Source organism: Salvia miltiorrhiza, chromosome 7, assembly GCF_028751815.1.
Source record: "Salvia miltiorrhiza cultivar Shanhuang (shh) chromosome 7, IMPLAD_Smil_shh, whole genome shotgun sequence".
In the NCBI taxonomy this organism is placed as follows: domain Eukaryota; kingdom Viridiplantae; phylum Streptophyta; class Magnoliopsida; order Lamiales; family Lamiaceae; genus Salvia; species Salvia miltiorrhiza.
Window position 1 is genome coordinate 25,369,668 of NC_080393.1, and position 71,574 is coordinate 25,441,241.

General features: G+C 35.7%; 4 protein-coding genes and 1 long non-coding RNA gene across 5 annotated transcripts; 1 reads left to right on the forward strand and 4 right to left on the reverse strand.

Annotated features, from left to right (window-relative positions):
- Positions 1 to 3,531: 3,531 nt before the first annotated feature.
- Positions 3,532 to 4,653, reverse strand: LOC130993697 (zinc finger protein 5). Its single transcript, XM_057918723.1, has one exon. The coding sequence runs from the start codon at positions 4,488 to 4,490 to the stop codon at positions 3,702 to 3,704; it is 789 nt and encodes a 262-aa protein (XP_057774706.1). The 5' UTR covers positions 4,491 to 4,653; the 3' UTR covers positions 3,532 to 3,701.
- Positions 4,654 to 15,101: 10,448 nt separating this feature from the next.
- LOC130993698 (uncharacterized) lies at positions 15,102 to 16,223 on the reverse strand. The gene is made up of 2 exons (XR_009091746.1): positions 15,737 to 16,223; positions 15,102 to 15,534 (listed from the first exon to the last, which is right to left on the reverse strand). It is a non-coding gene; the product is annotated as an uncharacterized LOC130993698 (long non-coding RNA).
- A 2,831-nt stretch (positions 16,224 to 19,054) lies between these two features.
- Positions 19,055 to 24,914, reverse strand: LOC130994010 (uncharacterized). Its single transcript, XM_057919046.1, has 6 exons — positions 24,788 to 24,914; positions 23,215 to 24,533; positions 22,710 to 23,131; positions 20,681 to 22,415; positions 20,484 to 20,635; positions 19,055 to 19,241 (listed from the first exon to the last, which is right to left on the reverse strand). The coding sequence occupies exons 1-6, from the start codon at positions 24,912 to 24,914 to the stop codon at positions 19,055 to 19,057; spliced, it is 3,942 nt and encodes a 1,313-aa protein (XP_057775029.1).
- A 5,308-nt stretch (positions 24,915 to 30,222) lies between these two features.
- LOC130993699 (uncharacterized) lies at positions 30,223 to 34,757 on the reverse strand. The gene is made up of 7 exons (XM_057918724.1): positions 34,309 to 34,757; positions 33,858 to 33,988; positions 33,594 to 33,631; positions 32,756 to 33,495; positions 32,018 to 32,098; positions 31,626 to 31,688; positions 30,223 to 30,659 (listed from the first exon to the last, which is right to left on the reverse strand). The coding sequence occupies exons 1-7, from the start codon at positions 34,360 to 34,362 to the stop codon at positions 30,603 to 30,605; spliced, it is 1,164 nt and encodes a 387-aa protein (XP_057774707.1). The 5' UTR covers positions 34,363 to 34,757; the 3' UTR covers positions 30,223 to 30,602.
- Positions 34,758 to 50,209: 15,452 nt separating this feature from the next.
- Positions 50,210 to 57,311, forward strand: LOC130993700 (uncharacterized). The gene is made up of 5 exons (XM_057918725.1): positions 50,210 to 50,367; positions 56,473 to 56,519; positions 56,829 to 56,867; positions 56,934 to 57,050; positions 57,146 to 57,311. Exons 1-5 carry the CDS (start codon positions 50,333 to 50,335, stop codon positions 57,304 to 57,306), a joined length of 399 nt encoding a protein of 132 aa, XP_057774708.1. The 5' UTR covers positions 50,210 to 50,332; the 3' UTR covers positions 57,307 to 57,311.
- The last annotated feature ends 14,263 nt before the right edge of the window (positions 57,312 to 71,574 follow it).

Below are 71,574 nucleotides of genomic sequence, written 5' to 3' on the forward strand. Positions count from 1 at the left end.
GAAGATGTCGCGTGAGATTCCGAATCAAGAACAAGACTTGAGTCAGTGATACAAAATTATTTTCCTTTACATACATAATCAATTCAACCAATTATTTCGCACTTCAATGCGTAGGCGTACTGTCTCTCTAAGTGTACGTAGGCGTGATTGGGCCACTTGATTTATTATGTCAAGGCTGGCCTATTAAACGTCTTAGCTGGACTAGAATATGGATGGCCCAATCAATTATAACAACTAGGCCCAACAAATTATAATTAAATTTTGCTCCAATTAATTTTAAGCTTTTAACAAAAGTTCATTCGGTCTATAAAGTAGCTGTGATGTTTACGTACAAATATATTTACTCCCACGTTCCCAATTCAATAGATCATATTTTCTTATTTGAACGTCCCAACTCAATAAGTTACTTTATAAAATAAAAAATCAATGCATAACAAATATTTCCACATCACTCATTATTTACACAAAATGTCATTGTGCCCACACATAATTATCTATTCTTTGTTTTCTTCTCCTACTTTTTGGACAAATACATCCTAAATAAAAGTTAGTTTATCTTTCCTATTTTATTATAAACTATTCGTTTTTCAACATTCGTGTCCAAGCTGTGACCTATTGAATTGAGACGAAGGAAATAATTTTTATCATTTTGCTACCTTGTACTCCATCCGTCCCATTTGTATTGGCCCATTACTCTCACTGAAGGGGCCAATACAAATGGGACGGAGGGAGTACTAAATATTTGACTGTACTTAGTACATGACAAGTAGTTTTATTTTCAATTCATGATGCTCTAATTAAGTGTGACACATTGATATAATATGACCAACACATGCAATCACAAAATGAAGAGTTTACAATTTTGTGTCTTTTATTTTAGTTGGGGAAGAGGGATCAGTGAGATTTGAACCCCGAGCCTCTTGATTAATACAAAAGGTCTTCATCGTTCGAATGTCTTCAAAGACACTACAATTTTGTATCTAAAGACAGAATGTTACGGAAAATAATTATTTTTCATAACAAGGAGGAATGTTAATTTAGTGGCTATATGTGTGTTCTTTAGGTAAATCCTACTTTTGTGCAAAATATGGTTCGATCATAAAGAGACATTTCAAATTGACATGTTGGAAGAGCTGGTTCGACCTAACCAGAAGATATACAAAATATGGAATTCAGAACTATGACACATTAATCTATATAATATATAAAAGAGGAGTTTTTCCCTCCATCTTTTCCCTCTCTTTTTCTCTCTCTTCTTCCATCATTTTTTTCTTTTAGTTTTTCATAATTTAATTCTTTTGTAAATATTGTCAAATTTAATTCATGATTTTTTTTCAATATGCACCTTAAATTTAATACTATTGTATAAAAACATCAAAAATAAATTTAAAATGAATATGTTATGAAAATTTTAAAATATTTTATTTTCTCTCTTTTCATTAAAATTTTATAACTTTTTATTTATGTTTGTATATGAAAATATTTATTATGACGCGTAACTCTATAATAATAATGTGTAAATGCTAATTTTTGTTATTGAATAATTTTTATTATACTTTATGCAAAGTTGTTAATATAATTTTTAAATTCAAGATTTTATTGAATAATTGACGTGAATTATTTTATTTTATTTTATTTTATTTTTAAAATATATTTTATATTTATTTATATTTATTTAAATATATCGTTAATTTCGATGTTCGTCATGCATCGCACGAGTGGACGTTCTAGTTATAATTAATCACAAGTTCATCATTCTACCCACTACAAATTCATACGAAACTCACGAAGTATATTTGAGTTTTCTCAATCAGAGCTTGGCAGTATTGATCGAATTATTGGTATCTCAATCATTCAATCAAGAGATTTGAAAATATTTGTATTGTATTTATGTGGCATGTGTCATAGCTAGTCTAGCCTTTTCTTTCACTGAACAAAATCCGGTCAAATTGAATTTTAACTTGTACGGATTCATAAATTATGCCGCCTCTATCTATCAAAAATAGTCCTCAAAGAAAATAATATATGTTTTAATAAAAATTATTGAATGTATTGTGAGTGGAGAAATAATTCCACTTAAAATATAGTATTAATATTGATAATTAATTATATTGTGAATCTAAAAAGGAATCCACCATATTGTAGAAAGGGTAAATAAATAGATGTATAGCAAATGAGATCATTTGTCCCATAATGTGTCTCAACACACACACACACACATATATGTATATATATTTAATTTCAATTTTTAGTGATAAATATTAATTAGAGTTCATAATGTAAATATTTTTTTATTTTTATAACAAACAATATTAAATAGAGAGATTAAGAGTGGTACACGATGAGACATACTAAATTATGGGACAGAGGATCCCATCCGGACGTATAGTGGATACTAAATTGTAGGGTATTGTCCAAAAAATAGAAAAGAATTAATTTCTGTGGACGTCTTAAAATAGTAAAAAATGATTATTTTTTGTTGACAGAGAATATATATATATATATATATATATAGGGTGTGGTTCTAGAGAGAACTATATTATTTGTGAGAACGTGAGAACCATCAAATCTAATGCATTCACTGTTAAAATTAATGCACTAAAAAAAAAAATTACTCCCTTCAGGATTCGAACCCAGTTCATCCAACAAGATGATACATCCATCGTAGATCTTGATGATCGAATGATTGAAAATGGTTCTCCGTTCTTCTTTTATTTAGTGATTCTTTCTTGAATAACCTCTCCCTATGTATATATATATGCTTTATATATGTAGCATCAACTTAATTATATGATGGTGTAGTTTAACTACCAGCAAACTTTCTCTCTAAGCATATATTATTATAATTTATAACTATAACTATTATTAGTATTATATATTGTTGTTGTTATTATTATATGGCTTCCATGATAAGATCAAGATTATAATACATGCTATGTTTCCTAAAAAAAAATCATACATGTTCATATATATATATAGGGAGAGGTTCAAATAAGAACAACTAATAAAATAAGAATAGAGAACCATTTTAAGCCATTCGATCATCAAGATCTACGGTGGATGCATCATCTTGGTGGATGGATGCAGATGCTGGGTTCGAATCTTGAAGGAAGCAAAAAAATTATTTTTTTCGGATGCATTAAATTTAATAGCGGATGCATTAATTTGTATAGCAGATGCAGTAATTTTATTGGTTCTTATGTTCTCACGATAATTGTGGTTCTCACTATAACCGCACCCTATATATATATGTACATATAATATGAACATAAAATATTAATTTACATTAGTCAATTTATTGAAATGTCTTTCATATATATAAAAAACATAAAATGAATTCACATCTCTCGTGTCTTTTCCATCCATAATTAAAAAATTCCCGTTATAAAAGCAAGAAAAGAATGCCGCAGGCGCTGATTAGTTTTGCCTCTCCAGTTGTTCGTGCATATATCCTAATATAATTACAATCGCGCGCCTCATAATTTTTTTTTTTAAAAACAAAATCGTATGTAATCCTTAAAAAGCAGAAAATGAAATTCAAAATTTCACCTGTATTCAATGAAGCCAAACGTGATCATCAGCAACAGTGCAAACCCTAACTGGAAAGAGAAAATTAGGGCTTTGATGCCCCTACTTTTGAAGAAAAATGAGGCCCTATATATCCTATATATATTTATAGATCTGGCAATAAACGTATAAACTCAAATCGTAGAATGCAAACTCAAGCCTAATTGAAGATCCAAATTTTTCCTAGTGTTGGAATTAGGCATGGAGGAAGGCTTGTTGATGAGGAGGGGCCTCGACTTGTGCGTGAGACTAAACGCGCGCGTGTCTTGATGAAATGGAACATGGTCGACCCCGACCCTTGACGACGGACCAGCACCAAAACTGATCTGCGGCTGCGGCTGCGGCTGCTGCTCCTCGTAAACCGAAAATTCGGGATCATAGAACCATGCAGGATTAGACCCATAATAATTCAGAGAATGCCTATCACTATTTTGATTGTTGTTGTAATAAAAAGGTTGAATGTAGCAATTGATGCTGGCCTTTCTTGCTTGAAGCTGCAGCCTCTTTTTCCTCAACCTTTCCTTCTTGTGTGCATTTTGGTGGCCTCCTAAAGCCTGCGAGTTTGCAAAAACCTTGAAGCAGTATTGGCACTCGAACTTCTTGTCCTCCGCCTCTGGTTTGTCGGTCACCGTGGAGGAGCCCGACGAGTTCACGCTGTCGTCGCCCTCCAACCACCCGCCCTTGCTATTATCATCATCATCAAATTGCTCCACCTCCACTCCGAATAATTTCAGCTTTTTATTACTATTGGAATTTTCTTGAGACCAAGCTGAGACACTATTTTTGCCCATAATCTTGAATTGATATATGAATTGAAGAAGGGGAGAGTTTTTTCTTGGTTTGTATAAGGTGTGTTCAAATGATAATGTTGCGCCTCTTCTTATATAGCAACTAAATATGCTATTGGTTATTTGACTATGCATTGTATCTCCCAAATAGGAATAGTTTTAAGAATTGTAAAGAGCAAAGAAAGGTCAACAAAAAATATAAAGGATAAAAAGGAATAGTCAGATAAGGGAAGTTAATTAATTTGTCTGATGCAAAGATATTGTTTATTATACGGTAGTTGATTTTTTATTTTTAATTTTTTGTTCCCACCAAAGAGGATTCAGTGTGTCTAATTTAAGAAAGAAATCCATGTTCCGCATAACCACTTTAATATAAATTATTTAAGTGTATAGTTATAGTACCACTTGATCAAATTCAAAAAAATAAATTAAACAAAATTATTCCATGCTTAGAGAGCTGGAAAAATGGGCTAACTTTTTAAAAATTATATATGATTATTTAATGGGGAAAAATAGTCAAAAGAAAGATGGGGATGCAATCACCTGGAAGGATGGCGATCTAGCTTTGCAACAAATCTACCACACTCTACTTAAAAATTCCTTAAACAAATATTACTTTGATTGACCAACTAATTAGTGGATTCATGGATCATTCATTTATTCTCTAACCAATGCTAATAATAAACTAGAAAAAATCTTGATTAACTAAATATGTTCAGGTGTCTAGTCCCATCCCCTACAGTTCCACACATTATAATATTGATTGATTGATTATCACTGTAGCCTTTTGATTATTAAGCACTTAACCGAACGTTCGTCGTGTTAATCGATCCACACTCTAATTCTTTAATTAATGATCATTAGCTAGAGAAAATTATTGGAAAATATAATACATGTTTAATCTTGACAATGTTTCTTGGATGCATTAATTAAAAATAAGGTGGGTTAGAGACAGAGTAGTTCGCTAAACAAAGGAATATAAAGAAGTGGGCAATGATGTAAGAAAAAAAAATATAGTAATTTAATGATTAAGGTCTTCAACCAAATCTGGGCAAATCTTCTTAGAGCAAGCAAAACCCTATATTTTATGCCCCAAAAGCATATGTTTAAGGTGAATCCAGTCATCATCTTGTATTAATCAAATGAATTTGGGTTGGACAGTTGTTGAGATTTGGACCCACAAAGGTTTGGCTTTGGGGGCATGTAAGAAGAACCTATATATAAATTTAGATTGTGTTGTCATTCCATTGTCTCTTAATATATCTTCATTTGGTGGACTATATCTCCCACCAATAAATCTTCTCATTCTCATCAATTATAATTCAAATTCCCACTCTTTTTCCTTGTTTTTCTTTTCTTTTCTTTATTAAGTATTTATTCACCCTTTTTTCTAGTTTGTTCCCAATTGCTTTTTCGATCCGGCTTTAGAGAAGAAATTCTAAATACGCATGCTATTCTCAATCATTTTAATACACGTACAGTATTTAATTAATAATTAATAATTTAATATATAGTAGTAACATATATACAAACAGGTGCACGCTCTCTTTTGCGGCCGGCTACACCATGCATACGCCCCCCCTCTTTTATTTTGATTAAATTAATGTAATTAAACTAATTACTAAATTTTATTTGGAAATTAATCAACCCTAACTAAAATCTCAAGTAAAAATTTTAATTAATTCTTAATTGTCAATTAATATTCCATAATTGGGGATTGCAAACTCAAGGATCTTCAATATGGAGTATTACTTTATTAAACTCCTTTTTGATATATATGATACCCACTCCGTCTTTTGATATTTATTCATTTGAGAATAACACAAGTTAATTTTAATAAAATGATTGAGTGTGTTGTGAGTTGAATAAGTTCTGTTTCTTATTGTAACGTTAAAGTGATTAATTTTGTAAATAATAGATAACATTAAGTGTTAAAATTATGATCTTTCAAAAAAAAAAAGTGTTAAAATTATGAGGTTGTGTGGATAATCGTAATATTACTAAAAATTGAAACAATAAAACTTTTCTGGGACGGATCAAATGACGTAATGGATAATCTGTTGGGTAATGGATGGAGTATCATGCATGCATATCTATATAAACAAACAATTATATTGATTATATATATATAGAAATACAAATATTCTTGACTAGCTAGGGAAGTCTAAGGAGAGGTAGCTAGGGTTAGGGTGGGTGGGTAATTTTTTCTTGATTGATTTGTTCTCGTTTTCTTCCATCTAATCTTTGATATATAAGAGAGGGTAAAAAGGTGGGCCATTGTGGTTCTCCTCCCCAGAAGCTAATTTCTCATATTCAGTGTATTGTAAGCGTTTTGGGCAAAATCAAGTAAACGTGAATTAATAAATAAATAGAACTATTAAGAAGAGTCGATTTCATATATCTTGATTTGACATGATATAAACTCGATATGTACGAGTGATGTTAATTGAAGAAAGCCGTCGAAACTTCAAACTAATCATATGTCTTAGTCAGGGCGGAGCCAGACTTTTGATTCAGGGGATTCAAGGGGGTTCAAAATTTTTTTAACGTAACTTTGAACGTGTGGCAAATGTAAATCACTCATCTTTTATAATTATTGCAATTTCATCCCCCAATTTTTTCGATTGTCGAATTGTTAACTTAAAGTTTGTGTGAATTATTTCTCCATGTAATATTCATGTTACGATGTATTTTTCAATAAAATTACTACATATTGAAAATTATGGTGCAAATACAAGATACAGTCTCTTTCTAATTTGGAAAAAAAATTAATTGAAATTGTACGAAACGACGTCGTTTAGGCCTCACAAAAATGACGTCGTCTTTACTAATCCACGTAAGTTAAGTTGCAATTCAACACTCTGACGATCTAAAAAAAATAGGGGACGTAATTGAAAAAATTGAAAAAATAGTGATTTAATTCGCCACAGTCAAAAGTCATGTTAAAATTACAAATTTGAAATAGTTTGTGATTTTATTTGCAAAAATCTCATAAAACTTTGTAAGATAAAGTAACTTTCAATATCAAATTAAAAAAATAAATCTCTAAAATTCAATCCAATCATGATATGTATAAATTAATTATGTGTTCACTTCTTCAAAACGTCTTAACTCTAAATATTGCATACCAATTACAGTTTAAAATAGCTCAACATAATAATAATGTAGATAAAATTATATATTTTTTATTTTTTAATATAAAATTATGAAAATACCCTTACTATTTTTGAAAATTCCAGGGAGCCCAGTGACCCCATGCCCCACCCCTAGCTCCGCCCCTGGTCTTAGTTGATCATTACTAGCATTTATGATGTAGTTAATTATACATGCAACCTTATCGCTTGGACAAGAAGATAGAATAATCGTTTTGGAAATCTTGCACTATGCTCTCTCGGTTTCTCCTCCAACTTTCACAAACTCAATTTCGGTTTCACGTAATTAGTGAATAGGTTTTGTCAAGATAAAATTGTATTGTATCATTGCCTTGCGCCGACCTGTCGTATTATGATGATTCAATCTATGAAATTGGCCAATTTAATATAGTAAAATTAAAATTATTCAAACATATTAAAAATTTAAAATTTAGTCAATTTTTGTATAAAAATACAAATTTACTTTTAATATTAAAAAATTTAAAATTAACCAATTTTCACCATCTCTCTATCTCTCTCTCTCGCACGCGCGCGCACTCGAATGTATAAAGAGTTTGAAGAAATACATTTTGTAAAAATTGTTAGTTGGTTAAGTTGTTAGTTTCCGTTAGCCAGCTCGTTAGGTAGTTAGTTCCCTTCGGTTACAACAGAAGCTAAGCTTCTCTTATATATTGTAAATCTTGTATCTTCTTCTCCAAGTTTCAGTACACAGAAAATTCTCTCATTCTGCTCTTCAATGTACATTTCAAATCTACTTCTTCTTAGTTCAATATGGTATCAATCGCCATTTGTTGAAGATCTACCTCAACTTTGCATAGATTTTCATCTCGATCAATACTAAATTGATCTCTCTCTTCGATCCTCCTAAATCTACAGTTTCTCTTTTTTCTATGGAATCACGCACATCTACTCCTACTTTACCTCATTTTCCCACGATCATCAAGCTTGATCGTCACAATTACACATTCTGGCATGCACAGGCGCTCTCCACCATCTTCGCTCATGGTTATGATCGATTCATCTCTGTTTCCGTTGATGCTTCTCAACCTTTTCTTCCTTCGTCAACCAGCACCACCATTGTTAATCCAGATTTCGAAATACGACGTAGACAGTATCAATTTCTCTTGAGCTGGTTTCTCTCTTCTCTAGGAGAATCTATGTCTGGCCGTCCGATGCACTACTGCTGGTGATCTCTGGAATGTATTGGAGCGATTGGTCATGTCACAATCAAAGGCAAGGGTTATGCAACTCAGATTGCTTCTTCAGTCAACAAAGAAAGGCATGCAATCCGTTGAAGAGTATTTTCTGAAAATGAGAATCTATGTGGATCAACTCTCTGCGGTTGGCCAAATAATCAATGATGATGGGTTGATTATGTACATTTTGGTTGGATTTGGTCAGGAATATGAGGTTCTAGTTGTGACTATCATGCAACATTCTACTACTCAAAATCTATAGGAAGTTCAATATGCCTTCCAAGCATATGAACTTCGGCTGCAGCAACAACAATCTGCGGTGTCTACACTCTTTGAACCTACTGCAGATATTGCCTATCGAGGAGGCAGAAGCTTCAATCCAAGCAGCGGTGGGTATCAGAATCGTGGTGGTAGATCTTCCAGCAGCAAGACCATGATTACATGCCAATTGTGTGGACGAAATGGCCATGTGACTATCAAATGTTTCAAAAGATTTGATATCAACTTCACTGAGAATTCAACAAACTTTCCTCAAGCTTTCTATTCTGACACTAATTCTCATTCTGATGCACTTTCTTCTCAGGAGAACACTCAAGTTGATAACAACTGGTATGTTGACAGTGGAGCAACTGCTCACATCACAAATGACATGAACAATCTAGCAATCTGCAATGACTACACAGGCCCCCCTCTGGTGCCTGGACTTTTCTGGCACCTTGTTTCCTTTGGCGCCTGGTCTCCCCTGGCGCCTGCGGTCCCGCCCTTTGTTCTTTACGTTTCGGTTTTTGTTTTTTTTCTTGTTTTGTTTTTCCAGACTCTCCTTGTTTGCGCCTGTGCTCGCAAGGGTTTTTGTTTTTCTTCAATAAAATTTCTATTTCAGCAATGACTACACAGGCTCAGAAAATCTTGTGGTTGACAAATGGTACATCTCTACCGATCTCATCTATTGGCTCTAACTCTATATGCTCACCCACATCTTCTCATCATTCCTTGCTCTTAAATAACATACTATATGTTCCTCAGATAACCAAGAATCTTCTTAGCATCTCTCAGTTTACAAAAGATAACCATGTTACCATTGAATTTAATCACAATTCCTGTTTTGTCAAGGACAACCACACCAACAAGATCCTAATGAAGGGCAAGCTTTCTAAAGGCCTGTACCAGCTTGATCTATCCTCCAAGTATACCACCGACAGCTGTCAAACTTCATCTAACTGTAATCATCTATTATTTATGCTATTTCTAGATCTAAAAGTACTTTCAATAACATTCAAAACATTGTATCTTGTAATAATACTCAGTCTTTTGGTGGTATTTGTACTCAATCTTTGGATGTATTGCATCAAAGCTTAGGTCATCCAAGACCTGCTGTTTTAGCTATAAAGTGTGTAAGACTCTTAATAACTTCTTCAAAAATCTCACATTACACAGACTGTCAAATCCAATGCTCCTTTTGACCTTGTTTTTTCTAATCTTTGGGGACCCTCACACATATCTTCCACACATGGTTACAAATATTATATTGCCTTTGTGGATGATTTCACTAGATATACATGGCTTTTTCCATTAACCTTAAAATCTCAGGCCGCTCAAATAGTGAAGCAATTCTTAGCCTATATACACTGCCAGTTTCACGAATCTATAAAGACCCTACAAACTGACTGGGGAGGGGAATTTAGACCATTAGTTACTCATTTACAAAGCCTATGCATTCATTTCCAGCACCCATGTCCCCACATTCATCAACAAAATGAGAGAATTGAAAGAAAACATCAACATATAGTAGACACACTGACCTAACTCTCCTAGGTCACTCCTCTATGCCTTTTGAGTATTGGTGGGGTGCTTTTCAATCATCTGCCTTTCTCATAAATCGTCTACCTACTCCTACTCTAAATAATCAGTCCCCATTTCAAGCATTATTCAACAAAAATCCTGACTACACTATCGTAAAGGTATTTGGCAGTGCCTGTTATCCTTACTTAAGACCCTATAGAACTCATAAGAAGCAATACAGGTCTTCCAGATGTATCTTTGTTGGATATAGTGAAGCACACAAAGGTTACAAGTGCCTCAATTCAGATAAAAGAGTCTACATTACAGATACAGTAAGTTTTAATGAAGTTGAATTTCCTTTTAAATCTATGTTTGCTTCATCAAATTCCTCTCCACTCACCACCTCTCATTCTTTTGTTGTTTTACCTATTTTTCCTATATCTCAAATCCTTTCTCCTGCTCTCTCTCTCTCACCATCATCTTCCCTTAGCACTAGCTATCCTAGCTCCAGCTCATCTACCTCTCTTAACCACAATACCCCTCCACTTGTGACTTCAGTAGCAAATCAAGCTGCTCAGTCCCCAGCTCCAAACTTAAATTCTGAAACTCCGCCACTAACAACTTCAGCACATACCATACACCAATCCCAACCTCTAACATCAACATCTACTCAACCTATTTCACCTCCACATCAATCTAATTAGGGGTGAGCAAAAAATCCGAAACCGAATAACCGAACCGATCCAAACCGAAATTTTAAAATATGGTTCGGTTTTTTCGGTTTTTCGGTTCGGTTCGGGTTTTTTTTTTCATAAAATTTCGGTTTTTCGGTTCGGTTCGGTTCGGATTTTTTAAAACCAAACAAAACCGAAAAACCGAATTATATTTATAATATATATAAATATAAATATATATATATGTATATATATAATATTTTAATTATAATTTTATAAAATCTAGCTTCTAATATTTTTTTAATTTTATAGTTTTTTTTGGAATTTTCGGTTTTTTTTCGAAAATTTCGGTTTTTTCGGTTTTTTTTCAAAAATTTCGGTTTTCTTCGGATTAATTCGGTTTTTCGGTTTGGTTCGGTTTTAATTATAAAAATTTCGATTAATTCAGTTCGGTTTGTTCGGTTAATTCGGTTCGGTTCGGTTCGGTTTTTTTTAAACCGAACTAAAATATGATTTGGTTTGGTTTTAGCAAAAATCGAACCATATAACCGAATGCTCACCCCTAAATCCAATCCTATGTCATCACCAGCTGTTCAGTTTCACTCACCTTCTTCCCCTCTCTCTTCACTTCCCAAATACTAAACAAACATACCATGATTACTCGTGCCAAGTATGGAATTTTTAAGCCAAAGTGTCATTATGCTCAGGTTTTCTATATCTCTGTGAATAGTGAGCATAAATCCATTGACTTAGTTGTTCAAGAGGTTCATGATGTCCACGATGTTGCTGCAAAAACTAGTATACATGAAATGACTACTCTTCATACGTTGCCTTCATGCACTGAAGAAGCCTTAACTCGGCCTGGTTGGTTGGCTGCTATGAACAAAGAAATAACTGCATTGGGCATCAAAGGCACCTGGATTCTCTTACCTCCGGGTCCCAGTTACAAAGTAATAAGCAACAAATGGGTTTTTCGCATCAAAACCCTAGCTGATGGTACTTTGGATCAGCTCAAAGCTCGATTGGTTGCTCGCGCATTTGAGCAAGTTGCTGGAGTAAATTACCTTCAAACTTTCAATCAAGTTGTTAAAGCTTCCACCATCAGGTTCTTATTTTTTCTTACTGCCACAAAAGGTTGGAAAATACAGCAAATAGAATCAACAATGCCTTTTTAAATGGTGATTTAGAAGACACCATCTATATGCAGCAACCTCAGGGTTTTGAAGACCCCCTGCATCCAGATTATGTATGCAAACTTCAGAAATCATTATATGGGCTTAAGCAGGCCCCCGAGCCTTGGTATGATAAGCTCAAATGCTATTTCTATCAGATTGGCTTCAGCCGCTCCAACTCTGACTTTTCCTTGTTCCATCAAAACGGCAATGGCAAGCTTCTTCTAGTTCTAATCTATGTGGATGATATTCTAGTTACAGGTGATGATCCAGCTGTTGTATTACAACTCATATCTCAGCTACATATGACACTTTTGATCTCAAACATCTTGGTGAGGTCAGCTATTTCTTGGGAATTGAGGTCACCAAACCAACAGCCTCATCATACTCCTTGTGTCAACGCAAATACCTTAATGAGCTTCTAAAAAAGGCCAACATGCTAGCATGCAAACCTTGCCCTACACCAATGGTCACCTCTCCCAAACTCACCAAATCAGATGAAAGCACCTTCTCTGATCCCACGATCTACTGAAGTACAATTGGTGCACTTCAATACCTCACTCTCACGCGGCCTGGCATTGTCTTCTCAGTAAATAAATTGAGTCAGTTTCTCTCGCAGCCCACTGATCTTCATTGGTCGGCATGCAAACGTGTGCTGAGATATCTCAAATGCTCATCTCACCTGGCCTTGTAGTTTCAACCCTCCTTGCATCTTCAACTTGTTGGGTTCTCGGATGCTTATTACGCCAGTTATCCTAACGATCGTCGCTCCACCGGTGGCCACTGTGTCTTTTTTGACGACAACCTTTTGCTGCGGAGTTCTAAAAAGTAACCGGTGGTGTCCCGTAGTATTGTCAAGTCTAAGTACCGCTCCCTTGCAAATACCTCCACTGAACTCCTATGGCTTCAATCCTTATGTAATGAACTTGGGCTCACTATTCCCAGTCCTCATAAAATCTGGTGCGACAATACAAGTGCTGTAGCACTCTCTGAAAATCCGGTGTTTCATTTGCGCACAAAACACATTGAAGTGGATGTTCACTTCGTACGCGAGAAAGTTTTGGCCAAGATTGTTGAAGTTGGTCACATTCCTATTGAGAACCAAATCGCCGATATATTTACAAAACATTTGTCGGAACATCGTTTTTGCTATCTTCGAGATCAGCTGAAGCTCACCTCCCATGGGAAGTAGTTTGGAAAAGTTCAAGTTTTTGGGAGTATGTTGAATGTATAAAGAGTTTGAAGAAATACATTTTGTAAAAGTTGTTAGTTGCCAGTACAGCTTTCGTTAGCCAACTCATCAGTTAGGTAGTTGGTTCCCTTCGGTTACAACAGAAGCTAAGCTTTTTTTATATGTTGTAAATCTTGTATCTTCTTCTCCAAGTTTCAATACACAGAAAATTCTCTCATTCTGCTCTTCAATTTACTTTTCAAATATGCTTATTCTTACTTCAATACTTTCTGATGCATAATTCCAGAAACCTCACCATCATCTTCAGCCCTCCTTGTCGCGGCGCCTGTCACCACCCCATTTTTGGCGAATTACCGCCTACATCTCGCCCCTCGCCACATCATCTCTATCTATCTTCTCCATTTCTCTCTCTTATACGGCTCATCAGTCGCACAATAGGTCGTTGGCGTAGAACACTCGCCAGTGGCTTCACCCTTGACTGCCACGGTTACCGACTATAGATTTAGTCAACAGATCCGCCTTCTCTAAATCTAAAATCTCTACTTTTTTTCTCCTCAATTTTGCCATCGAACGCTGACGCGAATCGATGAGACACCAAAGAAGTCAACCCCTTAGAGATTCACATTGCAGATACAACTAATGCGGCCTCACTTTGATTGAATCTCATTTTTTTTTTTTTATCAGTTCTCAAATTGAAGCTATTGATTCCAAGCAAATTCCCCAAATTGAAGCTATTGATTTTTTTTTCATTTTCTTAAGGATGAGGTTGATGTATTTATATTCATCGATTGTCACATAATATAACTTTTATCCCTCGAACATAATTTAGTTTCTGTAAAAGTTTTGCTTTTGTAAATTTGTAGATTTTGCTGTCATTTTTGATGATTTTTGTAGATTTGTCTATTTTTGTTTTTCTCTTTTATTAATTTTTGGCATGGAGATATCAAATCTTAAAGCTACGAATATGAAGGTGAGTTTCAGTTGTTAATGTTATTGAATTCACAACCAATTCGATGAATTCACAACTAAATCGCTAGTTTTAGTTGTGAATTCAAGTTTTAAAGCTTGAATTCACAATCAACACTATTTCTAGTTGTGAAATCAATCTTTCAAAATTGACACAACTGAATAGTTAGTGTTGAATGCGAATTCAAGTTGTAAAGCTTGAATTCACAACTAGAAACGATGTTAGTCGTGAATTCGAATTTTAAACCTTGAATTCACAACTAGCAATAGTATTGGTTGTGAATTTGAATTTTAAAGCTTGAAATCACAACCAATTCTATTAATTTCTAGTTGTGAAATCAAACTTGAATTCACAACTAGAAATGGTGTTAGTCGTGAATTCAAATTTTAAACCCTGAATTCACAACTAGCAATAGTATTGGTTGTGAATTTGAATTTTAAAGCTTGAAATCACAACCAATACTATTAATTTCTAGTTGTGAAATCAAGCTTTAAAACTCGAATTCACAATTGAATAGCTAGAGGTGGTGGTTGTGAATTCAAGTTTTAAAACTTGAATTCTCAACTAGAAACAACGTTAGTTTTAAAACTTGAATTTAAGGTTTAAAATTCGAATTCACGGATAACACTATTTCTAGATGTGAATTCAATTTTAAACTCGAATCCACAACTATAAATATTATTGGTTATGAATTGTAGCTCAAAAACTCGAATTTACAGCAAAAAAAAAAACAAGTGGATAATTTTTAAGTTTTTTTTATGTCTCGAATTGAGCCATGAACTAATCTCTCTGTCTCTGGGCCTCCTACAATTGTTGATCCATCTCCAAGAGTCAATGTAGATCAATAGAAGGCTCGTGGAAGTGAGATGTTCCACTCGACTCTTCACCCATGAAGCTGGCTACAAGTCTACCAATACCAAATATCCTCTTCTTTTTGTCAAGCCCACCTACAGCCTCTACGTAGACTTTGCTCATATCGACCTCTGGTGGATCAAATTCACCATCCAGAGGCTAGCTTTGCCGAGCAAACATATCATGCACCTTCTCCTACGATGAGGCACATACCATATATAATTAATACTTAATTATTAAAGAAAAAAAGTAAATACCTAAATAAAAAAAACTTGACTACATATCCCAATAACTCTAGACTTTCTCGCGGTATAAGTATTATCCTTGGTCACATATATAAATATTATAATATGCATATTAACAAAAATAAAACAATAATGGATAAAATTTGAAGTACCAAAGTCCCAGTAGGCAAGTCAAGCAGGCCACTCATCATTGCGAATAGAAGGGGGCCTCGCTTTTTCTGGATCGTCCATTCCTTACTTGATGTCATATACATAATCTTTGTACCTCCGCACAACAACCTATAACCACGCCATGTAGATATCCTCCTTGATCGCCTCATCCCATGTGAAATGCGTCTATTTAAACTATAAAATAAAATACATTTAGAAACAACAATGTCCATGTGAAACTTAACCCCCACAGCTAAGCCTTAAGGCTTTCCTTATGAGATGGTTCAACTTAATTAAAAACACATTTCTACTTTGAATTCTTGAAAGTAGGCCTGCTTCACTGTCTCTGGTGTGAGTTTCCAATATTGAAGCCCCTTGAATTTCTATCTTTCTTATATATCTTAGTAGTCGCACTTGCAACCATTCCAAGGAGATATAGCAATTGACATGCAACAACATTAGTATATATATATATATATATATATATATATATATATATATATAGGCCAAGGTTCAATGAAGAAGGCCTAAATGTAAGAAAGAAGAGAGAAGTAATCTCATCCGTTGATCTTATCTAATCTAACGGACATGATTTGTTCACGCCATGTTCAACGGATTTTTTCGTTGAACATATGGGGGGTCGAAACCCAAAACCCCCAAAAATATTGTATATGTTCACGAATGTTCAACGAAAAAATCCGTTGAACATGGCGTGAATAAATCATGTCCGTTAGATTAGATAAGATCAACGGATGAGATTACTTCTCTCTTCTTTGTTACATTTAGGCATTTTTCATTGAACCTAACCCTATATATATATATATATGGGTTAAGGTGCAGATAGGCCCCTCAAGTGGAGGCCCTTAGAGCGTTTCAGTCCCTTTACTAACTGTGTGTGCAAATTGGCCCTCGAACTCAAAAAAATGGTGCAGATCGCCCCCTCTGACTTAACACCGTTATGGGCCGTTAGTCAGAGGGGGCGATCTGCACCATTTTTTTGGAGTTCAGGGGCTAATTTGCACCTTTCCCTTTTTGGAGTTCGGGGGCTAATCTGCACACCGTTCATTAAAAAAAATCACATCTCATCTTCTCCGACCAACGTTTCCGGCGTCAATTGCCGTCAGATGAGGAAAATCACGAAATCAAGTTCCCAAGCCCCAAATCGGGAATTCCAAATCGGCGTCATTGCTCCTGAAAATCACATAATCGAAATGAAAACTCGAATTCTCCCTCGAACGTCACCGCCCCCTAATTGCAGAATCACCCCCAACGAATCGAACTTCGCGTCGCCGTAGGCGGTGATCGTGACCCCAATCGAGATCGAGATCATGTTGGCCATGGTCTCTGATTTGGAAGCGTCCTTCTTCAACAGCACGCCGATAGTGTAGATGGCGACGGGCATCGTCGGCCTTTATCACCGGATTTCACCGGATTTGAGAGAAAGAGGCGACTCCTGATCGAGAAAAGCTAGGCGACTCCTCATCGAGAAAATCCAGGCGGCCACCGGATATTGCGGCGGCGATTTCCGACGGAATGGAAGAATTAGGGCTCGTCCTTGACGCTAAGCGTGTGCAGTCGAGCGAGCTCCGAGGTTTAGGGCCCAAGAGAGAAAGAAATGGGCAGCGCCCTCCGCCGGCCTCGCCGGAGCTTGAATCAGCGACAACGACGATCAAATTTTGAGCGAGAGAGATGAATTAATTAAAAAGTTAAAAGGTGCAGATTAGCCCCTGAACTCCGAAAAAACGGTGCAGATCGCCCCCTTGACTAACGGCCCATAACGGTGTTAAGTTAGAGGGGCTGATCTGCACCGTTTTTTTGAGTTCGGGGGCCAATTTGCACACACAGTTAGTAAGGGGACTGAAACGCTCTAAGGGCCTCCACTTGAGGGGTCTATCTGCACCTTAACCCTATATATATATATATATAATTATAGATTCATACCTATATCGAATCATGAGGGCAGTCCGTGCAGGAGTCAGAGCCTGTGAAGCCACAATAGGAATAGATGTTGAGGATGAAGGTGATGAAGTTAGGGGTGAGCATCGGTTCGGTTCGGTGCAAAACCGCACCAAAAAATGAAAATCGAAAACCAAACCGATGGTTAAAATTGAAACCGCACCACACCAATTGGGGGTGCCAAACCGAACTAAAACCGAACCGATAAAACCGTCGATTTCGGTTCGGTTTACCGCACTGATGCATTTTTTTTTGCAGAGAAAATGAGGGGTGTTTTGCAGAAAGTCCTTCGGTTGATTCGAGGATCCAACTAGTTAAACCATCTCAATCTGCAACTTTTCCCTACGCCCAAATATATAAACTCAAAATTTTCTTGTTTCAGAACTGGTTATGGAGTTTTGCTAGTTGTTAACTAGTGTTTTTGTTACCTGATCTACCCTCGAGTTTCTCAACGATGAGATTCCAATTTTGGGGGCCGAATTGGGCGACCAACTCTTTCAGCCTAGCGTCCTCGTGTGGCCTCTCCCACAAAGCTTCGATTTTCTCACGGTTTCTTCAAATTTGTGACCTTCGCTTTTCAACTTCTTCGCTTCGTCGATTTGCTATGGACGGGAGAGTCGGGAATTGGCACTCAGGACTCGCCGCTGGAAATTGGAAGCCGGAAGGGGGGAGTCTGTTTCTATCAAGATTCAAGGATGCCACCTGGGTTGTCGTGGACAGCACGGCGAGTCGGTGACGAACGATGGGGAGGCTGAGAACGGACGGAATTCATGGAAGGAAGAGAGTGAGAGTAGGTGTGCAGCGCAGTTTAGGGAATTAGGGGAGAATGAACGAGAATTGGAGTTCAGATAGGATTATGTTTAATTTTTAAAATTACAAAATTAATATATATAATAAAATATAAATATATAATAAAATATTAATATGTATTGGTTCGGTTCGGTTTAAAACCGAACCAAAAAATAAAAATCGACACCAAATCGAAATTTTTTACTCCCTCCGTCCCAAAATAAGTGGCCACATTCTTTTCGGCACGGAGATTAAGAAATTGAGTGTTATATGTTTTAATAGAGTGTGGCCTACAATTGTTGACCAAATTAGTGAGTAATTGTTGACTTAATTAAAGTAATTTTGGCATTTTTAGAAAGTGGCCTACAATTGTTGACCAAATTAATGAGTAATTGTTGACTTAATTAAAGTAAATTTTTGCCATTTTTAGAAAGCAGCCACTTATAGTGGGACAGACGAAAAAGGAAATGTGGCCACTTATTATGGGACGGAGGGAGTAGTTTTTACTTTTCAAAACCGAATCGAAAATCGAACCAATAGAGTTGGAACCAAACCGCACCAATACGGTTTGATTTTTAGTGTCGGTTCGATTTCTGCTCACCCCTAGATGAAGTCAATTGCATGACCGCAACATACGCATTGATGCCTCCATATGATCCTATAGATGATGGAGGCTGATGGAGTGCCCCGACCAATAGAACATCCTCTACCATATCCTGAACCACGTCCTGCATTAGACCGAGTAGGCTGTGTTCTAGCCATCTGCAATGAATAAGTTTAAAAGTTCATAATTGTATACAAAAAATATTTAATACACAAATAAACCTAACTTAATCATCATGATCGTTATCTCAATAACCATCATTGTTCTCTTCTTCCTCACTGATTGGTTTATCTTCCTTTTCATCATTATCTTCATTCATAACTATCAACCCGCCATGAGGATGCACCACTGTGGAGTCACCATCTAGAATTTTCTTGGTCAAGGTCATAAATTCATATTTTTGAAACGATTGGTCGATTGGAATTTAAAAAATTGAAAGTCTTATTATCGATGGAACAATGTCTATCGATGATGTATTCTTCAGAAGGTTGTTAGTGATTTAATAAAAAATAAAGTGGGAAAAATTTGTGCTGATCTCCGTCGATGTATACGTCAGAAATACAGTCGGGTGTTAAAATACTTACATAACGACAGATATCAGTCGGTGATTACCGACATACATTTTGTTGTCGTCGTCGATGTCTGACTGTGTTTTCTATGCTGGATATACATCATTTTGACTGTCCAGGAGTCATGCCACATGTTAAAAGTTTGGTGTTAGATTAGATTTGATTTGGCTGAAATTTAAATTTGGGAGAAATTTCAAAAATTATAAAGTTTATTACTTTGACACCAAATTTATAGCGTGTGAAACAAAATCAGAATTTGGCTATAGTCTTTGTTATCATTGATAAATGTTATACTGCGCTTAATTAATAGAGTATGTAAAAATCAACATTTGACTCTATAATGATTGTTACTATTTACAAATTTTATACCGCAATCCTCTATGCGCCTCGTCAAACCCGCTACAACAATATTTATATTTATACACACACACATATAGGGGCGTGCTCCAGTGAGACCCCCTATTTTTCGTGTAACATGAGTACAATGAATAAGACATATAATACTAATGAACAAAACGTATATCTAATGAACAAGATGTATATACTGATGATTTTTTTTATAAAAAAAATCGTAATGAATAAGACATATATACTGATGAACAGGGCCGTATATACTGATGAACAATGCAATATATACTGATGAATAACAAAATGTAAAATATTCTGCTCCCTCCAGGATTCGAACCCTGCGAAAAAAATCACCCTCCAAATACAATATCAGCCATAGGCTGAATTAAAAATTTTATTAAAGAGGAAAACGAAACCTAAAAAACCCAAAGAGAAGACCAGGGCCGGGCCTCATTAAAACCTCAAAACGAGGAAAAAGAGTACCCGTCTAGATACAACGAAAACAAGAACGAAAACAAGAACGAAACATGGTGCGGCGGAAACTGAGGTGAGGAGACTTCGGAAGTTCCGGCCGTACCATCACCCCCAAGTCCCCCCGGTTCCCACCAAGCACCGAACAAACAACCCAGGACAAACTATCGCACCATGCGAACAAAAGAGGAATGTATATCATCGAAAACCAGCTGTGCAATCTCAGGAATAGAATGTAGCCAAAACCCTTCCTGCGAAAGAGAGGAAGCAAGGTAATCGGCAACGCGATTACCTTCCCGGTAGTTATGAGAGCAACTGATATTGAACTGCTCAACACCTTTGAGCGCAGCATGCCATCTGCTCCGGAAACGCCACGGGACCGGAACCTCCCGATTATTAAAGACATTAACTACATATGTCGAATCAGACTCAATCCAAAGGTTATACCATTGATGAACAGCAGCCCTCTCCAGAATGATGATAAAAGTAAAAAGTTCCGCCTCGAAGGCGAAACCCGCCCCTGCTGAAAAGTGAAAGCACGCCACCACCGAATTAAAGGCATTTCTGACCACACCACCCGCATGCATCACCGTAGGGTTACCCCGAATGGATCCATCGATATTAGCTTTGAGCCAAGAAGGAGAAGGGAGAGACCAACCAACATCAATGTTCACCGGAGCAGGCCGCGGATTGCCTGCAACACCAAGACGACGAAGGATCCCTAGCTCCAACACTGAGTTCGCCATGCTTCCTAATTTAAAATTGGTCGCCGCCTCCAAAAAGGAAATCTTAAGAAGCTTTATGATAGCATGGGGTGAAGCAGCAACGTTTTGAAAAATCAAATGATTGCGAGAGTTCCAGAAACCCCAAAGGATCGTAATAACGCCCACACGCCAGAGGCTTGTCACCTGCGCAGTTGCACTATAATTCATAGCAAAGATAATGAAACTGCCAATATCATGAAAAATCGGAACCTCCATCTCAAACCAAGAGAAAAGAAAATCCCATAAATGCTTAGCAAAATTGCAACCCCAAAAAAGATGATCAATGTTTTCCTCTGCATTGAGACAAAGGCTGCAAATATTAGGCCCAATGAAGCCACAACGTTGAAGCGCATCCATAGTGGGAAGACGACCCAAAATAATCCGACAGCAAGTGATAGAACGACGCACCGGGATGAAAGGTGCCCAAATCCACTTCCCCCAATCCACCGAAGGAAAAGATGGAGCGAAATGATCAAAAGCCAAAGCAGCCGAAATATTGCCAAACCGAGAGTGCACCCAAGCACGATCATCACCTATATCCCCAGTCGGAAGCGAAATAATGTCGAAAGCAACCTCAGGAAAAGCTTCCAGAAACGAATCAGTGAGATGCCAAACATCATCAAAATAAAAATCTGACACTTTGTGCGTGAGAAAATGAGCCATGTAGCTCGGAATACGAAGACGCGAGGAGAGCTTATACCCGAGCCAATTGTCATGCCAAAAAGAGATGGAATCTCTCCGGCCAATAATACAGAACGTGTCCTGCACGATCTGCTGAAGCGGCTTACGAACACTAAGCCAGATAGAGGAGGAAAACCATCTGGAGGAAGGACGCAACAGCGGAGAGAGATAACGCCGACGAAAGAGATTAAAACCGAGAGTTCGTTCCTTAAGAATTTGCCAGCCCAATCGGAACATAAAGCTGTTGTTGATATCAGAAAAGCTCTTCACACCCAAACCACCCCTCACCTTAGGAGCGCAAACCCTATTCCACGCAACCGAGGAACGAGCCTTTGACGTGATACATCCAGTCCAAATAAACGAACGGCAAGCCTTATCAAGATCATGAAGCAGCTTAGCCGGCCATTGATAAATAAGCATGCTATGCACCGCCGTGCTCTGAATCACCGAAGCAACTAAACAAACCCGTCCGGCCATAGAAAGTTGTAAACCTTTCCACCTGGAGAACTTTGACAGAATAAAATCTTTAATCTTTATCAGATGAGACGCCGAGACACGGCCAGGGAAAACAGGAACCCCCAGATATGTGAACGGAAGGGAGGCAACAGAAAAATGAAGAATACGCTGAAGACGCCTCTACACCTGCGTAGGAACACCCTTACCAAAATAAATAGTAGACTTAGCAGCGTTGCAATGTTGCCCCCAGACTTGAGCATAAATTTGCAAAATAGAATTAATCATGATACACGAGCGTTTGGAAGCTCGACAAAACAGCAGCACATCATCAACATACAACAAATGCGATGGGAAACTCAACTGGCGAGACATTTGCATCTGGGAAATAAAACCATTATCAACCGCGTGGAGCAGCAATCTACTCAAAAGATCTTCAGCTAAACCGAAAAGAATGGGAGAGAGAGGATCACCTTGCCTCACTCCTCTACTACAAGCAAAATAACCATGAACCACACCATTAAACATGACAGAAATACGAACTGAAGCGAAGATAGTCTGAATCCAATTTCTGAAGACCGTAGGAAAACCAAACGCCATAAGAACCACATCCACGAACTCCCAATTCAGAGTATCAAAAGCCTTTTTAATATCCACCTTCAAGTCCATATTATTCCCTTTACGAGACCGATTCATGCAATTAACACCTTCTGACGCGAGCAAAATACCTTCATGTATCGAGCGCCCCGCCACAAACCCGAACTGATTAGGCGAGATAATGTCAGAAGCAAAATTATTCAAACGCGTAGCAAGGATTTTCGTGATGTTTTAAACAAAAAATTAACCAAGACAATAGGCCTATAATCAGAAATAGACATGGCGTCATCCTTCTTAGGGAGCAGAGTTAAGAAATTGGAATTCAAACCCTTAGGCAAGTAATGTCTCATGAAAAAACGTTGCACCGCGGAGATCACATCCGAACATATAATATCCCAAGTAACCTGAAAAAATTTACCACTGAAACTATCCGGCCCCGGAGCACCATTGCAATTCATAGAAAAAACCGTTGCCCGTATCTCATCCTCCGAAGGGCAACAAATGAGCGACTCCCCTTGATTCTGAGTAACCAAAGTAGGAACGTGCCTACCAATCCAAGATCGATCCATATCCGGAATAGAATCAGTAAAAAGATCGACGTAAAACTGAACCACGTGATCTGCCATAATCGTGTGATCATCAATCAAAGAATCTCCAATGCGAAGCTGCTTAATGTTCAGACGAGATCTCCGCATCCTCACCATATTTTGAAAGAATTTAGTGTTACGGTCCCCATCTGAGAGCCATTTGATACGACTCTGCTGCTGTATAAGAGAAGCTTGACGCGAGAGCATAGTGTTAATTGAAGCTTCAAGCTGTATCTCCTGATCAAACAAATCCTCCGTGTAGCCAGAAACCCCAATGACAGTCTGAAGGGAGGTGAGTTGCTCATATAAACCAGACAAGGCAACGTTGAAATTTCCAAAAGTCTCTTTATTCCAAGTCTTCAAGTCCTTGCGCAGCCGCTTGAGTTTACGCATTACTCGCACCATAGGGCAACGAACATCAATCTCCAGAGACCAGGAATGTTTCACCAAATCCAAAAAGCCCGAGTGAGAACACCACATATTCAGAAAACGAAAATGCTTCTGAGCATGAATCTGAGAAAACGAACAACTGAGAATAATAGGAGAATGGTCAGAACCCACCCGCGGAAGAACACGATAATTGATATTCTCCCAGTAATCAGAAAACGAAGCAGAAATAAGAACACGATCTAAAACTGACTCCGTGGTGTAAGGAAAACGCCGCCTATCAGTCCAAGTGAAAATAGGCCCAGAAGAGACCGGCTGAAAAAGCATATTGTCATCAATAAAATCCCAAAACTCTCGACAAGAAATAGCGCTAGGGTTGCGCCGACCCCTTCGCTCATGCGCCCCCAGGAGAGCATTAAAGTCACCAATGATGACTAGGCTACCAGCAGCGTAACCCGCCAAATCCTCCCAAAGTAAACGACGCGAGATATAATTACAACTCGCATGCACAAAAGCCGCAAAGAAAGAGAACCCCGGAATTTCAACCTCAAGCACCACTGCTTGATCAGAGGAAAAGACAACCTTAGTATTAACTGTCGGAGAAGCAAAAATCCAAATATTAGATGCATGCACGCCTCTATCGTTTTGATGCACAGGACGGACATTGATAGAATGCCAAAAAGAAGACTGGGTACGATTAAAACAAGTCTTGGGCTCAAAGATTCCAACCAGTGAAGGGGAATGAGTAACACAATGATTGTGTAAAAGATTACGGGCAGTAGAAAAGCCCCTAATATTCCATGCAAATATATTCATTGGATAATCAACATATCATCATCCTCATTACGAGGATTATCCTCACGAAGCGCAGCCGCTTCCGCGTCCATAATATCACTCCAACGTTCGCCAACCACCGCATCCAAAATCATCGAAGATGGACGTTGGGAAGAAATAGTATAAGCATGCAACGGCATGCCATTAGCATTGGCTTCACGTACCAAATTTAAAAAAGCCTTGGGCCGGGCATTGGGTGTTTCGGCTCCCTATTCTTGTTCAGCACGAGCAGCACGTTTCGCTTCAATATGACGCCGCAAATCCAATTGATTCTCAGAAGGGAGAAACCCACGATCAAAACTCGTTGCGCTGCCCATATTACCCTCAAAGGCATTGTCAATAGAAGGATCATCCGATCGAGAACCGGAAGCATGAGATTTGGCCATAGCCAAAGCGGACGAAAGCCGACTCTGAGTGTCCCTAACAGAGGCCAAATCAGGCCCCAACTGATCAAGGGGAGCCAAAGGAAAACCCACTCCAGGTGTTTGAACTAAATCCTGAGAGGGAGAATTACGCACGACATCTGTTTGATGAAATTCCCCAGCAGTAGAGGACAACTCTACCTGCCCTTTAGCCAAATCCGAGCTTCCATCCTTGTCCGGAGGTGGAATGGTGATAGCTAAGCTGCCGACCTTTTGATCCTGAGGTAAGTTGTTTTCCCTGGCCGAGGAAGAGAACTCCACCCCAGTCGTTTGCCCCACTTGGTTAGTCCCAGCAGAAGAGTGTAACTCGGGCTGCTTCCTTGTTTTGTTCGGAGAAATAGGAGCCTTCTGCCCAGCGGAGGCCTGAAGCGGCTGCTCAGTTTCCTCATAAACCATCTCCGTATCCGATTCCTCCCCAAGAACCTTAAAACCATTCTGATTGGTGGTGACAGGAGCATTAGGTTTATGATTCCATCGTTGATTTTGTCGCCAATATTTTTTACCTCGCACCGGACGAAAACCATCTTCAAAAACCGCAGCAGGAGGAACCGACGCATGAATATCAGTAGGAACCGCTGTAGGGACCTTATTGGGAACTGCAGTCTCGTTGGGGATGGGGTCCTTAGGCTTTCGACTACATCTATCCGAAGAATGGCCGACCGTTTTACAAATACCACAATAATATGGCATAGACTCATAACCAAATTCCACCTCCAACGACACGTTACCACGTGCCACCGAAAGGTGAGTGGGGGTAACCTTAGAAACATCAAGCTCAACCAGGACACGCGCGAAGTGTCCTACAGCAGCAGAATAAGTAAGACCATCAAGCTTAATTGGCGTGCCAACAGAACGTGCATAAGATTGATAAAATAAATGTACCAAATCGTGCCCTAGATCTCACTAAAATTAGCGGGTGTCATTGGAGCGCCCCCCCCCCCCCACACACACACACATATATATATATATATATATATATATATATATATATATATATATATATATAGAGAGAGAGAGAGAGAGAGAGAGAGAGAGAAGTTACGCTGTGTAACTTATATGCGTGTCTATGAGAGCCTCTTTTCCAGATCAACAAATTTTATTATGTTTTCTCCTCTTTTCCTTTTTTTTTTTATGTCCAGTGCCTTCTTGCGTAATTAATATGTAACTAGTATTTTTTCCTCTATAATTAACATTAGAAGTGCTTATCTCTCTTTCTCTCTCGTCTCTCTCTGGCTCGGTGTCTTCCGCTTTTCTTGAATCCCAAAATAATATAATTATGGGTATCAAATAACAGCAATAGAGGGATTAACCTTCACATCTTTATGATCTTTGAGGCTCTTCATGTTTCGATAGGTTTATCATTCAATTTAATGTTATGTGGTTCCAGATTTAGAGCAATTTCACACTTATGTCGAATTATTTATTTGTAGTCTGTTTTGTTTGTAAAATAGTCATTTTCGTATTTAGGGTGTATCTATAGATTTTAGTCGGAAATTCTATTATTTTGTTGGGATAAATAATTGAGGATTGTTGTAGTTATTTGAAAATTCTATTACATGGGCTAAGTCGACGTTATGTATAGGGGTAATTAATTCGTGAAGTCTAATTGGGAATAATAGTTGTGCACGTGTGTTCTCGAAGCATTAGGTCTTAAACAAACAATTTAATCAAACTTGGAATATTATTAGGCCGATAATGTTCTGGGCAGGATTAAATTACAAACAGTAAGCAGGGTGTGTGGAGATCTCTCACTTTGTATAGTGTGACTGATGCGGGACGGTGGTAGTATGCCTGTGACCATTTGAGTCCGCTAATCGTTAATACGTTTTGGGCAATATCTGCGCAACTCGAGTTTTGACGCAGGGAGTCTAGTAAGTTAATACTACATTTATTGAAATCGTTAGCAATGTAATCTTGATAATAAATATCCTAAATAAAAATACTAAATTTATTGTTATATAAATATTTAAGTTGTATTTGTAAGCTCCAAGTTGCATCATAGAATATTAGAATCGGCCGAAGTACTTCAAAATTAAATATCATGCATCTATTTTCGATAGGACCTCTACAAATTTATATCTCTAAATTTATAGGACCTCTCAAATACTTCCCCCGTCAAGATACCGCAAGTCATAGATCACCTCATCAGGCAGATAGGACCTAATCTACAAATTTATATTTACTAAATTGCTAATAATTTATGACTCTAATTTGATATTCCTTCCCATATATATATATATTTCATCTAAATTTCTCCATTCATGACAGTAACTTGATACCGAAATTACTAAAAATGTATTCACACATCCCATAAGCGAGAACAAATATATTCAAATATATTAAAGTGTATTGTCACATTAGTTACAGTCATCCACTGGTTAATCAAGCAAATTATTGGCTAATTTTTGTAGTTGGTATTCAAGTCAATACAAGTACAGAATTTTAAAGATTTCTACTATCAATATTATTTAATTACGTTTAAAATTAGTGCAAATGCGACAAGGATAAAATTTAGAAATTGAGAAAGCCAAGATTGACCCTTAACTACGCTAAATAAAACTAGCAATTAAAGTTGATATAGGGGAGAATCTTTTGTGATAAATTTAGAAAAGAAAAGAAAAGAAGGGCATTTAAGATGAGGACGTCTTCAATTTAAAGGAATAATTAATCTAGTTGTTAATGTTGATCAACTCTCAATGTTTTGTCATGTATGGAGATATTCAAAATCGCAAAACACATTTTGAAATTCCTTCTCCATTTGTCTGCCAAAACTCGAGGCTTTTCTGGCAAGCTGTGCATCTCTCTCATACACATAATACAATATTTAATTCTATATTTGAGTCGTGTTATTTTTAATGTCATATTTTAATACTAGAAACATCAAATCAACGAACATTAGGCTTATAGGTTTAATCTAACTTCATCAAAGCTTACGGATTGTGCATAAATGAATTTTACGATTAATCACATTTTATTTTAATCTTTTGGGACCATTGGTGACTACAGTAATACACCATAATGCCTTGGATTCTTGTTCCAATTTTATCTCTGAATGAGGGGTCTAATAAGAACCGACATTATTTAAAAGGAATTATACTTCTTTCCTTTATGGTTATGTAAAAGGAAACATTTACAGTAAAAACTATATAGGTTCTTAACATTATATTTGGTGTAAGAGCATCCGTAATAGGCTTACTTGATAGCCTATTTGATAGTGGGGGACCACATTGAGTAAGTAGTGCTGCATTGGGGTTACTTGATAGCCTACTTGATTTTTTTAATTTTTAAAGAGGAGAGATATTTTTAAAGAGGAGAAGAGAATTTTAAAAAAATAAATTTAAATTGCTCGTGTATACCCGAAGGCTCAAGTAGGCCTCGAGTAAAACCCCCCGCAACGCCCTACTCGAGTGCAACGCTCTACTCGAGTAAGCGCTCGAGTAGGAGCGGTGCAGATGCTCTAACTAGATACTTAATGTTCATAAATTGAGACAAATAAGGCTCTAGAGTTTATAAATTGGAATAAATAAGTCCTTTTGTCTAATGACCGTTAACTTTCCGTTAAACGGCGTGACTTATCTGTCGCAATTATGAACGTTAGGAACCTATTCACTTTTAGCCATAAACATTAGATATGTTTATCATGTGAATTTATGTCAATCAATACAAATACTGAAATTATACAATTTTTCTAACAAATAAATTGTTAACGGAGGAACTTATTTTCCATAATTTGTGAATGTTATGGATCTAATTGCACAAAACATAATGTTAAGAATTTATTTGCCCGAATTTGTGAACATTAGGAATCTAACTACATGAAATATAACGTTAGAAACGTATTACTTTTCACTATAAACATTAGATTGTAGTATTTGTTACTTAACCATTTTCTTTATTCTGAAAATAATAGGAAAAGTTGTCCAATATATTCCTTTTGATGAACCAAACATAAACTCTTACCTGTGTCCTAGAATATTCGCTAATTTAATCAATCTTGTTAAGGGGATACTAATCAGTAATGTGATATAAAATCCATCCAATCTTGTCTCTCTATCTCTCTTACATATGTGTGTGTCCCGTGGTGATTGGATTATGCGAATGTGCATACAACAGTATCTAATATAGAGCATGACAAGTGCAAATCTATCAACTCTCCACTTGAAATAGTCAATATGTTCCCATGTGCAACATATGCAGCCATCACTCCACAAATCATACTAATACTTATCATAAAAAAGATTATATAAAAAAAAAAACTCATTACTTGGTGCAATCCTAAGCTAGTCCAAGACGCAAATAAATCCATTATATAGGATCTAATGAGGCTGAAGATTATTTCAAGTAAGATGAATCAAACACGAGTTAATGCGTAAATACTTTATACTAAAAATTTTGTACACGAAAATCACACCGTTTTCGTTTTCCTCAAGTTCCATGATATTTTCCCAAATAACCACCAAACATGACAAAGGATTGCATTGAAATATACATGCATGAATCTCCAAATGCAAAATAACTGACAAAGTCTAACTTGGCAAACTTCCAAAAACATGAGAAATGGTAAATTATATGATTCGCATCATAGTTGTGATTGACTAGACCCACAACTTTTTCAATTTCTAAATAAACGAAAACTCTTTTCTCATCTGACTTTGAAGCAACAGTTGAATCACAATGTGAAAATCGTCATCATGTTACAAAATGAGCGGATAGAGTTGGAAAAGACAAGTTGAGATGAAGAAACAGTGACGATTCCTAGTCTTTCTTATCTTGATATGAGATATAAAAAAAGATGTCAACTCCATACTCACTCTTTACACAGAATATTTTACAACAGTAAGATCACATTTAATTTAACAGCTAAAAGTGGCATAAAAAGCAGCTTCTTTCACTTCTCCAATACTCCTTTTCCCAACATTCAATCGCACTTTCACACGCTCTTTCTCAACCCTAATTAAAGCCATGTGTATAAAGGCAATTATACAGCTGTGATTCTGCAAAAACAAACATGCATAAACACAGCCAATTTTCTTGAGTAGGGGGGAAAAATGCTGTGGAATTACTGTTGCTATAATTTGGTCAAAATACAGTGACAATGCACAACTCGGTTCTCCTGCTGAGGCAATAACTAAATGGGGCGGCACCCCATCAATACCTCAGTTTCACATGATGTTAGGGATACGCATCTGAGTGGAGTCCAGACCAAGTATCATATTACAAAATTAACCAAGTAAATCTGTTACATGAAAAAGGTTTAAAAACGTATCTTGGTGTATGAACATCGCTCACCAAAATGAGCATCTTGGAAGCCGGGTACAATATGTATGGGATTCGCTAGCTAAATTCTCCAACTAATGATCGTGGCAATGATGCTCCAAGTAACCCCATACTCTTCAAATGATCGCATCATACTGGTTGCTTCAAACGAGGTTGCAATGCGAGTAATATTTTCTTCCTTGGCCCCTGCAATTAATAAGAGACTCGTATAGGTGAAACTGAAAAACATAAACTGAGAAAATGCATTGATGGTTAACAGTTAAGACTTATTACAGATATCTTATCTAGAGGATGAGAGGAACATGTATGAGATGTTAATAGTTTTAGAGCCCAAAAATTAAGCATCAAGATGTCATTCTGAAACACTGGATGCTACCAATGTCCAAATTTGCCTTAATGGTAACAGCCCCACATAGACATATATGGTTGATCAAGATAATAGACAATAATGAAGTATTCCCTCTGTCCTATAAGAGTGTGCATCAATTTTGGTGGCATGAGTTTTAATAAATATTAGGTGAATGTGTTATGAGTGGAGAAGGAACCCACTTTTATTGTAGTGATATGATACTGTAATAAAAGATAAGGGGTTTGTGGTGGCCATGTGTGGTAAAGTTGTGAATAAGTTGATAAAGGAGAGTAAAAAATAAGGATTTGTGGTGAGGTAGTGTCCAAAAATAGAAAATGCACTCTTGCGAGACGTACCAAAATGACAAAAAATGCACTCTTGTGGGGACGTAAGGAGTATTATTTAGACTGTAGAAAAATGAACAGATCAAGCAGACCCCAAACACCGAACTACATACAGCAAGTTCTTTTGAAAAGGTTCGTAACAGACAAGTTTGGAAATTCTAAGATGTTAGATTTACCATTAAAGCATGCACTTTGTTTGTCTTGGATGTGATATCCAATATGTGATAAGAAATTATCATATAGTTAAAAGTGGATCTTTTAGTTAAATGGTAACGAAATGGATAAGCTGGCTAACATCTTATCTTAGATAAAACATCACTAGAAAAACCTTTCAAACAATCTGAATCTCGTATACATATAAATAAGATATACCAATGAGTAAGCACACAACTCACTTCTAAGTTACACTATTAATAAGTTGTTCTACATAAACAGCACTTTTTTGGTTAGGGAGGTTACCATAGGTATTCCCATCTCCTTAAGGTCTCTCTCAGTCATACGCTTCAAAGAATACATGTCCACCTGCAGAAAAGTATCAAAGATTAATTAATTAACAGGATCATCATACTTCCTGATTTGGTAGACAAAATGATCCTTCAAAGTTATAGCTGCCCACAGACATACACCCTTTTTTAATAATTACCAACTATATTAATTTCACAAGCTCCTTTTTCCATACTACACCCCAAGGGGAGGGGAGTGGATTTTCTTTCTTCATATCTCTTATTTTAGTTTCTTAATGGTAGACTTCACATCCGTGCTGTGAAATGTGGATTAGGTAACAAAGATAGCTAGGCATGGGGAATTGAAAGTGCATGGCAGTAAAAAAAAAATCACCAAAGATCACATACTTCCTCGGCCTTAAAGGTAACAGTAAATTTTTCAAGACCCAATGTGCGCAAGAAGCTGTCAACTGTAACTTCATCATCCACCTGCAAGCAAAAAATCCAATGAGATGAGAAATATGAAGGACCTTGCACGAGAACCATAAAAAACTTCAAGAACAAATCTTCAGTATTTATGAGAAATTGTTAGTTTCACCCATTAACAAAGGAACCAGAGAGTGCTAAACCTCTGATTGCATAGGGCAAGAAATTTTATAGCAATTGAAGACAGAAAAGTGGAACAAATTGAATAAGATGAATCTAAAGAGTTATGTCCGCAGCACATTGTGGGGCCACAATACAGCGCAACCTCAGAGGTCGTGCTGTATAGAAGTATAGAAGGTGTTCCTCAATATCTTCCAAGAGGAAGACTCACATACGTTATATGTTTATGTTACCGAAAGGGCGGATTATTCAGACAGGTAGATTACCAGGTACATCATGAGGAATTATATTCTCAATTAAACAGTTACATCAATACTTGATAATAGCACCAGTTCTAGGTTTAGAAACTATCCCAGGCTTCATTATCAATTGTCCCATCTACTTTCTTGATGCCTTAAAGTCTGATTCCATTACAGGCTTACAAGAGTTCCAACATTATAATGTCTGAACAGCAGACTGTTCACATAAATAAACTACATGGTAAATGTGCAGAAATGGCAGGAAGATTAAGGGAAAAAACACAATATCAAGTAGACTGACCACATACGAACTTTTTTGCATGAAATTCCCAGGTCGAGGAAGTGAGGAGGCCACTGGTGCCATGGACTTCATCTGCCCAACAGGTGGAGCCATTTTAGTCAAGAGAGACGAACTCATGGGCCTTGAAATATCAAAAGCATCTTTACTCATATATGTGCTTGTCCTAGCATCATCATATGGGCTAGCTGCAAATCTTCTCTGCAGTATTTCATCTTTCTTTGGTGCAGTGAGACCTCTAGAAGTTGCTAAAGATTCATCAGGTGATCTTCGCCTTAAACGGTCCAACGTCCAGGGAGAATAAGAAGTAATCCCAGAGTCCATTCTGGTCACAGTATTTGAAGGTCTATGTTCTGGCATAGGACGTCTGGCATTCTGTGCCTCGAAAAAGCTTCTTCCACCTTCCCCCACTTCCAGAATGTGTTGTTTCCTTGGATCAGGAGCATGCCCAACCCTGTATTCAGGAATGTGCAGGCTAGCATTTCTCGTTACAGGTGTTAAACTTCTACCATCCATGGTCTCTGTAAAGTGCTGCCTGCCATCTCTTGGTTCCGGATAACGCATTCTAGCATCTTTTGGCTCAGGCATCCTGTCCCTTGTGGCTACACTATTTGTAGAAGATTGAGCAGGTCTTGATAGAATGTTGCGGAGATCCCCACCATTCTGCTGGCCGTTTTGAGTTTGCTTCAATATATTTTTTTGCATGATTTTGTACCGAAGATCACCCTTACTAAGTTGCATGTCTTTTATTCAATTGAAATCACCAGAATTTAAAAATTATTCACCAACCAAAACCAAATGAGCATTAAAGAATTTTAAAACACAAAGACAAGCTATTTACCATCAAAATCATTGGCAGGCCTACCATCTCTCCGCAGCCTGCAAAACATGCAAAAATTACAGGTGCTTGTTAACTAACATAATTTACTAGTACATTAGCTTTCAGTATCATTTAATTTAAGACCTCGTCTTCTATGCTGACAATTTATGAAGTCCCTGTTAGTATCCAATCATTATTACAATATCACAAAGGCTGCCATACTATGCAGACCCACGACACAGGGTGCCCGCAAGCAAGCTGAAGTTGTTAACACAAGAAACAGACCTCTTATGATTGACTTCGGCAGATGAATCAACATTACTTCCAAGCCTCTCTCGAACCGGCCTTTTGCTTCCTACAGTTGGATGCTCATCAGTGAAAGAACTAGCCAACGAACTTCCAGGTTTTTTGACAACCTACAACAAAGCAAGAAACATCATAATGACACATAATGCAATGGCTTCGAAGATGCATCCCAGAAGCACATGCGTATAAACGTTTTTTGTCTTTCTTCTCTCCCAATTGCAAACTACATTACAGTTTCCCACTTTATGCACAATCAAATTGTTGAAGCTCATCAACATCCATACACCGACTCACAAGATTAATGCCATCTCGTCAATCACAAACATCACGATTCACGAAAGTTAACAATTTGCCCAATCGAAAAATTCCACAACTCCAAAGCAAATTAGTGACAGCATGAAACTAGAAAACCTTTAAACAACAAAATTACCTGCCCGCTGCGTCCCAGGGTGATGGTTACACGAGACCTAGAAGCCTCCGACATTTAAACCCTCCAAAATCTACGTAATTAAACGAAGATTGAATCGGCAACTGAACAAAATATGCAGCTTGAATAGAATCCAGAACCCCCAATCAAACAGATACTGATTATTCAATATTTAGGGTTCTGCGGTGTGCGTGAGGGAGATATTTCCTACGCAGGAAATCGGAAAGTGGGAAAGTAAGGGTCTGAGTAGCGCGTGATGAATGCGGCGCGTGCGATAAGATTTTGGAATTTCCAAAATCGCGTTATGTAACAGCAACTTAGACAGGCGATATGATAATGAACTTCTCGTTTGGGCCTACGATGTTTTCGAACACTTGCTGCGTTATTGTTGGGCTTCGTCTTTTTTTTTTTTTGAGGATTTAATTTAGGGTTGATTTCTAAGGATTAAATTTAGCGTAATTCTATTCACAGTCTCATTTTAGCAGCATCTATAGCAGGGCTCGTCCATGCCCACTCGGCGAGCCTTGAATTGAGGGATTTTTTATTTTGAAAGAGTCGTTTGGCTGAAATGATTTTCATTTTTTTCCTTTATTTCTTAATCTTTTTTTTAATTTATTTTTTACTTTTTAATCTGTTTTTAATAATTTGTCAATTATTATAAACTTTTTAAAAATTAATGTAATGTTAGATTTTAATTTTAAAGAAATTTATGTTGTTAAATGTAATATTTAATTTAATTTAGAAATACATTTAAAATAAAATTAGAGAGTCTTGATGTGAAGAAGTGACTCTTAAGTGGTCGGGACCACCTAAAAACCCCTTTAAGGGGCTCACTACCGTGGATGTTCTTACTCTCTGTAGCCCCTCATGTAAATAATAATAAAAGATAATTATAAATTTACTATGTTAGCCTATAATTCATAGTCCCTAAATTAAATTTAATCTTTTTATAAGTTAAATTAGATCTCAATTTTGTATAGTCGTTGGATATGGAACTTTAAACTACAATACTGGAAGAGATGGTTGATGGCACCACGTACTTTGCAGGTGCCTTCTTAATTTGAAAGGCATCCCAATTAATAATAGATAACAAAGTAACAACTATTTTCTCACTTGATTGCCAAAGCCAAGGAGGTTTGTGTGCACATGTGTTGATGATTGCATCGGCGAAGAAATTGATGGATCCACAGATAATTAATGCTAACCCTCCGGCCTTTGTTTCTAGTGACATGGGAGAGTGAGGATCTGAACAATGGCAGGATCTGGTTGTGTTAGTCTGTTTCTTGGAGATGTTGAATATATAATCTAAGAGAAATTCAATGAAAGTCTGTTTCTTTTGTTGGACACCATCATCTTCATCTATAATCTGAAGCATCCTAAGTTCCATATCTAATACAAGATTATATATAAACCTTTCTGTTCTATGTTTCACCATCTTGTGAATCCTTATCATCTTCACTGGATTCTCTAAGTTTAAACACAGCCTCTCCAGATACAGATGGAATTGATGGCAATAAAAAAAAGGGCTTCGTCGAAGTTGGAATCCCCAATGGAGACAAAACTTTATTTTATTTTGCACCAAAGACATTTGCTTGAGTTGCGTTTGAGCATTATAATAAGATTTGGAATTTAATTTGGTTATGAAAACGATCAAGATGAGTTTCTATCGTGAGTTACGTTTGTGTGTGGTTGGAGCCTACATAAAAAAATGACTATAAAAAGAATCATATATGAATTATGGGATAAAATAATAAATTTAATTTATTTAGTTTTTAATAAATTACAAAAGTAAATAAAGAAATTTATAATGACCGCGTGCATGACGGAGGACTCGAACCTAGATTTTAGACATTAACCTCTTACCACTAAGTCAATACATGCACACAAAATGGGGCACTGCTAATAGAATTACTCTTTAATTTATGGCTAAGTTATAATTTGTAAAGGAACAGTAGAAAAATGTTGACATCGGTGAGATGGGACAAGATTTGAATTTAAATATAAATAAATATTATTAAATTAATTTTATATACATATATATTACTATTAGTGAGAATTCCCACAAGTAACCAAAATGAGATAGTTTGTGACTTATATAGCCACCACACATAAAAGATGACTTTAGGGGTCAAAAGGCATTGAAAAGACAAACATACCCTTACTAATTAAAGAATAAAAATAAAAGAAAAATGAAATTGCTCTCTCTTTTCTAAATGAGTTTCTCTCTCTTCCAAATCAGCCAACCACCCAACAACTCTTTCTCTCTCTTCTCTAATTGACTATCTCTCTCTCTCTTGCTCATTTTCGAATTGCAGCTTCTTCTCATAAATGAAGCTATCTTCCTCAACAATGAGAATTTCACATGTTAAGGATTCACCGTACAAATCAATTAATGTGATAGTAAATGCAAATACAAGGTAGGTTGGTGCTGAAAACCCACGAAAATTCTGAAAAAATTCATTCTTCATCTCTTTGTTTTTCTCTCGACGAAAACCCACGAAAATTCTGAAAAAATTAACAATTTTTTATACAAAAAAGCTTGGGTCGGACGAAATTCTTTGGGCATTCTGATTTTATTTAGGTATGTATGTTAAATTCATAGCAAATGTATCAATTGTATGTTTTATTTTCTGATTTTGGTGAGAAAATTTCAGTACACAGTAGCTTCTACGTAAATGACACAGTTAAGACTATATTGGAATCAAAATCGAGATTTGTTGTTGCGTAATGATAAAATTTAGGTTTTACACGTCTAAGATCACGTTGAGTGTGAAAAATATAAAATAAATGCTTGATTTTGAAGACACAGTTGGGAGATATGAAGGTGTTCTTAGCTACACAGTTGAGCTAAATTGCACAGTGTCTTTATGTTGACTGTGTTGTATATATAAATGACACAGTTAAGAATATATTGATATCAAAATGAGATTTATTGTCTTGTATGATAAAATTTTGTTTTTTTCACGTTTAAGACCACATTGAGTGTGAAAAATATAAAATAAACATAAACACAGTTGCATCCACAACGACACAGTTGTAAAACATCAACTATGTACAAAGTCAATCAACAGTGTAAATAATATGCACAGTTGAATAATATACACAGTTGACTATAATACTTAAACAGTTGTATAATAATTAAATTCACTAATCAATACTATTTAATTTATTTAATTTAGCTAGTTAATTAAATTAATACGTGCACAATAAATGATTCTATTTTTACACGTTTGATCAAAATCAACCGTATAAATGTTGTGCACATTTGACTATATACACAGTTGACATATTATTAATGAATTATCTTAATTATTTCTTATTAAAATTTAATTAATATTTAACTTTGTTAATTTATCTAGTTAATTAAATTACTAATTAACCATATTATTTAATTTTTTATTAATTAAGTTACATATTTATTTATTATTATTATAATATTTATTTTGAGCACACTTGACTATAATGCGTACACAGTTGATTAAATTTGTACACATTTGATATAAATCAACCATGTAAATGTGTGCATAGTTGAACAACATATACAGTTGAGATATTATTTATGAATTAGCTTAAATATTTCTTATTAGAAATTAATCAATATTTAAATTTGTTAATTTATCTAGTTAATTAAATTAGTAATTAATCATATTATTTAATTTTTAATTAATTAAGTTACATATTTATTTATTATTATTATTATAATATTTATTTTGAGCACACTTGACTATAATGCGTACACAGTTGATTAAATTTGTACACATTTGATATAAATCAACCGTGTAAATGTGTGCATAGTTGAACAACATACACAGTTGAGATATTATTTATGAATTAGCTTAAATATTTCTTATTAGAAATTAATCAATATTAAAATTTGTTAATTTATCTAGTTAATTAAATTAGTAATTAATCACATTATTTAATTTTTAATTAATTAAGTTACATATTTATTTATTATTATTATAATATTCATTTTGAGCACACTTGACTATAATGCATACACAGTTGATTCAATTTGTACACGTTTGATCAAAATCAACCGTATAAATGTGTGCATAGTTGAACAATATACACAGTTGACATATTATTTATAAATTAGCTTAATTATTTCTTATTAAAATTAATTAATATTTAATTTTGTTAATTTATATACTTAATTAAAATACTAATTGAGCTTATTATTTATTTTTTTATTAATTAATTTATATATTTATTTATTATTGTTATAATATTTATTTTGCGCACACTTGACTAAAATGCGTACACAGTTGATTTTAATTGTTGTGCACAGTTGAAAACATATTTACTAATTTATATGCACTTCTTTTGCAGATATGTCGTCAAGACGTGTAGCAATTCGCCATGGTGGTCATTGGGAGAGATCCAATTACATAGGTGGGGACGAGGTTGTTTTATACATGCCTGTGGGTTTGTTATCCTATGATAATCTAGTACGAGGGATTAACGAGCAACTGAATTGTGATGAAAGCGCCTCTGATTATTTGTTTCATTATCTGACGAGCATGAGCGATGGTAGGAGAACAAAAGTTGCCTTGAAAAGTGATACAGATTTTTTTCGACTGCTTTTGGAACAGAATGACTATCCATTAGTCTATGTTGTCAAGAAAGGCAACCGTGTTGACTATAATATGTACACAGTTGATTCTATTTGTATACATTTGATCAAAATCAACCGTGTAATGTGTGTACAGTTGAACAATATACACAGTTGACATATTATTTATGAATTAGCTTAATTATTTCTTATTAAAAATTAATTAATATTTAATTTTGTTAATTTAGCTAGTTAATTAAATTACTAATTAATCATATTATCATATTATTTAATTTTTATTAATTAAGTTACATATTTATTTATTATTATTATTATTATTATTATATTTATTTTACGCACAGTTGACTATAATGCGTACACAGTTGATTCAATTTGTACACGTTTGATCAAAATCAACCGGATAACTATGTATGCATTAAACTGTGCACTGTCATTGTGCACCGTAGAACTATTCATTTTGGCTGATTTGAGGGTGTTTGGGCAATGAAAATTAAGAAATTGAACTCCTAAGTTCATTTCAATGGTTAATAAATCAAATTGGATGCTTGTTTTTAATGAAACACGTGTAAATTAATAAGATATTATTATATGTACACTAATATATACACTTACTATACTTAAGTTACAAGTGATATATGTTCAATATGTTTGAGCGAGTGATGGATATGAACACGATTAACTTATTTTATTGAATATAATGTTTACTAACACATTTGAATACTTAATTTTACTTAATTGCTTCTCAATTACTAAAATTTGCCCCGTTTAAATGGTAGTTAGCCCACAACTGTGTATGTGTTCAACTGTGTACTGTCATTGTGCATTGTCATTGTGCACCGTAGAACAAATCCTTTTGGCCAATTTGAGGGTGTTTGGGCAATGGAAATTAAGAAATTGAACCTGCTAAGTTCATTTTAATGCTTAATAAATCAAATTTGAAACTTGTTTTTAATTAAACATGTGTAAATTACTAAGATGCTATTATATATACACTAATATATACACTTACTACACTTAAGTTACATGTGATATATGTTCAATATGTTTGAGCGAGTGATGGATATGAACACGATTAACTTATTTTATTGAATATAATGTTTACTAACACATTTGAATACTTAATTTCACTTAATTGCATCTTAATTACTAAAATATGTCCCGCTTAAAGGGTAGTTAGCCCACAACTGTGTATGCATTCAACTGTGTATTGACATTGTGCACCGTAGAATAATTTTTTTTGGCCGATTTGAGGGTGTTTGGGCAATGGAAATTAAGAAATTGAACCTCATAAGTTCATTTCAATGGTTAAAAAATCATATTGGATGCTTGTTTTTAATGAAACACGTGTAAATTACTAATATGTTATTATATGTATACTAACATATACACTTGCCACTCTTAGTTACATGTGATATATGTTCAATATGTTTGAGCGAGTGATGAATATGAACACAATTAACTCATTATATTGAATATAATGTTAACTAATACATTTTCAATTTTAACTTCATCTAATTGCATCTCAATTTCTAAAATATGCCCCGTTTAAAGGATAGTTAGCCCACAACTGTGTATGCATTCAACTGTGTTCTAACATTATGCACTGTCATTGTGCACCGTAGAACAATTCATTTTGGCCGATTTGAGGGTGTTTGAGCAATGGAAATTAAGAAATTGAACCTCCTATGTTCATTTCGATGGTTAACAAATCAAATTGGATATTTGTTTTTAATGAAACACGTGTAAATTACTAAGATGTTATTATGTGTACACTAACATATACACTTACTACACTTAAGTTACATGTGATATATGTTCACTATGTTTGAGTGAGTGGTGAATATGAACACAATTAACTCGTTATATTGAATATAATGTTTATTAATACATTTCAATACTTAATTTTAATTATTGCTTTGTAATTTGTTGGTTAACTTGCTTATTTTTCAACATATTTGTTATTTACACAATTGAATACTCATACACACTTGATAATTTTGTACACAGTTGATATAATACGTGCACAATTGATAAAATTCAAATAAGTGCACAATTGATATAACAAGTGCATAGTTAATAAAATTCAAAATAAGTGCACGAATGAAGAATTTGTACACAGTTGAATAATTCGTGCACAATTCATCCATTTTGGTACACAATACATTTGATAATGGCGAGCGAACCACACTTATAAATTTAAATAAAACTAATTTAAATAAGATGTTAATCAAAAGCTTTCAAATATATCCCTCTAAATAAATAAGATGTTGATCTTACTAATTTTAGTTATGAAAACTACTCAAAAGTAGATACTCATAATCTATTCAAATGATTGATTATTTTTTATCTTAAAAACTAAACATCCTAGGATGCCTCGCATTCTTGATTTGGGTCTGCTATTGAACAGATTATCTCTAATCCAAACCTCAACTATTAGCTAGTTAATTAAATTTCTAATTAAGTATATTAGTTAATTTTTTATTAATTAAGTTACATATTTATTTATTATTTTTAAAATATTTATTTTGTGCACAATTGAGTATAATACGTGCACAGTTGAACAAAATCAACCGTTATTATTAAAAATTAACAAATATTTAAATTTTATAAATTAGCTAGTTAATTAAATTATTAATTAAGTACATAGTTCATCCACATGTACACAATTAATTTAATTTTTTAAATTAATTATACACAGTTCATAAACTCGTACACGGTAAATTTAATTTACTAAATAAATTAATACACAATTGATATAATAATCTATACACAGTTAACACACAAGTAAAAATTCGTATAATTGGTAAATTCGTACTCAATTGATAAATTTATACACAATTAATTTAATTTATTAAATTAATTGTTGCACAATTCATAAATTCGTACACAGTTCAAGAACCTTAGGATCGAGGGTAAGCCCATAGCGTTTGGCTACACTAATTTCCCGAAATTCTAACAGAGGCATCAACGCTGCAATCTCAAAGCAAGTATTTTAGATTTTTGATCATGTCCTCCTTCTTCTTCAACTTCGCTAGCCTGAAATCCAACACCTTCGGGCAGAAGTCGTCTCCCAGCAATATTTTCTTTACTAACATGCTCAAAAGACTTCTCATTTCTTGCCGCTTCATCTTGTCATTACAAACCACCTATAATTCGGCGAAAAAACCCGACAATTCAGAATCTTTTCCATTTTCACTGTTATAAGTTGTTTCTTGTCCACCCATTAACTTTTCTAGAAATGGGTGTTACCTTCTTCCATGGCAACCAAGGCATCAACAACAAACCCAATCCACAATCAAAATCATGTAAGTATGTTCAATAATTAGAAAGATTGATTCGAATTAGTGTGGATTTGAAATTCGATCACTCAAAATGGAGAAGGAAAGACCCGTTTCTAAAAAGTTACAAGCAACAAGGACGCCCATAAATTCAAAAAAAAAAAAAAACAAACTAAGTTCAAATCTTCAAATCAATTGGCGTCCGATTACAGTGAAACTAACCTTGAGGCGGTGTCCGGAGCTTGGAGAATGGAAGAGGTCCAGTGGGTAATTGGCGCGGCGCGTCGACGGTGGCCCGTGAGGTTCGGCTGGTGCTACCCGTGAGCGAGCAGATGCGGTGTGAAAGGAAGGTCGTCGCCGCTGCTGCACTGGAGAGGAACAAAGGTCTCCGGGTGGTGCCACCGCTGGAGGTTTTTGGAAGAAGAAGAGCGGCGCTTGAGAGAGAGAGAGATAAATAGAGAAACCCCAGGTGAAGGTGGCGCAGTGGAAGCGGAGCAGCTCGTTGCCGTCGGCGGCGCAACAGGAGTTGCGCTTGGCGCGTATCTTGACGGCGGCGCTTATCTTGACGGCGTCACGGTAGTCCTCGAATCGCTGATGGTGCGCTGCGTGTTGTGGACTTTGAGGATGCGGTCGATCTTGCAGATGGGGTTGTCTTTCGAAGAACGGGAGAGAGAGCCACCGGAGGAATGCCGTTCAAAGAAAAGGCTTGAAAATGTGAAGAAATTTGATCGGTGGGTTTGAATTAGTTTAATTAGGTTTTTTTTTTTTTTAATTGTTAAGGTCAAAATCAATTTTCTATTTTGTTTTACTTTATATTTTGTAAGCCAAAATTTATTTTAGTTTAGTTTTATTTTTATTCAGTAATTAGTAAGGGTAATAATGTATTTTCAATAGCTTTTGACCCCTAAAGTCATGTTTTATTAGTGGTGGCTATATAAGTCCTAAACTATCTCATTTTGGTTACTTATGTCTTTCTCCCTTACTATTATGTATGAATCTAAATTCGGATCTTGACCTGTTTTATAATTTTTCACATGTATGAGTGTCTCACACTTATGAAATTTTATATATACGTCATCAAATTAATATAAATAGAATTAATGAAATTTGTGTCTAGGTCCAAATCTTTGTTCGTCTAAGGGATTGTAACATGTAAGATTGTCGGTGAAATATTATGAATAAGTATTTAAATATTAGTTTGGATTAGGATTTGTGGCTGCATCTGAATCTTGACCCATTTAATTACAAATTTTGGTTGATAATACGAATTTATATAAGTTATTGTGATAATTATCCTGTATGAATTTGAATTCAAATGTGACATACGGGGTATTAGCAACCAATCATATAATATCGACAAATGTGAAACTTCAACAATACTCAAGTTTTTTGTTTTTGATAAATTACTCAAATAAATAATGAAAATTTGAAAACCACGCTACGATAGACTCGAACTCATGAGGTCAGTCACTTCGCCAACAAATACACACAGTTTTTGCAATCAATTGTTATTATTTATTTGAATACATATCATGAAATAGAATTCTTTGAAAGATATATGGACTAGATTAGGATATATTTGATATATTCTAATAAGCTTTAATTAATTAGTAAATAGTTTGACTATTTGATTAATTAATTGGAGACAAAAGAAAAGCCCGGCCTGTTTAACCTAGGGTTTACAGGCGTGTCTTATTTCTATAAGAATAGGAATATATTTCTTTTGTCTTAGAGATGAACACACGTGAGATACGTGAAAACACAAGAGAGAAAACACTTAGAGCACTATAGAATTCAATCGGAGATTTCCTAGCTTTCGAAGATTGAATTGTGCATCGGAAATTGTTCCTGCATCGAATCTACAATATATTTGGATACCATAGTAGTGGATTCAACTGCAGGAATTGCTAGAAGGATTGTTAGAAGATTGTTTGCTACACAACAAGTAAGTTATTCTAATTGTTGTGAGTTTGTAATCTCTACACATGAATCAATTGTAAATCTAGATCTTTTCCTTGACTGTGTTATTTCCACTGCGTATCATTAGATGATGTCAAGGATTACCAACATTCTTAATATTTTTAATGTCGAATTACAGGGTATTGATTGTGCTAGAACAAATAATCTATACTATTTTCTTTATTCGAATCACCCACATACAAAAATATGATAAGTGAGTGAATTTATAGCTCGGATAACATGCACCAATTTACACACATTTTCTCTCATATTTTGTGGACATCGCAAATTGTCGTTGTGTGATTTTTCTTCTGCATGTTTTCTCATTGCAAATTGTCGTTGTGCGACTTGTGACCAGGCATTATTTGCATCTAGTATATCTTTTATACTCCATGTTCTTTTTCTTTTTTTGATACATTTATACTCCATGTGTTTACTATATACCTTTTTGTATATTATAATTTACTTTATAATTTTAGTGAGATTTAGGGCACGATCTAGTGCATTTATTTTATCTTATGGCTGATATTATATCTGGAGGGTGATTCTTTTTGCAGGGTTCGAATCCTGGAGGGAGCAGAATATTTTAAATTTTATTATTCATCAGTATATACTACATTGTTCATCAGTATATACGACTCTGTTCATCAGTATATATGTCTTATTCATTACGAATTTTTTAAATTTTATTTTTCATCAGTACGTATATACATCTTGTTCATTAGATATATGTTTTGTTCATTAGTATTATATGTCTTATTCATTGTACTCATGTTACACAAAAAATAGGGAGTCTCACTGGACCGCGCCCCTATATATATATATATATATATATATATATATATATATATATATATATATAGGGGAGCGCTCCAATTTTATACTCCACTATTTTTAGTGAGATATAAGATACGATCTCGTGCGTTTATTTTATCAATCATATGGCTGATATTGTACCTAGAGGGTGAAATTTTCTCTCAGGGTTCGAATCCTAGAGTGAGCAAAATATTTTAAATTTTGTTATTCATCAGTATATACTGCATTGTTCATCAGTATATATGTCTTATTCATTACGAATTTTTTAATTTTCGTTATTTATCAGTATATACTGCCTATACTACCTTGTTCATCAGTATATATGTCTTATTCATTACGAATTTTTTAATTTTCGTTATTTATCAGTATATACTGCCTATACTACCTTGTTCATCAGTATATATGTCTTATTCATTGTACTCAGTGTCTCATGATATATAGAGGGTCTCACTGGAGTGCGCCACCCCTATATATATATTGGGTTATGCTGAAGTGAAACCTCATTCTTTAAATCATAAATTAATAAAAATATTACTTGTAATATATAAAAAGTATTATTGTAGTATAAATAATAAATTGATATAGACAATATGTATGTGTGTGTGTACATGTGTGTGTGTGTGTGTGGATGGCCAAATTAATTGGTTAAGAGTTTGGTCTAATTAATCAGTAATATGAGTGGATTTAACACGTCCTGATATATAATCATGAGTGTGAGTACCAGCTTAATTACAATAAATTACTTACAAATGAGAAGGCACAATCATTTCTTGCCAGAAATCTCCACCATTTTTGGCATTACTAATTAATGACCCCAAAAACAGTATCTCCAAAAGCTACGACATATTATTATTATTATTATTATTATTATTATTATTATTATTATTATTATTATTATTATTATTATTATTATTATTATTATTATGTACTAATCGTCGATGATGATATTTACGTCTGGAAGACCTCAAATAAATGAGATAAATCTGCCAAAATTTATTGAAGCATATGCTTGCACTATATTAATTAATATTCATACTTCTTATTTTCATTCTTTTCTTTTGCGAGTTGAAAATTGAAATATTAATATTCATGCCTGATTTTCTGCATCAGATGAGAAAATATATATAGCCACACAATTACAAACTAGTTTCTGGATAATTTTGTATAGGAAAAACGAAAAAATAAAAATAAGAAAATAGAGAGTTGGTTAAAAGCAGCAATTGATCTACGAAGAACTCCACCAAAAACTTTTATGAAATTAAGAAATGAGTAATTATATATGTTTATCATGACACTCTCATTGTGAAGTAGATAAGCAAGAAAAAATAATTATATATGATATGTCATTCATTCAATCGGCCGGCGCGCGGAATATATGAAAAGCATGTCTGAATATATATCTCAAACAACATGATGAAAATTAATACTCCTATTTAATCAAACCCTAACTAGAATATTCCGACAATTCAATAGATACACACATCAGTTGATCCATATATAGATAAAAGTTTTCAGAAGACTTTGTCTGCTAACTCCACAATATCAGCTGAATTTCACCGTTTCGATTTTTGAAACAGAAACTATTTCTGGTTTCAAATATATGGAACAAATTAAGATAGAGGAAGAAAGGTATCTAGAGAGAGAGAACAACCAATAATATATAAGACTATAAATGAATTAAACACACACACACACACACAGAAATTACGGTTTCGAACTCAATAAATAGATAGATTTACTTTGCTGGAAATAAATAATCGGACCGTCATGCTTCAATTCCCCCGAGAGAAAGTTGAAGAAAGAAAACCTTAATCTCAGATCATCACAAGTAGAAACTAGGGTTTCTTCTCCTTCTTCTCAATTGAAAGAAATCCATCAGAAGCTATGCAAGTTTAATTTAATGGAATTCTTCATTTTCCAATATGTAGTCTTGCTCCATTTAAGGGGCTTGATGTTTGAGGTTGAAGAAGAAGAGGAGATGGGCGGTTCAATGGAAATTATAAGGCAAAAAAGGGTCATGTTGAGATGACGGAAGTGAGGTAATAATGATGAAATGCTGAGATTGGAGGACATCATTATTTTCGTATCTATAATATATGTGTTTTCTATGTATATGTGTGTGTAGACTTTGGAGTAATATTATATTATTACAATAAATCTATGCCCACCCACACATTAATATAATAAGGATAATCTTGATTTATTTAATTTATTTTTTTAAATAAAAATAGAATTTAGTTATTTTATTATATTCTCTACATTGTACTTATTTTTTTAATTTTTTTTGCATTTCTTATTTTTTATTTATTTTTTATTAAAAATAAAAAAGTTACCAAAAAATTAAAAAAAATAACTATAATATAGAGAATATGATAAAATAACTAAATCTTATTTTTATTTTAAAAAATAAATTAAATAAATTAAATTATTTTCTACTTAAGTAAATTGTGGGTAACCACAGTTTGGCTGTTCAGCATTACTCTATTATTTATAATAATATGATTGAGTAGTGATATAATCAACACGAAATTATTGTGCTGGCGGTTAGCTTCCCCAGATGGAACATGTTCCGATCCTCTCACTCTTAACCTGCAAATATTACTTTTCTTCAACCTTTTTCTGTAGCTGTATAAAAAAAAAAACCAAGACAAATCTATATATATGCAATAGAGAGAGCGAAGCAGAACCATTCATAAATATAATAACTTAAATTTTACTATTAAAATTATCTTTTTATTTTTATAACTATATCATAAATTTAATCCGCTACAAAAAAAAAATTCTACTAGTTACATGAGGCTCGGTAGCTATTATGTGTGTCATAAAAATTAGTGGTATTTGATGATGTAGCTAATCACTAATAGTTACATTTTCAAATTAACGCCACTAATTTTTGTGACACGAATATTAGCTACCAAGCCTCATGTCACTACTAGAAACTTTTTTTTGTAGTGATCATCATATAATAAATTATGTATTAATAATAATCTCATCATATTATCATCATATAATAAATTATGTATTAATAATAATCTCATCATATTTATTGTAAATGATATATAGCACTATAATGTATTATAATAATTTTTTTTTCTAATACTAAAAGGGAAATTAAATCAACACTTATAGTAAAAGTTTTGATGTACGTAACAAATAAAAACTTCTGGCAATTGGGCCTCTTATTTATCTATAAGTTAATTTACTGAGCTAATGTACTCAATTCTAATAATTATTAATATGATTTTGTTCAATTGAGACTTAAAATAAATTATCGTGTGTTGTGATTTTATCAAGCAATTAATGATTGTAGTTCATATAGCATGAATTATTATGATATACAATATAAATCATACTTCCTGCGTTCCCAAAATAACTTCATATCCCTTTTGGGACATTACCCCACCACTAATAATACTTTATTTATTTTTATTTTTCAACCTTTCAGCATTCTCAATACTAATTATAACACATTTTCTCCATTAGTAATACTCTTAATAACTTTTTCTTAAAATTCGTGTCGCCCCTATTAGGAAGTTATTTGAGGGGGAGTATGTTTAAAATACCCCATATTGCAAAAAAAAAAGTCAAAATGATAAATAAATTATAGCCATATATTTAAAATACCCCATGTTGCAAAAAATAATCAAAATAATAAATAAATTATCAAGAATATAGATAATTTCTAACATTCACCAAAATCATAAACGTTTGAGATTAATCAGATTACTATAAATTGGGGGTTAATAATAATCTCATCATATTTAGTACTCTAATTAACATAATTATAACACTATAATTTATTGTAGTAATCAGAAAAAATATTATTTATATTATAATTCATCATTAAATATAAACTAGAGTTAGGACATGCAGACGAACAAAAATGATAAATTATAGTAACATATTTTCGTGGACGTGAGGAGTATAAATTTTTTGATACCTATGTATGTATGTGTATATATATATATATATTTATATATATATAGGGGGCGCTCCAATGAGACCCTCTAATTTTAGTGAGATCTATGGCACGATCTGGTGCGTTTATTTTATCAATCCTATGGCTGATATTGTATTTGGAAGGTGATTTTTTTTCGCAGGGTTCGAATCCTGGAGGGAGCAGAATATTTTAAATTTTGTTATTCATCAGTACATACTGTATTGTTCATCAGTATATACGGCCATGTTCATCAGTATATATGTCTTATTCATTACGAATTTTTTAAATTTTATTTTTCATCAGTATATACATCTTGTTCATTAGATATACGTTTTGTTCATTAGTATTATATGTCTTATTCATTGTACTCATGTTACACGAAAAATAGGGGGTCTCATAGGAGCGCGCCCCTATATATATATATATATATATATATATATATATATATATAGGGGAGGGCTACAGTGAAAACACTTTTTAAAATATAAATATAAACGTTTTTTAATGTATGAATTTTATCCAACAGGGTTACGAATTCATACAACAGAGTTACGAATCGCGAAAAATAAATTTTTGTTACCTTTGGGATTCGAATTCAGGACCACAAATTCATCCAACAGGGTTACGAATCAACCGTAGATCTTGATGATCTAAAGGCTGAAAATCATTTATATTTTATACACTTAAGAGTGTTTTTATTCTAGTCCTCCCCTATATATATATATATATAGGGTGTGGTTCTAGAGAGAACTACATTATTTGTGAGAACGTGAGAACCATCAAATCAAATGCATCTACTGTAAAAATTAATGTATTCGTTGTTAAAATTAATGCACTCAAAAAAATAAAAAAAAATTGATCCCTTCAGGATTCGAACCCAGGATCTGCATTCATCCAACAAGATGATACATCCACTGTAGATCTTGATGATCGAATGGCTGAAAATGGTTCTCCGTTCTTCTTTTATTTAATGGTTCTTTCTTGAACCTCTCCCTATATATATATATATATATATATATATATATATATATATATATATATATATATATATAGGGTTGCATTCTATTGCAACCACTTTCTTATATGAAGAATAGAGACAACATCTAGACCATTCATCTAATCTCAATCAAGGGTCCATATAATTTCTTGATATGAATTTTCATGTAATTAAATAATGTTTACTTTCATTTTTTAATCGCAGAAGGACAAATTTGTAATCTCTAATTCATCTGATTTGGTATGTTTAACAAATCCCATGAATTACTCGATTCCTATTCTTGTGTGATCAAATCCGCTAGCATGGAGCAATATTCTAGGTTCCATCAAAATATCTTCATAGCCCTATTCAATTTGTGAAATTTTGCTCTCATATTTTAATTGTTGTTTTGCAAAAAAAGTGTCTGCGAAGGGATTTTCCCTTTTGTTCAATATCTCCAGTTTCGACCTTCACTCAATTCGATGAATCGGCTGGAGACGAACAGTGCTGTTATATGGTAAATTTACTTTCATTGAATATAGATGAAGATCCTCACTTTCAACGAATTTGATTACATCTCTATTGTTCTCTGCTGGATAAGCACAATCTTCTGCTAAGATAAATCTATTTTCGTTCAATAAATGAAATTTCTTCGCCTGTTTTTTTTTAATATAATTTTGTTGTGAATGACAGTGCCAAGGTTTATTTTTTATGATTCTATGAATTGAATTAAACAATTTAGACTGAATTTATGAACGTTGCTGCGAACAGTCTTCTGCTAAGGGAAATCTATTTTCGGTCAATACATGAATTTTCTCCGTCTAGTTTTTTAGTATAATTTTGTTGTGAATGCCGCTGGCAAGGGTTTTTTTCTTTTATGATTCTATGAACTGAATTAAACCAATTTAGATTAAAATTTTCAGAAGTTGTGTATCTAGGTTTGTATTGTTTAGAATTTATGAACTAACTGCATTATTTAATTTTATATGACAGTAACATGATGCATGCCACAGATTTGTAACTGCATCTTTGTTGAAAGGCTTGATTCGAAGCAAGCTTCAATCTCACATTATTTTCTAACTTGTTCGCTATTATTTTCACCACGCCGCAAGTATACGGTGTAGTTGCAATATAGGGAAGCAAGGTCGTATTCCACAAGGATTGGTGAATTTAAACTTCTAAATATTATTAATGAGTTGTTTTCAATCTATTTAGACAACCAAAGATGAAGAGGTGTTGAGAACTAAAACAAAACTAAATAAAGCAAGAAAAGTAAATAACAATAACATAAACTTAGTGAATAAATTGGGGAATGACTTGAATGAAAGTTATCCTAGGGACTAGATTTCGATAGATCGTAATGAACTTCAATCTAAATCAATTTAAATCTTGATATGGCCTACTTATCTAGGGCGATCTCCCCACTAGTTTTAGCCCCCTCCCGGACGACTAAAACAGTAGATTACGGGTCATAATTGCCGTCCCCGGTCAATTTCTAACCTATAACTCCCAAGAGCACAAAGGATCAACAAGCCCTCACCCAACTCTCAACCTCCCGGTTTATTGAGATGATATGTATCAAACTCCTAATCTATTGTAATTATCCTCTCCCGATTCAAATCACAAATTAGAAATGCACAAAAGGTGGCCAACCAATCATACAAGAGATAAATCTAGGACTTGAAAAGACAACAATAAGCACAATCAAGATATATATTGAACAAAGAAATCAATCCATTACAAATCCATCTAATCTAATCCCTAAGATAAGAGATTTTAGCCAAGCATATTCATAATAAAAGCAAATCTCAAGTCATAAGAAAACATAAATAAAGATATAGAGAGATAGAGATTCATAGACAAATCCTATAATCTTGATCTTCAATCATGTAGTCTTGATGAGCTCCTTTCCAAGTCTTCCCCTTCTTTATTTGATTTTGGTGTTGTTTTTGTGTGTGAAAGAGAGAAAAATGGTAGAGATGAAGGCTAGGGTTTGGAATTGGAGTGTTGGGGAAGATGAAGTGGGTGTGTGTGGTGAATGATATGAGAAAAGAGGGGAAAAATGGAGTTTTGGGCTAAAAATCACGTCTGGGCCCACCAAAAGGCGGATCCCCGCCTCTTCCCCGCGGTCACGGCATGAACCGCGGTTGAAAACGTGGCTGGAAGCAGGGGAGGCCGCGGTCATGGGCCGCGGCCGCGGCTCGGACCGCGGGTGACTGTAAAAAACGTTCTGGACTGCTCTGGAGCAGAGGCCCGCGGTCGGGCCCGTGGCCGCGGCCCGGACCGCGGGTTACTGGGCAATTTTGGAGCAGAGGCCCGCGGTCGGGCCCGTGGCCGCGGCCCGGACCGCGGGTGCTTGGGCTTTATGCGCAGTCAGCTTGTTCGGCTCCGTTCTCCCTCGTCCGGACTCGGATTTGGTCACCGTTTGCGCTCACGAATTCCTATCGAGACGTACTTCGATCTCATGTCTTCAAAATCCTCCAATTAATCCTTGATTTTCCCAGAAATCACTCCAAAACTACACCAAGGAATCAAAACTCAAAATTGGGATACAAACACATATTAGCAATCAATTCATGGGGGAAAATGACAACAATTCATGCGATATTGAGGTACAAAAACCATGTTTGTCAACCCCCCAAACTTAAAGCGTTGTTTGTCCCCAAACAACAAAGAGAAGAGAAATAAAAGATAACAAACATGTGAGAATGAATTGGTGTCATTTCAAGGGCTTCAAATTTTTCAAAAAATCTTTAAAAAGTGTATCACAAGTAGAAATGCATTCCAAGAAATCACAAGTGATGAAGAGTTCAATATTATGGCCTCCAAGCTTGAATCCTCACAAATGTGGATGTTTCAATGATGCACTCAACTCTCAAGTGTTTAGATTGGACGTGTTTGCACTCAAATTGAACCATGTATGCAATCTACCATAGGCTTGCCATTTATCCTAACTCTCTATACTTCAATGTGTTATAAATAATGATCAACAAGGGCTTTCATAAGGTTGTAATGAGGGCTTTTTGGTGAGGTGAGGTGTTTTTAGGCAAATGACTCATATTCCACAATCTAACAATCACAATGAACAAGTCAAATTCACCATTTCTCTTTTCTAATCAATCAAAAACCAATATCCCCACATTTCTTCTTTTCACCCTTAGTGATACTTATCATGATATGATTCAAAAGGCAAATCACTCCCCTTTATGCTCTTTTATTCACATTCATTTTCATTTCTTTTTCATTTCTTTTTCTTTTTAAGCTCATAGGGAACTAGTGATTTTCACTCAATCAAAGCTTGATAAGCAATTTCAATCATTTCCCAAACATTTTCATCAAAGTAACCACTAACAATCTAAGTTCTACCCATCATTGGTTAATTCAAAGAAAGGCTATAAGGCACAAAGAGGGTAAACTAGGATCGCATGAGAATTTGGACACAATTTAAGTCAAGTGGCTAACAAGGATGGCCTTAAATCACTTCAATATTAACAACACATCTACTTTTATTTTCAAGAGAGGACTCATGGCAAGTTCTAGAGATCAACACACATGCTCAAATGATTTACACTCAAGAACAAAATGAGATTGTAAATGTATGACAATCAAATGCTCAATTCTCACAAGCTCATTTTCTTTTTCAAGTTCTTGGAGGTATAACATTTAGCTCACTTGTCACAAGTTCAAACTTTTCATGCATAATCCACAAGTGATACACACAATTTTATTTTCAAAAGCAACATTCATATCATAAGCCCAACACACATTTCATTCAACTCATGTTTTTCAACAATCAAGCTCAAAAACAAAAGACAAGGAAAAGCTCAAAAACAGAGACAAAATCTCATTATTCAAAAACTAGACTAACTAATTAAATAAACAACGGATAAACGAGATAAGTAACCCATCTTCACCCTCCCCCCAAACTTATTTCACACAAAAGAGAAATAAGTTTGGATGAAGGAGAAAATGGTTACTTGTCTCGTACTCACAAATGAGGTGGAGGCTTAGGCGGTGGCCATTTCTCATCAAATTTGCATGCTCCATCCACCGCGACCCAAAAATATGGTGGCTTTGCAATTCTTGAGACATCCCGGGCGTCATGGTAATCTCGTTCACCATCTAGAGTACCACCACACTCAAACAATTCCTTATTAGACAAATCAAAGTGAAAATCAAAAGATGAAGATAAATAAAAGTGAAAGAAGCAAGCCTTCATAGAATCGCCCATGTCGAGGTAAGGATCGACAAAATTTTTGACTTTGCATTCTTTAAAACTTGTGAAATCTTCATCCTTTTGGAATTGTAGAGGTTGTGTTGGAAAAGTTGGGCTCTCGACTTCAAGGGGTTTGGAGAATTGATCCTCATCTTCTTTATACTCTTCTTCAACTTCTTGAGGCTCTTCACTTAGCATCGGCATTGGTTCCTCATACAAGGTTCCATTCCGTAGGCTAATGGCCATGCACAAATCATCAATTCGCTTTTGATTTTCCATAGTGGTAGCCAAAGACCTCCTTTGCTCATCTAGCATAACCTCCGATTTTGCTAGACTTTTTTCTATCCAAGCTTGTGTAGTTAAGAAGCATTGTAGGAGATCGTCTTTCGAATTCGATTTCTCCTCTTGATAGTATCGATTTCTCCCTTGAAAGCCTTCTTGAGTGGAATAAGAATTTTCATAATTCCAACTATTGAAATAGTCCTCATACTCCAATGGTGATTGCCACTCCATGGCATTGCACCCCATGTCATAATACTCACCATAGGAAGGTGTTGGTTGGAAGGCTTTTTGGATCATTGGTTGCCTACAATTTCTTTTGGCTTCCAAAACACGCAACTTAAGTTGCATCAATGCCAATTGTAGTTGGAGTTGCTCAACCAACTCATTCCTTCCATCATCCATTTTTGATGCCGCTTTTACGGTTGTCGAGCAATTTTCTCTAACAAAAATAAATAAACATATAAATAAACAAACATAAAAACAATATCTAAATTAGATAGAAACAACTTTTCACAATATCAAAAGTAAAAACTCAACCAATCCCCGGCAACGGCGCCAAAAACTTGTTCGCTATTATTTTCACCACGCCGCAAGTATACGGTGTAGTTGCAATATAGGGAAGCAAGGTCGTATTCCACAAGGATTGGTGAATTTAAACTTCTAAATATTATTAATGAGTTGTTTTCAATCTATTTAGACAACCAAAGATGAAGAGGTGTTGAGAACTAAAACAAAACTAAATAAAGCAAGAAAAGTAAATAACAATAACATAAACTTAGTGAATAAATTGGGGAATGACTTGAATGAAAGTTATCCTAGGGACTAGATTTCGATAGATCGTAATGAACTTCAATCTAAATCAATTTAAATCTTGATATGGCCTACTTATCTAGGGCGATCTCCCCACTAGTTTTAGCCCCCTCCCGGACGACTAAAACAGTAGATTACGGGTCATAATTGCCGTCCCCGGTCAATTTCTAACCTATAACTCCCAAGAGCACAAAGGATCAACAAGCCCTCACCCAACTCTCAACCTCCCGGTTTAGTGAGATGATATGTATCAAACTCCTAATCTATTGTAATTATCCTCTCCCGATTCAAATCACAAATTAGAAATGCACAAAAGGTGGCCAACCAATCATACAAGAGATAAATCTAGGACTTGAAAAGACAACAATAAGCACAATCAAGATATATATTGAACAAAGAAATCAATCTATTACAAATCCATCTAATCTAATCCCTAAGATAAGAGATTTTAGCCAAGCATATTCATAATAAAAGCAAATCTCAAGTCATAAGAAAACATAAATAAAGATATAGAGAGATAGAGATTCATAGACAAATCCTATAATCTTGATCTTCAATCATGTAGTCTTGATGAGCTCCTTTCCAAGTCTTCCCCTTCTTTATTTGATTTTGGTGTTGTTTTTGTGTGTGAAAGAGAGAAAAATGGTAGAGATGAAGGCTAGGGTTTGGAATTGGAGTGTTGGGGAAGATGAAGTGGGTGTGTGTGGTGAATGATATGAGAAAAGAGGGGAAAAATGGAGTTTTGGGCTAAAAATCACGTCTGGGCCCACCAAAAGGCGGATCCCCGCCTCTTCCCCGCGGTCACGGCATGAACCGCGGTTGAAAACGTGGCTGGAAGCAGGGGAGGCCGCGGTCATGGGCCGCGGCCGCGGCTCGGACCGCGGGTGACTGTAAAAAACGTTCTGGACTGCTCTGGAGCAGAGGCCCGCGGTCGGGCCCGTGGCCGCGGCCCGGACCGCGGGTTACTGGGCAATTTTGGAGCAGAGGCCCGCGGTCGGGCCCGTGGCCGCGGCCCGGACCGCGGGTGCTTGGGCTTTATGCGCAGTCAGCTTGTTCGGCTCCGTTCTCCCTCGTCCGGACTCGGATTTGGTCACCGTTTGCGCTCACGAATTCCTATCGAGACGTACTTCGATCTCATGTCTTCAAAATCCTCCAATTAATCCTTGATTTTCCCAGAAATCACTCCAAAACTACACCAAGGAATCAAAACTCAAAATTGGGATACAAACACATATTAGCAATCAATTCATGGGGGAAAATGACAACAATTCATGCGATATTGAGGTACAAAAACCATGTTTGTCAAACTTGCAGGGAATTTTATACTGTGGTTCCTCACGACTTTGGTTTCAAAAGAACAAGTAAGTTCTCGGCTGATAATACTAACCCACTTCTTCATTCTCACATAATTCCTGAGATGATTCTTCTGTGAGTCAAGGCTTTGCTGACTGACTTGATTTCCCTAATCTGGAAACTTTCTTTTATTTGTTTCTTCTTTCATAAAGACTTTCTGGTATAATTTATAATTTCTTTTATTTGATTTCCATAATCTGGAAACTTTCTTTTATAATGTTCGAAAAATTATTGCTTTATGAACGTTAATGAATGCATGTAATTTTTTTTTAATATTTTTCTTCTTTGACATTCTAAATGGTATAATTTTCTGATAGTTATGGAGTTGGAGCATGGAAATGATTATGTCGTTCAAGGTACATGTATATTCAAATTAATAGTATTTTTAAGTTCATTTGTAATTATTTTTTGTTTTTTCCCAGATACACTAAGTGATTCTTCGATCTCACCGGAAAAAAAAAAGTTACTAAACACACAGAATGTCCGACGTGACAAAGGTATACTATCAACAATACGTAACTCTGGGTGTAATAGACATGGTAATTTTTTGTGTGCTTATTTAAAATAATTTTTTGTTTTATAGTAATATTGACCTTTTGGATTGTTTTTTCAGTTCTTTTCCTTGTCTTTTCAGATGATCTTCCATATCTTCTTTGTTTTGACCTACGCAAAGAGTTGATGTTCATTATCGACAATTCAGTTAAGCTTAATCATCATCCTGTTGGATCCAACTACAACCTCTTGTGTGATGTTTTTGTAAGGTTCGAACCTAAAACAATATACATTTTTATATGATATGACAATTCTATTTTTATATTCATGTTCCACGTGTTTGATAGATTTTTTACAAATGTAGTCCTCCTATGCATTAATAATTTATTATTCATATATTTATAAATTGTGTGAACAAACATTTATTTAACAGTTCATTTATTTAATATGATGAAGAGTCAATTCCATGAACAATGCATCCACAAAACACATTGTTCGTATAAAATAATAATGAACATTCTAAATATTCGTTGTTGTGTTCGTAAAAGAACAAATGAACATAATAATATTCGTTGATATGTTCGTAAAAAATAAGTGCACATACTAATGTTCTTCGATATTTTCGTACAAAAATAAATAACATACTAATGAACATACTAGTGTTCATCGATATTTTCGTATGAAAGCAAATTAACATAAATGTTAACATATTATGAACTGTAATATTTTTACAAGAACATAAATTTGGAACATACACTTTTTCGCAAATAATATTATTTCTACGAACATATACAAATAAGTCAGTCTACACGTCCTTATTATGTTCATGAGATTAATATAGGTTCCATATTTATGCTGATCCAAAAATTAATGAACTTGAAGATCGGTCAATACAGAAGTATTGATGTGTTTTTAAAATGATCTTTAGGTCATATTCTGCAAATATTAATTAAATATGGCTATTTCATTTATATTCAACATAGTACACGAATATTATGATTAAATTTTTAATTTAATCGAGCTTAACGATTAAAATACATTCACCTTTAAGGCACTACTCGTAGTTATTAAACATTATTTGTTACGATAACTGTAAATTATGCATTTTTTAATATGATAGAGTTATTTGGAGACCATCACACATTTAAACAACGAGCATCAAATCTTGTGCGTCGATCTTGGTATATCAAAGAGTGATGATTCATCTTGTGAATATTTGATATTTTCGTTAATTGTCATAGATATAATCAATCAAATATTTTATTGGGGTGGAATTAAAAGTACCCACCCACATAATATGTCTATGAAAAATACCCACCCCCTTGCTAGGGGGTGGGTATTTTTCATAGACATATTATGGAAGTGGGTAGATTCCCCTATTAACACTATTTTATTTATGGAAAATTAATTTGATGAAGAGTCAATTCCGTGAACAATGCATCCACAAAACACAGTGTTCGTATAAAATAATAATGAACATTCTAAATGTTCGTTGTTGTGTTCGTAAAAAATAACTGAACATACTAATGTTCTTCGATATTTTCGTAAAAAAAAAATAACATACTAATGAACATACTGGTGTTCATCGACATTTTTGTATGAAAGCAACTTAACATAATAATGTTCACATATTATGAACTGTAATATTTTTACAATAACATAAATATGAACATAAAATATGAACATACCCTTTTTCGCAAATAATATTATATATACGAACATATAAATTATCATATTCTTTATATAGTATTATTGTTGCATTGCTGAACATTTGGTGTGCTAAAACATGTAAGAAAACCATGAAAAAAAAAACACACGCATTTATAATCATTACTAAACTACCTTTGCTATTGTCCATGATTTATATTAAGTTGAATAAAATGACTGCAAACATCAATATCGGCACAAACTTCAAATGTCTATTTCAGGTCTTCAAAACTTTTATTTTTTCACAGCGAAACCTTTTATCCCTGACGAAATCTTCGATAATCTTCTTCAATTGCACGTTTTCTTGCTCCAATCCATCACGTTTTCTTCCTCCAATCATCACGTTGATTTATCTGTGAATTGCTGAACGAATTGAAGTTCGTAAAAAAATTCTAAATGCACATAAGCAACCTGTCTATTAACTGTAATCCTTCGTCAAATTAAAAATGATGAATTGTCGCTCAACATCATATTAAATAACATAATGATACGAAGATATTCTGTCAATTGATGAACGGAGTTAAGTTCGTATAAAATTATAAATGCACATAATCCATCTGGTTATTGAGGCACATAATCCATCTGGCTATTAAGTTCGTATAAAATTATAAATGCACATAAAATAACACATCTTCATGAATAGAGAACGATGAATGTCACTCTGGAATTCTCGTACATTTACTAAATATGGATTCAACAACAATTAAAACATATAGATTAATGAATTTTGAATTGTTCAAACAAATAAACAGATAAACAGATAATTTATATGTTCGTATATATGAAACATGTATACCAGTTCGTAAAAATTTGCTGAAATATGAACAATAAAAATCACCTTGATTTTCCATAAAATCTTCTGCAAAAAATCAAAATGTTCTTCATGTGGTGGACTGGCAACAACAGAGAGAGATGGGGGATCGAGCGAGGGATAGAGAGAGATAGGGGGAAGAGAGAGAGAGATAGCTCTGCCGACTCAGCTTTGCCGACTCTACTTTGCGACTCAGCTCTGCCGACTCAACTCTGCCCGACTCTGCTCTGCCAACTTCTCTAGCTCCCTCCGTTGCCCTCCCCTTTAAAATGGAAGCAACCACTGGATAACGATGTGATCCTAAATTTTCAAAACGGATATTTATTCGATCACATTGTTGTCTGATGAACGTAGATATGAACATATTGATTAATTAAATTCATTTATACTAGTTTAGCTTTTCATCCGCACTTGCCTACTTATTAAATAGTTACCTCAGAGAAACACCCAAGTTCACGAACATGCTGGAATGGTTCCGATGAACAACTATGAATAAGAAGCGCAACTCCGAACCAAAACTAAGAATATTAATCGCAAAAGCAATACATGATCGACGAATTATTTTATGTGTGTTTGTGATTATGTGACGTGTATCCAGATGAGCAAACGGAATCATAAAAAATACCTTGAGAATCCATAGAAAAAATTCGGATCGGACAATTCTCTCGTCGGAAGTGATGAACAGGAAATGACGGCGAAGAAGGAAAAAAACGGTGATGAGCTGGAAACGACGACGAAGAAGGAAAAAAACTGTGATGAACTAGAAACTACGGTGAAGAAGGAAAAAAAACGGCTTGTTGGAAGTAAGCGTTATTCACGTATTAACCATATATCACAAACAAATCTACCATAAATAAGTGATTTGATTGTATCTAATCTATGAAATAAACGGATATGTAGAGACCGAAATTACAAAGCTAACCTTCAATCATATAATGAACGTAAAAAATCCTCCTAGCATCAACTATATTATTGACCGTTAGATTGCCAAGAATCGACGCACAGGATTTGGTCTTCGTTCTTCGAATTTTTTATGGTCTCCATAGAACTCTCCCCTATATATATATATATATATATATATATATATAGGGTTGGGTTCATATGGATCCCTATGCTTACAATAGATCCGTAGATCCAAATCTAGACCACACATTTATGACATATGGCGCATCAAGATGGTGACACGTGGCAAGGCATTTCAAGGCAAAATCTGGAGAGGGGTAAAATTGGAATATAATTTTCGAAATTAAAAAAAAAAAATTAGATTTTCTCAAAATAGGTATATTTTAGATGCATAAAGTTTCATACGAGAATGCATGAACTTTCATATAAAAATGCATAAAGTTTCATATAAAAATGCATAAGATTTCACCCCACCCCCCACACCCCTGAACCCCACCCCACCCCAGAACCCCACCCCCACCCCACCCCCTACCCCCCACCCCCCCACCCACCCCCCAGCCCCCCCTCAAAAAAATTTTTTTTTTTATTTTTTTGAAAACTGATTTTCTGACCGCTGACCCACCCCTACCCCCCACCCCCCCACCCACCGAAATTTTTTTTTTCTCAAAAACTGATTTTCTGACCACTGACCCCCCCACCCCACCCCCAATTTTTTTTTTTGAAAAACTGATTTTTACATGCATAAAAAAATTACATGTTTTACATGCATATACTTTCGCACAGAAATGCATATACTTTCACACAAAAATGCATATACTTTCACACAAAAATGCATTACATTTTTTGAAAAAATATAATTTTTTTGGGCTGGAGGGTGGGTGGGTGGTTAGCGGTCAGAAAATTAGTTTTTAAAAAAATAAAAAAAATTTGGCGGGGGGTGGGTGGGTGGGGAGTGCGGGGAGGGGGGGTGGGTCAACGACTCAACAATCAGAAAATCAGTTTTGAAAAAAAAAAATTTGGGGGGGTGGGGGGTGGGTGGGGAGTCAGTGGTCAGAAAATCAGTTTAAAAAAAAATTAGGTGGGGGGGTGGGGTGGGGTGGGGGGTGGGGGGTGGGGGATGGGGCAGGGGTGGGGTGGCGAAAATACCAGATTTATTAAAATGAAATGCATTTTTTTGTATAATTTAATGCATTTTTATGTAAAATCTTTATGCACTTTTGTTTGATTTTATATGCATGTGAAACATGACTATTTTGGGGGGTGGTAATGGGGAGGGTTGGGGGGTGGTGTGGGGTGGGTTGGGGGGTGGTGCGGGGGTGGGGTGGTGAAAATACCAAAACTGTAAAAATCAAATGCATTTTTCTGTTCAAAGTCATGCATTTCATGTGAAAACTTTATGCATCTTCGTGGGAAACTATATGCATCTAAAATATATCTATTTTGAGAAAATCTAAAAATATATATATATTTTTTAATTATTAAATCCGAAAATTACATTCCAATTTTACCCCTCTCCAGATTTTGCCTTGAAATGCCTTTATGTATCTTGATGCGCCACATGTCATAAATGTGTGGTCTAGATTTGGATCTACGGATCTATTATAAGCATTGGGATCTATATGATCTCATTCATATATATATATATATATATATATATATATATATATATATATATATATATATATATATATACATATCAAATCTAATGCATCTACTGTAAAAATTAATGCATTCGTGTTAAAATTAATGCACTAAAAAAAAAATTGCTCCATTCAGGATTCGAACCCATGATCTGCATTAATCTAACAAGATGATGCGTCTACCGTAAATCTTGATGATCGAATGACTGAAAATGGTTCTTCGTTTTTCTTTTATTTAGTGGATCTTTCTTGAACCTCTCCCTATACACACACACACACACACACACACACACACATATATATATATATATATATATATATATATATTTTGATCAGGAAAAGAACTTATTATTAAGACCTCTTGGTACCAGAAATACCATAACCATAGTTACAAAAAGAGAGACGAAATGTCTCCTGAGTACCAGGAAGAAGATCTGGGTTCAACATCAAGTAAATTGAACAACTTATTCCAGCTCCACATTCGTGCTTTAATCTCGTTTATCACTTTCTTCACCTCCCATGACTTGTCTTCGAATCTACTATCGTTGCGTCCCTTCCAAAGTTGCCATGTTGTGCACATCCAAAGCGCTGTCAAAAATCTCCCGAGCTTCTTCCATTTTCCGAGGTTTGTAAAAGAATCGAAGTGGGTAAAAATACATTGAGGACGTACCGAGATCAGCCCTAACCATCTCTGTAATTCATCCCAAACCATCTCAGTCTTCGGGCACATAAGGAACGTGTGATTGATAGATTCTTTCCGGTGAAAGCACGCATTACACATTGAGCTCACCTCGTCCAAAGGAATGCTCATCTTTATCAAGTTATCGCATGTCGGCATCCTGTTTCTCAGGATTCTCCAGGATGTAAACCTTGCCTTTTGGGGGGCTGTTGTTTCCCAGATCTTGACGAACCTCTTCTTTTCAGTTGGCAACAACATACACGCATTCCTGGTAGCCGCGATGAGAGAGTACGCTGATTTGGTAGAATACTTCCCATCTCTGGCCACCCTCCAAACCCACCCATCTATACTCCCAGCGACTGGGGCTGAGCTTGAGATTGCAGAAAAAAGAGTATCAATGGTCTCCATCTCCCTATCCAAAAGACCTCTCCTCCATTTCAAGTCCCAGACCCAAACCCCATTCTCCCACCTTCCACACTCGCTAATAAGGGCTTCCTTATTCGCACTGAGTTGGAACAGTCTAGAGAAGGCAAGCTTGAGGGGTTTCGATCCCACCCACCTGTGCAACCAGAATTTCGTGTCCCGTCCTTCCCCAACCTTGCGACAAATATTATCCGTAAACCATTTACCAGCCTGGCCCCCTCCCACCGCCAAGATTTTCGACCACCAGCCGGCTCTGGGCTTCTGTGTCCCCGCCAAGCGCAGACCCTCTTCACTCCACTCAACATCCCCATAAATGGATGTAACTACTCTGGTCCACAGCTGCCCTTTCCCATTTAGAAACCTCCACACCCATTTCAGCACCAACGAATTGTTAAACCACTCAACATTTCTCATCCCCAAACCTCCCACCTTTTTGTTGAAGCACAGCTCTTCCCACTTTACCCAAGGGGTGGGGGATGGGGCAGGGGTGGGGTGGCGAAAATACCAGATTTATTAAAATGAAATGCATTTTTTTGTATAATTTAATGCATTTTTATGTAAAATCTTTATGCACTTTTGTTTGATTTTATATGCATGTGAAACATGACTATTTTGGGGGGGTGGTAATGGGGAGGGTTGGGGGGTGGTGTGGGGTGGGTTGGGGGGTGGTGCGGGGGTGGGGTGGTGAAAATACCAAAACTGTAAAAATCAAATGCATTTTTCTGTTCAAAGTCATGCATTTCATGTGAAAACTTTATGCATCTTCGTGGGAAACTATATGCATCTAAAATATATCTATTTTGAGAAAATCTAAAAAAATATATATATTTTTTAATTATTAAATCCGAAAATTACATTCCAATTTTACCCCTCTCCAGATTTTGCCTTGAAATGCCTTTATGTATCTTGATGCGCCACATGTCATAAATGTGTGGTCTAGATTTGGATCTACGGATCTATTATAAGCATTGGGATCTATATGATCTCATTCCTATATATATATATATATATATATATACATATCAAATCTAATGCATCTACTGTAAAAATTAATGCATTCGTGTTAAAATTAATGCACTAAAAAAAAAATTGCTCCATTCAGGATTCGAACCCATGATCTGCATTAATCTAACAAGATGATGCGTCTACCGTAAATCTTGATGATCGAATGACTGAAAATGGTTCTTCGTTTTTCTTTTATTTAGTGGATCTTTTTTGAACCTCTCCCTATACACACACACACACACACACACACACACACACACATATATATATATATATATATATTTTGATCAGGAAAAGAACTTATTATTAAGACCTCTTGGTACCAGAAATACCATAACCATAGTTACAAAAAGAGAGACGAAATGTCTCCTGAGTACCAGGAAGAAGATCTGGGTTCAACATCAAGTAAATTGAACAACTTATTCCAGCTCCACATTCGTGCTTTAATCTCGTTTATCACTTTCTTCACCTCCCATGACTTGTCTTCGAATCTACTATCGTTGCGTCCCTTCCAAAGTTGCCATGTTGTGCACATCCAAAGCGCTGTCAAAAATCTCCCGAGCTTCTTCCATTTTCCGAGGTTTGTAAAAGAATCGAAGTGGGTAAAAATACATTGAGGACGTACCGAGATCAGCCCTAACCATCTCTGTAATTCATCCCAAACCATCTCAGTCTTCGGGCACATAAGGAACGTGTGATTGATAGATTCTTTCCGGTGAAAGCACGCATTACACATTGAGCTCACCTCGTCCAAAGGAATGCTCATCTTTATCAAGTTATCGCATGTCGGCATCCTGTTTCTCAGGATTCTCCAGGATGTAAACCTTGCCTTTTGGGGGGCTGTTGTTTCCCAGATCTTGACGAACCTCTTCTTTTCAGTTGGCAACAACATACACGCATTCCTGGTAGCCGCGATGAGAGAGTACGCTGATTTGGTAGAATACTTCCCATCTCTGGCCACCCTCCAAACCCACCCATCTATACTCCCAGCGACTGGGGCTGAGCTTGAGATTGCAGAAAAAAGAGTATCAATGGTCTCCATATCCCTATCCAAAAGACCTCTCCTCCATTTCAAGTCCCAGACCCAAACCCCATTCTCCCACCTTCCACACTCGCTAATAAGGGCTTCCTTATTCGCACTGAGTTGGAACAGTCTAGAGAAGGCAAGCTTGAGGGGTTTCGATCCCACCCACCTGTGCAACCAGAATTTCGTGTCCCGTCCTTCCCCAACCTTGCGACAAATATTATCCGTAAACCATTTACCAGCCTGGCCCCCTCCCACCGCCAAGATTTTCGACCACCAGCCGGCTCTGGGCTTCTGTGTCCCCGCCAAGCGCAGACCCTCTTCACTCCACTCAACATCCCCATAAATGGATGTAACTACTCTGGTCCACAGCTGCCCTTTCCCATTTAGAAACCTCCACACCCATTTCAGCACCAACGAATTGTTAAACCACTCAACATTTCTCATCCCCAAACCTCCCACCTTTTTGTTGAAGCACAGCTCTTCCCACTTTACCCAAGGGGTGGGGGATGGGGCAGGGGTGGGGTGGCGAAAATACCAGATTTATTAAAATGAAATGCATTTTTTTGTATAATTTAATGCATTTTTATGTAAAATCTTTATGCACTTTTGTTTGATTTTATATGCATGTGAAACATGACTATTTTGGGGGGTGGTAATGGGGAGGGTTGGGGGGTGGTGTGGGGTGGGTTGGGGGGTGGTGCGGGGGTGGGGTGGTGAAAATACCAAAACTGTAAAAATCAAATGCATTTTTCTGTTCAAAGTCATGCATTTCATGTGAAAACTTTATGCATCTTCGTGGGAAACTATATGCATCTAAAATATATCTATTTTGAGAAAATCTAAAAAAATATATATATTTTTTAATTATTAAATCCGAAAATTACATTCCAATTTTACCCCTCTCCAGATTTTGCCTTGAAATGCCTTTATGTATCTTGATGCGCCACATGTCATAAATGTGTGGTCTAGATTTGGATCTACGGATCTATTATAAGCATTGGGATCTATATGATCTCATTCCTATATATATATATACATATCAAATCTAATGCATCTACTGTAAAAATTAATGCATTCGTGTTAAAATTAATGCACTAAAAAAAAAATTGCTCCATTCAGGATTCGAACCCATGATCTGCATTAATCTAACAAGATGATGCGTCTACCGTAAATCTTGATGATCGAATGACTGAAAATGGTTCTTCGTTTTTCTTTTATTTAGTGGATCTTTCTTGAACCTCTCCCTATACACACACACACACACACACACACACACACACATATATATATATATATATATATTTTTTGATCAGGAAAAGAACTTATTATTAAGACCTCTTGGTACCAGAAATACCATAACCATAGTTACAAAAAGAGAGACGAAATGTCTCCTGAGTACCAGGAAGAAGATCTGGGTTCAACATCAAGTAAATTGAACAACTTATTCCAGCTCCACATTCGTGCTTTAATCTCGTTTATCACTTTCTTCACCTCCCATGACTTGTCTTCGAATCTACTATCGTTGCGTCCCTTCCAAAGTTGCCATGTTGTGCACATCCAAAGCGCTGTCAAAAATCTCCCGAGCTTCTTCCATTTTCCGAGGTTTGTAAAAGAATCGAAGTGGGTAAAAATACATTGAGGACGTACCGAGATCAGCCCTAACCATCTCTGTAATTCATCCCAAACCATCTCAGTCTTCGGGCACATAAGGAACGTGTGATTGATAGATTCTTTCCGGTGAAAGCACGCATTACACATTGAGCTCACCTCGTCCAAAGGAATGCTCATCTTTATCAAGTTATCGCATGTCGGCATCCTGTTTCTCAGGATTCTCCAGGATGTAAACCTTGCCTTTTGGGGGGCTGTTGTTTCCCAGATCTTGACGAACCTCTTCTTTTCAGTTGGCAACAACATACACGCATTCCTGGTAGCCGCGATGAGAGAGTACGCTGATTTGGTAGAATACTTCCCATCTCTGGCCACCCTCCAAACCCACCCATCTATACTCCCAGCGACTGGGGCTGAGCTTGAGATTGCAGAAAAAAGAGTATCAATGGTCTCCATCTCCCTATCCAAAAGACCTCTCCTCCATTTCAAGTCCCAGACCCAAACCCCATTCTCCCACATTCCACACTCGCTAATAAGGGCTTCCTTATTCGCACTGAGTTGGAACAGTCTAGAGAAGGCAAGCTTGAGGGGTTTCGATCCCACCCACCTGTGCAACCAGAATTTCGTGTCCCGTCCTTCCCCAACCTTGCGACAAATATTATCCGTAAACCATTTACCAGCCTGGCCCCCTCCCACCGCCAAGATTTTCGACCACCAGCCGGCTCTGGGCTTCTGTGTCCCCGCCAAGCGCAGACCCTCTTCACTCCACTCAACATCCCCATAAATGGATGTAACTACTCTGGTCCACAGCTGCCCTTTCCCATTTAGAAACCTCCACACCCATTTCAGCACCAACGAATTGTTAAACCACTCAACATTTCTCATCCCCAAACCTCCCACCTTTTTGTTGAAGCACAGCTCTTCCCACTTTACCCAAGGGGTGGGGGATGGGGCAGGGGTGGGGTGGCGAAAATACCAGATTTATTAAAATGAAATGCATTTTTTTGTATAATTTAATGCATTTTTATGTAAAATCTTTATGCACTTTTGTTTGATTTTATATGCATGTGAAACATGACTATTTTGGGGGGTGGTAATGGGGAGGGTTGGGGGGTGGTGTGGGGTGGGTTGGGGGGTGGTGCGGGGGTGGGGTGGTGAAAATACCAAAACTGTAAAAATCAAATGCATTTTTCTGTTCAAAGTCATGCATTTCATGTGAAAACTTTATGCATCTTCGTGGGAAACTATATGCATCTAAAATATATCTATTTTGAGAAAATCTAAAAAAAATATATATTTTTTAATTATTAAATCCGAAAATTACATTCCAATTTTACCCCTCTCCAGATTTTGCCTTGAAATGCCTTTATGTATCTTGATGCGCCACATGTCATAAATGTGTGGTCTAGATTTGGATCTACGGATCTATTATAAGCATTGGGATCTATATGATCTCATTCCTATATATATATATATATATATATATATATATATATATATATATATATATATATACATATCAAATCTAATGCATCTACTGTAAAAATTAATGCATTCGTGTTAAAATTAATGCACTAAAAAAAAAATTGCTCCATTCAGGATTCGAACCCATGATCTGCATTAATCTAACAAGATGATGCGTCTACCGTAAATCTTGATGATCGAATGACTGAAAATGGTTCTTTGTTTTTCTTTTATTTAGTGGATCTTTCTTGAACCTCTCCCTATACACACACACACACACACACACACACATATATATATATATATATTTTTTGATCAGGAAAAGAACTTATTATTAAGACCTCTTGGTACCAGAAATACCATAACCATAGTTACAAAAAGAGAGACGAAATGTCTCCTGAGTACCAGGAAGAAGATCTGGGTTCAACATCAAGTAAATTGAACAACTTATTCCAGCTCCACATTCGTGCTTTAATCTCGTTTATCACTTTCTTCACCTCCCATGACTTGTCTTCGAATCTACTATCGTTGCGTCCCTTCCAAAGTTGCCATGTTGTGCACATCCAAAGCGCTGTCAAAAATCTCCCGAGCTTCTTCCATTTTCCGAGGTTTGTAAAAGAATCGAAGTGGGTAAAAATACATTGAGGACGTACCGAGATCAGCCCTAACCATCTCTGTAATTCATCCCAAACCATCTCAGTCTTCGGGCACATAAGGAACGTGTGATTGATAGATTCTTTCCGGTGAAAGCACGCATTACACATTGAGCTCACCTCGTCCAAAGGAATGCTCATCTTTATCAAGTTATCGCATGTCGGCATCCTGTTTCTCAGGATTCTCCAGGATGTAAACCTTGCCTTTTGGGGGGCTGTTGTTTCCCAGATCTTGACGAACCTCTTCTTTTCAGTTGGCAACAACATACACGCATTCCTGGTAGCCGCGATGAGAGAGTACGCTGATTTGGTAGAATACTTCCCATCTCTGGCCACCCTCCAAACCCACCCATCTATACTCCCAGCGACTGGGGCTGAGCTTGAGATTGCAGAAAAAAGAGTATCAATGGTCTCCATCTCCCTATCCAAAAGACCTCTCCTCCATTTCAAGTCCCAGACCCAAACCCCATTCTCCCACCTTCCACACTTGCTAATAAGGGCTTCCTTATTCGCACTGAGTTGGAACAGTCTAGAGAAGGCAAGCTTGAGGGGTTTCGATCCCACCCACCTGTGCAACCAGAATTTCGTGTCCCGTCCTTCCCCAACCTTGCGACAAATATTATCCGTAAACCATTTACCAGCCTGGCCCCCTCCCACCGCCAAGATTTTCGACCACCAGCCGGCTCTGGGCTTCTGTGTCCCCGCCAAGCGCAGACCCTCTTCACTCCACTCAACATCCCCATAAATGGATGTAACTACTCTGGTCCACAGCTGCCCTTTCCCATTTAGAAACCTCCACACCCATTTCAGCACCAACGAATTGTTAAACCACTCAACATTTCTCATCCCCAAACCTCCCACCTTTTTGTTGAAGCACAGCTCTTCCCACTTTACCCAAGGGATCGGCCTAGAGTTCGAACTCCCACCCCACAAAAATTTACACAAAAGTGAGTTCAACGATCTTACCGTAGCTTTTGGTATAAATGAAAAAGAGAGCTGGTATATCGGGATGGCCTGTAAGACTGATTTTGCCAGAGTCGCCCGACCTGCGAGAGAAAGTTTCCTTGTCTTCCACCCCTCAATCTTCTTCCTCACTTTTTCCACAAGGTAGTTCCAATCCACAATGCTTTTACTACATCCTCCAACTTTAATCCCAAGATATTTGAAAGGTAAAGTACCAACTCTACAATTCAACACCCTCGCCATTCTCTCCAGCTTGCCAGCATCAACCCCAATACCCATCAGACTGCATTTATGAAAATTGACCGAGAGTCCCGAAAGAAGGTGAAAAAGTTTCAGTAAAAACTTTACCACCTCTGCATTCTCTTCGTTGTCATCCAAAAGGAAAATAGTATCGTCCGCATATTGGAGATGCGTGATCTGTACTTTTTCTTTACCTATCTCAGCAGGCAACAAAAAACTTCTCTCCACCGCTCTGCCAATCAGTGACTGGAGGCCTTCGGCTGCAATGAGGAACATGAATGGTGACAACGGATCTCCTTGTCTAAGCCCTTTCTCCAAGTAGAATTCACCCAATGGAGACCCATTGACCAAAACATTTGCCGAGGCTGTAAAGAGACACCCTTTGATCCACTTTCTCCACATAGGATGGAAGTTGAAACGATCCAGCATCATGTCAAGATAATCCCACTCCACCGAATCGTAGGCCTTTGCAAAGTCGATTTTAAATGAGACATGTATAGTATTACAATTAAGATGATGAATGCATCAATTGGCCTTTATAAACATGAATTTAGCAAATAAAACTTTCTAAAATTATCATTTGGTCTAACTGAGTTCTCAAATCTTATGAAATTTATTGAACACTTAAAAAATGGTTCTTTAAATTAAATAATTTTGCATTATATTTTATGTCGATTAATGAGTAGTGTGTACATATATACTAATTATAGAATATTGTTCGAGAAGCCCAATTGAAGCATATTAGAAGACGACCCGATTTAATTATATGAATTTGTAGGATGATTAATTGTTTATTAGAAAAAAATCTATTTAATAGAAAACGTGAAAGTTCAATATCTTATTTTTATTATTTTTAAGTAAAAGTAAAAATAAATGATTAGACGCATTTCACAGGATTCCGAATCGTAACGTCTGCTTAATTTATTTGAAAATCTCACAGCCCTCAAAAGTCAAAATCCATGCGGCTTATTTATTTATTTTTACTTCTAGTATTTTTTTGTTCTGATAGTTGCGTGCCGCATGCGGTTCAGACTAAAATTCATCTCGGGGTAGTTTGGACCATATAATTTTCTTCGAGAAGCCAAATGGTTTGGACAATCACTTGTATGGAAATTGACACGGTACAAATCACTCATATATTTTAATAAAATATTTATAAATATTTTTATAAAATATCTAATAAAATACTAATAAATATCTTATTAAAATATATAAGTAATTTATATCGTCCGAATGTATGTATATAGAGACCTTCTTTTGAATATTTATGTGGAATAAAACACATGTACACAAACAAACATTTAAGAGGTAGGGAGAATTGGTGACAGTTAATTGCTAAATTAATAGATATATAAATGATAATGACTAAATTTTCTCAAATGGGTACTATTTTGTCAAGATTAAAGGCGAATTTTATTTGACTTTGTAGCTAATCCAATAAAATCTCC

Bases quoted from the DNA above. Each gene is read 5' to 3' on its own strand.
- LOC130993697 (XM_057918723.1), bottom strand. From the start codon at position 4,490: ATGCATAGTCAAATAACCAATAGCATATTTAGTTGCTATATAAGAAGA.
- LOC130994010 (XM_057919046.1), bottom strand. From the start codon at position 24,914: ATGCCGTTGCATGCTTATACTATTTCTTCCCAACGTCCATCTTCGATG. The intron at 24,534-24,787 runs GTAATGAGGATG...CTTCTCCGACAG, and splicing joins GCTTCGTGAGGATAATCCTC to TTAATACTAAGGTTGTCTTT. The intron at 20,636-20,680 runs GTTTTCGATGAT...ATGGTGCGATAG, and splicing joins TTCCTGAGATTGCACAGCTG to TTTGTCCTGGGTTGTTTGTT.
- LOC130993699 (XM_057918724.1), bottom strand. From the start codon at position 34,362: ATGTCGGAGGCTTCTAGGTCTCGTGTAACCATCACCCTGGGACGCAGC. The intron at 33,496-33,593 runs GTAAATAGCTTG...ATTGAATAAAAG, and splicing joins GCCTGCCAATGATTTTGATG to ACATGCAACTTAGTAAGGGT. The intron at 32,099-32,755 runs GTCAGTCTACTT...TTTTGCTTGCAG, and splicing joins TGCAAAAAAGTTCGTATGTG to GTGGATGATGAAGTTACAGT.
- LOC130993700 (XM_057918725.1), top strand. From the start codon at position 50,333: ATGAATCGGCTGGAGACGAACAGTGCTGTTATATG. The intron at 50,368-56,472 runs GTAAATTTACTT...TCAAACTTGCAG, and splicing joins ACGAACAGTGCTGTTATATG to GGAATTTTATACTGTGGTTC. The intron at 57,051-57,145 runs GTAATTTTTTGT...TTGTCTTTTCAG, and splicing joins CTCTGGGTGTAATAGACATG to ATGATCTTCCATATCTTCTT.